Source organism: Dendrobates tinctorius, unplaced genomic scaffold (assembly GCF_039654945.1).
Source record: "Dendrobates tinctorius isolate UK_male_01 unplaced genomic scaffold, ASM3965494v1 ptg000019l, whole genome shotgun sequence".
In the NCBI taxonomy this organism is placed as follows: Eukaryota; Metazoa; Chordata; class Amphibia; order Anura; family Dendrobatidae; genus Dendrobates; species Dendrobates tinctorius.
In genome coordinates, this window is record NW_027361687.1 from 55,498,792 (window position 1) to 55,570,880 (window position 72,089).

Below are 72,089 nucleotides of genomic sequence, written 5' to 3' on the forward strand. Positions count from 1 at the left end.
GGCAAGTTCAGGTACAGGGTTTGTGCGTGACTGGAGGGATGTGGATTTGCCAGAAAGTGCTCCTCCACCCAGCACTCGCAGTGCATCATTGACACCTGGAACATTGGCCCACATGTGTGATTATGCCTTGTAAATCCTAAAAAGGGACCCCCGCATTGCCAATACGATGAACGATGACGACTACTGGTTGGCTAGCATCCTGGATCCACGCTATAAAGGCAAATTCCAAAACATCATGCCACAGGAGAATCTAGAGCTAATATTGGCTAACAAACAAGCAACTCTGGTAAACCGTTTGTTTGAGGCATTCCCAGCACACAGCAGCGGTGATGGTTCTCCCACGAGCCGTAGGGGGCAACAGGGAAGAGGTGTTCTTGGTGCACACATCCGAAGTGGTATTGGAGATAGGGGTTTCATGACCATGTTGTGGACTGAGTTTTCAAGTACCGCTCACACGACTGGTAATACTGCATCGATTGAAAGTGACAGGAGACAGCAGTTGTCAACTATGGTTACAAACTACTTCTCCTCCCATATCGATGTTTTCCCTCACAGGTCACTCCCCTTTGACTATTGGGCCTGTAAACTGGACACCTGGCCTGAATTGGCACAAAATGCTTTACAGGAGCTCGCTTGCCCTGCTGCTATTGTGCTATCCGAAAGAGTCTTCAGTGTTGCTAGATCAATCCTGACAGAAAAAAGGACCCGTCTGTCGACCCAAAATATTGATGATCTAACCTTCATTAAAATGAACCATGCATGGGTTTCAAAGGATTTTGTCCCACCTTCCCCTGATGACACATAGGTTGCCAGAAAAATGGCTCACTTTTGTCCTCCTCTTCCTCGGACTTCTCCATTTCCTCCATTTGCAGCTGCTGAATGTCCAACATCAACATATGCAATTTTTTAAACCTCCCTAACTGGGCTGCCCCCCCCATGGCTGGGGTCACCACCTAGCGCACGCAACCGTGCGAGTGCCATTGCCCTGGACAGGTGGGAGGGCCGACTCTTGGGCGCCGGCACTGGCACAGGGTCCCTCATAGTACAATCAAGTGTCTCTGATGGTGGGGGTGCACACCCGCCGTCAGACACACCGGCGTACTATGAGGGTCCCTGTGCCAGTACCGCCGCCCACGAGTAGGCCCCCCCTGCTTGCTCAGGGCCCCATCTCTTGCAATACTTACCTCTCCCTGCTCCACCGCTGTGTAGTCTGGGCTGTTACATTCTTCACTGGGACTGGCACTACAAATTTGGTGAACTGATAGATGATGGTTAAGACATAGCTATGCCCTGTCCTGCTGGGCTCTATCTTCAGATGATCAATGGCTTCCACTTGTTATGGACGTCGACTCACAATGAGATGCAGTGGTGGTTTATCATCAGCTTTCACAGTTTTCCTACTCACAGACGTGTGACATTCCTGCCCACATTTTTAAATGTGTCCTCTCATGCCAATCCAATAGAATCGCCTACGGCCTGTGGCTTCTGTCTTTTGCACTCCAAAGTTACCTGACAGATCAAGATAGGAAGTGAGGACCATGTCTGCATCACTCCCTGTGATCACAATTTGATGGAGATGAGTAACGGTGATGGGATCCACGGTACTGCGATACAGCAACCGTTTCTTCACAAAGAACTGTTTTCGCTGTCTCCACAGTCAAAGTAATTGAGGGTCAGCATCGCCTCTGAGAATTCTCCCGGGAGTTTTTCCCGTGATTAGTAATTCATAAATTTCTGCAATCACTCGACTTTATGTCTGTACTTTTATCCATCTCGTTTCCTCTTGCGGAGAGTCTGGACTGTCTTACTGAGACAGAAATATATATGAAGATCTAGAAATACAACAACAGTGTATACTGTTGTACGCTTCAAAAACATTTCCTTTTTTCTACTTTTTAGATTGTTGTCTAATCCATACTGAGGCTGTGAGTGTCTTTGTCGTACTCCGGAAATAAACATGGAGATTTATATGTTTAAACTATGCTATATATACCTGTTATCCAGTGATACTGTACCCTTTCTCAACTTTCCGCAATCTTGTCGAATCCATACTGTGCCTGAGACCGTCTGAGTTTGCCTCCTGCTTACAGATGAGTGGTGTTTGAGTGGAACTGTTGGCTAAGTTCATATTCTAGCTGTTTTGGGCGGTGTTAGATCTGTTCGTTGAACTACAACACTTTGATTAAAATTTGGCTGTTCGAGTTTCCATTCGAGAACGTTTCGTTAAACAAAAGCGTTTTAGTAGCGGTGTCTGGTAGCCAGTGGTGTAGTAGTGGTGTAGTGAAGGAGCAAACACTGTGTGTTTCTAATAATTTTTTACCACATATTGTCCTGAAAATCCTTTTGGGCCTAGTAACTGTGTCTGCTACTCAGCAGAGGAGCCCACCCGTGAACCGAGCTATGCCGCCTGTTTATGAAAGAACCAGTTTTTGACTGCATTTACACCACTTAATACTTTGGGCCTAGTAACTGTGTATGCTACTCAGCAGAGTTGGCCACCCATGAACCAAGCTATGCCGCCTGTTTATGTAAGAACTGTGTGCTACTCAGCAGAGGAGCCCAGCTGTTAAGCAAGCTACAGCACCTGTGGTTTGGACACTTAATTTTTTCACATTCTTTCTGGAATGCCGTTTAGGCCTAATTCCGGAAATTCGGTTGACCTGCACTTACTGGGAAATGCTTGTTCGCGGGGAAAAATTGTAATCCCAGATCCCCATCACTAACAGGGTTCAGCGTGTTATCCGCACCTGTAAGCGATACACGCTGGTACTTTCATTGTAGCACGCGTGCAGCCCCGGACATGTAAGGGCATGACAGACCTGTTATTGGCCGATCTCGCGTGCCAGAGCCTCGCGTGTCCCTCTAGTAAGCTGAACGCGGACCGCGGGGGCATGCCTGAGACTCGTTTGTTACCGGAATTAAGCTTGTAATCTGTGCAGCCTTTTTGTGGATGGCATGGTTGAGGTTGCCCGTGTTGAGTCCAATTAAGATGCAGGCTCCACTCCTGGTGGTGCCCTTCTGGACATTCCTTTAAGGTTCAGCTTTGCAACCATACTGCCCCCGGAAACCAAACACTTTTCCTGACAGTGACATTCTGGTCAAAGAGCGCGATGACATCACGCCTGTAACGCCCTCTGCCTAAACAGTCCAAGTGCAGAGAGATGGAAGATGGGGATGACGAGGAGTCCAGAGTACAGGGATTCCCTAGCGAGGAGACTTATTTAATTGTTTTAAAGGTTGGGAGCAATTTTTGGGGAGCGCGATACTCTGGAGAATGATATCTGGGGCCCACCATACACTGGAGCATTCCAAAAGTGGACATCAGTCACTGGAGCAGCATTTACAGGGCCCATTATACACTGGAGCATTAGAAATGGGGCCCATTATATATGGAGCATTATTTGGGCCCATAAGACACTGGAGCTTCATCCATGGTGAACAACATATACTGTAGCATTATGTGGAGCTCATCATATACTGTATGGAACATTATATGGGACCAATGATTCTGTATGGAGAAATATATGGGCTTCATTACTCTGTATGGCGCACTATGCGGTGGCCATAATACTGTATGGAGGAATATACTGTCTGTTTTTGGAGCTATTGGAGAATTTAAAATGGATATCAGTCATGTGATGTAAGAATTGAAGTATTTTTCATTGTACTGTACCACTATTTCTCTGCCGTATCAAAGGATAATGAATTGTGTCATGTGTTAAAGGAGCCCAGTGACACTCTTTGGCCCTGGGCCCAAGAAAATCTAGAGCCAGCACTACCCCCCCACTACTTTAGCCAAATAACCCCCAGTTTTCAATGCCTAACTATTATTATAAAGTAAATTAAGGTTGACAAGCTTAAGTAATAAGAATTGATGTTTTTGGCATTAAAATGGGCACTGTTGGTGTGTTTCCTGTCCTCCACTCACTGCCGACTTTTCTTCCCCATTGACTTACTTTGGGTTTCGTGTTTCAGTTGGACTTCGACTTTTCACAATAATCGGCCGATTTCGTTCAACCCAACTTTTGCAAAAGTTGGGTTTCGTGAAACCCGACTCGACCAGGAAAAAGGCAAAGTCTCTCATCTCTAATCTGTTGTTACCTTCTCTTCTCAATATCTGGGAAAGTATCAAGGAGCTAATCTGGCTTGCACTAGTGTGGGTCACGAGTTAGTTAGGCCATTCTGAACAGTTGATTATAGGTCACATATTAGAGATGTTAGCTGTGATTTATATATATATATATATATATATATATATATATATATATACATACATGTGTATATCAGTATATAAGGATATATGCAAGTGAGATCTATATGAAGTGTATATATTTCCATCACAGTACCATCTGTAGTGCAGGCAACCAGCTGCTGTTGCTCCTCCTCTTCATTATCATCCAATCTGCGTTGAGAAGATGAGATGAGGCTGGGCTGTGTAGTTTCTTGTAGTTTCTCCCAGTGTAGTTTCTTGCTCCATCTCAAATTGCTCCGCCTGCAAAGCCTCCTCTTTAATTGTAAGCAGCGAGCGTTTCTGTAGCACCCCTGAGGGTTCAGTCATCACAGAGGTATTGCACATCAGCCAGAGGTGTGGTACTCCACTCTCAGGTAAGGAGGGGGCGCTACCTAGAGTCCATGTAATACTAGTGTAGGAACTCGAGGATTCTGATAGCGTGGGGCAATGAACAGACAGAGACAGGTTACTTTGTGCAAACAGTGTATTTTTACACAGTGATAACACCCCAAACGATATACTGATAACACGCAATGAGAACAGTCCTCAACCTATATAGTAAGTCGGCAGAGTTCCCAAAACAGAGTCCTCACAAAAAAAGGTGATCAAAAGGTGAGTGTGACACTCTGGAGGCGTGGCGCAGTTCACACTAATGGTGCAGAGAGAGTCAAATCCAGATATGTAGAAAGCGCAGGGAAGTCCAGAACAAGTTCACAAGTTGATCCCAAAAGCAGCAAAACACAAGAAGGTCCAAAAGCTGATTCACTATTTGGTTCCAGAAGCGAAGTGAACACAAATGAGTCCAGAAACAAGTTCACATCAAAGTATCAGGTCGATGATAGTTCCCACAGCTCTCACCGGGGAGAGTGGAGGATTGAGGCGACACACAGTTCTGAAACACAGTTCTTACCAAGGGTTGTTTCAAAGTCAACATGGTAGCACCATGAGTGTAGCTTTCCAAAGCAGAGAACAGAGAATGTCCTGAGCACAGTAGAAAACACCCTGAGGAAACAAACAGCACAGCTGACAGAAGCAGAAGCAAAATACTCCTGATATTAGAAGGGTGACTTCTACAAACTGCCATTTTTAGATTTCTCCACAGGTGATCTATGGAATTCATGGCCGGAACCCATTACTGGCCACCTTAGAAGTCTCCAGTGCTTTCTCTCAAACCATTTTCTAGTGCTTTTTGAAGTGTGTTTGGGGTCATTGTCCTTCTGGAAGACCCATGACCTCTGAGGGAGACCCAGCTTTCTCACACTGGGCCCTACATTATGCTGCAAAATTTGTTGGTAGTCTTCAGACTTCATAATGCCATGCACACGGTCAAGCAGTCCAAGTGCCAGAGGCAGCAAAGCAACCCCAAAACATCAGGGAACCTCCACCATGTTTGACTGTAGGGACCGTGTTTTTTTCTTTGAATGCCTCTTTTTTTCTCCTCTAAACTCTATGTTGATGCCTTTGCCCAAAAAGCTCTACTTATGTCTCATCTGACCAGAGAACATTCTTCCAAAACGTTTTAGGCTTTTTCAGGTAAGTTTTGGCAAACTCCAGCCTGGCTTTTTTATGTCTCGGGGTAAGAAGTGGGGTCTTCCTGGGCCTCCTACCATACAGTCCCTTTTCATTCAGATGCCGACGGATAGTATGGGTTGACACTGTTGTACCCTCGGACTGCAGGGCAGCTTGAACTTGTTTGGATGTTAGTCGAGGTTCTTTATCCAACATCCGCACAATCTTGCGTTGAAATCTCTTGTCAATTTTTCTTTTCTGTCCACATCTAGGGAGGTTAGCCACAGTGCCATGGGCTTCAAACTTCTTGATGACACTGTGCACGATAGACACAGGAACATTCAGGTCTTTGGGATGGACTTGTAGCCTTGAGATTGCTCATGGTTCTTCACAATTTGGTTTCTCAAGTCCTCACAGTTCATTGGTCTTCTTTCTTTTCTCCATGCTCAATGTGGTACACACAAGGACACAGGACAGAGGTTGAGTCAACTTTAATCCATGTCAATTGGCTGCAATGTGATTTAGTTATTGCCAACACCTGTTAGGTGCCACAGGTAAGTTACAGGTGCTGTTAATTACACAAATTAGAGAAGCATCACATGATTTTTCGAACAGTGCCAATACTTTTGTCCACCCTCTTTTTTTATGTTTGGTGTGGAATAATATCCAATTTGGCTTTAGGACAATTATTTTTGTGTTTTTTCATTTAAGACAAATTAAATGAAGATAATAATACCAAATAATTTGTGTTTGCAATTATTTTCAAGAAGAAACTGAGTTGACAAAATTGCAGGGGTGTCAATACTTTTGGACACAACCGTACAATACCTGTCTGGCGCTCAGTCAAGTCCCACAGCATAAATCAGTTTACAGCCGGAGTGGTGCTATTGTGAGCGCTCCGGCTGTAAGCTACTGAGAGTGAATGGGAAGCAGCGTACACAGGCTCAGTGATGAGCGGTGACATCACTGCGTCTGTGTTCGCTTACAGCATGAACTCCTGTGACCTCAGCACCGTCATTTTCCCACATGCAGGGGAACAGGTCTTACAGTAGCGCTTCTTCCCCGGCAGCCGTCTGTGCTCATGGAGGAAGTGTACGCTGTTCTCCACATGCACATGTGCTGCATGTGTTGTGGCCCGTGTGTCCGGGTCAAAACAGACATGTCTGCGTGTTTGCATATGAACTGTGTGTCCGTGAAAACACGCTGACATCTGCATAGACCCATTTATTTGAATGGGTCTACGTGTGTCTGTGTCTCTGGTACGTATCGGAGACACTGACGCATGAAACAGGCCTATATGCCACTTTCAGTGCTTAACCCCTTCACCTCCAAGCTGTTTTCACCTTCATGACCAGGCCAAATTTTACAGTTCAGAGAGAGTTTTCGAGCACTTTGAAAAAGCGGTCCGGCATGTAGGTGTGTTTACTGTCCTCCACTCCCTGCCGACTTTGCTTCCCCATTGACTTGCATTGGGTTTCGGGTTTCAGTCGGACCTTCGACTTTTCCCGATAGTCGGCCGATTTCGTTCGACTCGACTTTTGAGAACTCGACCCTAAAAAAGGCAAAGTCGCTCATCTCTAATTATAACTAATATATATCTAAATGTTACATCCAGGATTTATGTTTGATGAACTTTTGCGCTGTTTATGTGACTACATTATTTACCTATTGATGTTTGAGCGCCTCCTGCTGGGCATTTTGTTATTTTAAATTTCTTTTAATAATATTCAATAAAATATGACATTTTATTCTAGTGCTGGATCTCTTCATGTTTTTCGGTTCCGTCTTGTGATTTAGATCCGAAAACCTTAGTTTTGTCATTATTTGGAAGTGCCAGATATTGTATACTTTTTGGACTAATTTTGGTATATAACCTATAGAAGCTGTCAACGCTGCACTTTCTGCACACTGAGAGACTTCCTCACATGCACTGTGCATGACAGGAATTTTCTCAGCTCTGGTAACCCGGATGTCGTCATGACACCCGGCTGTGATCGGACGTGCACCCCCCGTGTGCGCGGCCGATCGCTGAGACGTACTATTTCATCCATGGTCATAGAAAAAGGGGTTAAAAGACACTTCAGGCACTGGTACCGGAAAAAGTCTCTATCTTTCAAGAAAACCATGATTTTTTCAGGACAAGGCTACATCGCAGCATTGAATTCTACAATGCTTGGTGCCAGAAAAGGCCTTAAAGATGAAGATTAATGACATGATCCCTTCCTCACCTAACCTAAACCCCACTGAGAACTTGTGAGCCCTTCTTAAATGGGAGATTTAGGGTGAAGGATATAGTCCCCTCTCTGTACAGCGTCTGGGAGGCTGCGGTTGGTGCTGCCCAAAAAGTTGATCATCAACAGATTAAAAAACTGATGCACTCTATGGATGGATGGCTTATGGCTGCTATTGAAAAGAAGGGCCACTGATAATTTTTTGAATTTCACAAATATAGTTTTGAACATTTTGAGATTGGTTGCTTTCTCACTTTAACAGATGAAAATATACAATTGAGATGGGAATATTTCCATTTTATATTTATTTGCAAATTAATTCTGCACAATAATAGTTGTCCAAAAAGAATGCACACATATATCTTCTCCTAACAAAGACAGAACCTCACTTTTACCTTTTCAAATATTCAGGTTTCAGGTTTATTTTTGGATTGACCGACAGCACTGGAGTTGTTTAATAAGAAAATTAATCATCAAAAATTCAAATTGCCTAATAATTCTGCCCATGGGAATCATTCTGTAAATTATTATTCCGTACATTTTTTCTGTATTCAACTGATGGTTTTTAACAATAATTTTTTAAAAGGCAAATTAAATTACTAGATATAAAGACCAGCTCAACTGAAGAGTAATAAGTAGAAGGGTGGATTGTGAATGGCTACAATTTGAGAAATTTGTTTTAGTAATTAGTGAATCGTTTTGCCATTAAACCACCAATGGCAAGACGTTAAAGTATATTTGTTGGATTTGCCATAAAACTCATTCAAAATAACCCTCCATTGTAACGTAGTGCTTGTGAAAAAAACCAAGTACACATTTTAAAAAATAATATGTTGTTAGAAATTCAATACTGATACTGAGGCTATCAATGAATTCTGCTCTAAGAAGTTTCTACTTTAATAATTTTGCAATGGAATTGCAACAAGGTAAAGGTGGACACCGACCATCCTGTTACCATTTAGGCTGATATTATTGTTAGACATGTTACCCCCATGAATTTGCATGGTAGTGCTAAGCTATGCTAATGATGTAGCCGTTTAGAAAGTAAAAGTCTGTTGTCGTTGTCCTGAAAATTCAGAGAGACTGGACAAAGAGTGTAAGAGAGTTGATTGCAGATGGCCTGAGTCAGTTGCAGAGAGCCATTATAATGAGCAAATGCCATAATACTTTGTAGTGGCTAGCAGATGAGGAATGGAAACATCTTGTCTGTAGGTTGTTATCACTTATTACAAAATGGATGGGTACCATCTTCTTTTTTCTCAGGAATCAAAAAATGATGCTTTTAATGGGACCCCTCTCTTTTATATACACCACTAGATTCACTTCACCATATTTTAAGGACATTTCCTTTTCCTGTTCACTTGTTTTAATATTGAGTTCTTAACATCCTTATTTCTGATGCTGCAGATGATGGGATTCAACACTCGAGTAAACACCAAGTAGAGAACAGACACAGAGTTGTTTGTCTCTGGAGAGAATGAAGATCGAGGCTGAAAATACACAATCATAATGGTTCCATAATAAAGGGTTACTACAGTCATGTAGAGAAAGCTTTCTGTCTTCCATTTGAAGAGCGAATCTTCAAAATGGTGGAAATTATATTGACATATGAAATTAAGGTCAAGAAGAAAGCACACATAGCAATGAACGCAGCAGCTATATACTGTATATTGCAACCTCGTTGAGCCAAGGATCTTTGCAGGACAGTCTTAAGAAAGGAGGCACCTCACAAAAGAAATGATTCACATAATAATTACTGCATAAAAGTAATTGAAAAACAAGTGCTACATGAATGGAAGCATTTATTACACCCATACTCCATGATACCAGAGGAAAACAAACACACACCTTCTTGTTCACAATAGCGTTGTAAAGTAATGGTCTACAAACCTGCCATAAGCCATAACTGAAAGTAAAATACACTCTGTTGCCCCAAGAACCAAGGAGAAGAACATCTGAAAACCACAACCTAAAAGGGAAATACTTTGGTCCTTAGATACAGTATTTTTGAGGAGTACAGGAACTATGGTGGAGGAGAAACAAATGTCAATGAAAGATTACTCAAGAAGACATACATAGGGATGTGTAAGTTTGGATTACTCCTCACCACAAAAATTAGTAAAAGGTTTCCAGAAAGTATAATCATGTACATGACCAAGAATACAAGGAAACAGAGCACATGTGTTAGGAACGGCGGAAAGCACTAAATAAAAGTAAATAATAAAGTGCGTTCGCCGCTCGGGGTCCACCGTGCAGTAGGTGTTACACCGCTGCTAGGTAATGACAGACGAGCAATATGGCGGTATAATGCGCACGGGTTCAACTTCACCTGAAGTGCGCAGAGCGGGCTCTGCTTACACACAGAGGCGCCGCAACAAAAACATACAAAAACGCTGAGCCTGTTAGTGTCACAGGCCTCAGGTAAATGCACACACGGTATCAGGTCACAGGAGCAGGACCTAAGACAGAGGAGCTGCGTCCGCCTAGACCTACCGTGTGTGTGGCATCGCTACTGCAAGCGCCAAGAAGGGCTGCAACTGCAGCGCAGCGTAGGAAACTGCCGCTGGACGACATAGCTACAAAGCAGGTGCAATGTCAGACGCTAGCGCAGAGGTGCGGGTGCACAGTGGCCTAACGCTTGCCACTGACTGGCACTTACTGCTGAACTAATTCCCTATCCACATGCGTAATATCAGAGGGAAAGGGTTTCTTAATAAGTCAGTCACCAGAATCATACATCCGTCACCATTCACACATAGCGAGTATAGTCTATACTAGCGCATGGCCGAATGGTCATGCGTGCTTTTTATAGCCGTGAAGGACCTTCCAGATCTCCGAGATGGATCAATGAGATCTGGAGTAGGACCTGGGCACATGACTCCCGATCTCCAATGGGAGATCGCCTCGTGAGCATGCCCAGTAGGAGCACAGAAGAACTTAGTCTCTGCAGCAGTCTGCTGCAAAGTAATCTTCTCTGCAGTAGATAGATAGCAGGAGACCGCAGGATGTGAGGCTCTGGATTCCTGCAGCGCAGACGCAGAAACCAGATGCCTAACATTACCCCCCCTCCTAGGGCCCCCTCCCCTCTGAGCCTTCCGATCCACCACCTTGTGCCCATCAGAGGCATAGGTCTCAGACTCGTCTGAAGGTAAGTCTGATGTCCCAGTAGATGACAAGGAAAACCGGGACACGTGGAAGGCATCAGAGGCGGCAAGGTCGCCAGGTTTAAGAAGGGATGCGTGGGAGCCAACGGGGGCGGCAAAATCGCCAGGAGCAGAAGCTAAAGTGGAACGCCGCAGTGTGTCGGCTGGCGTCTCCACTCTGTTTAAGGAAGCTATTCCAAACACAAAAGGCGCAGGCCCGAATATACTTTTTAACGTCCCGAGTCCTGTGCGGCCACCAATACGACCCCGCCAGGAGTTTTGTGGTCTGCATGTAGCCACAGTGACCACCCCTCCTGGAGGCATGTGCCCATGCGAGAACCCTCGGCCGAAGGCAGGGAGGGACAAAGGTCTTGCCCGGCGGCACAGAGTTTGGCCATTGCGGGGCATTGTTGTCCGGAGAAACAGCGTGTTGACAATGGTAACCGCAAATGGAGTTTTGTGCCGGACGCACCTCGAGAACGGCGCAAGACACCTCCATGGGCTCTGGGAGTGGAGTCTCTGGCTTGGGTGGTTCCAGAGGCTCAAAAAAGTTGGGAGCCGAGGTAACATTCCGCTTGGATTGAGCACGCTCCAGGCCGCGCTCCGAAAAATGGAGATCAATGCGGGTGGAAATGGCAATCAGCTCTTCCAAACTTGCAGGAACCTCTCTGGTAGAGAAAGCATCCTTAACATGCTCTGCCAAACCTCTCCAAAACACAGGGATGAGGGCTTTGTCGGACATCTCCAGCTCGGAAGCCAGTGTCCGAAAATGAACGGCATACTGACTAACCGAGAGGGATCCCTGAGTCAAAGCTAGTAGCTGAAGAGAGGTGTCGTGCATGACCCATGGTCCCAGAAAGACCTGCTTAATAGCTGTTAAAAACTGAGCAGCGGTCCAAACCTCTGGATCACCACTCTCCCATAATGGCGTAGCCCACTCCAACGCCTTGCCCGACAGAAGGGAAACAATAAACCCCACCTTTTCCCGTTCCGTAGGGAATCGCGCAGCCAGTAACTCCAGCTGGATAGAGCACTGGCTGACGAAACCCCTACAGGAGGCGCCATCGACAGAAAATTTATCGGGCAATGGGAGGCGGGTAACTGTCGGTGCGTGGGAGGACGTGGACATATGTGAAACCGGGTCTGTGATTGCCTGTACAGAAGCTTCAGTGGATTTCACAGCTGAGTTAGCACTCTCAAGAGTAGCCAACCGGCTGTCCAGCTGCCGAATATACTGTAAGAGTTGCTGCTGTTCTGCCATCACTAGCCAGACCCTGGCACTAGTATAATGTTAGGAACAGCGGAATGCAATAAATAAAAATAAATAATAAAGTGCGTTCGCCACTCTGGGTCCACCGTGCAGTAGGTGTTACACCGCTGCAAGGTAATGACAGACGAGCAATATGGCGGTATAATGCGCACGGGTTCAACTTCACCTGAAGTGCGCAGAGCAGGCTCTGTTCACACACAGAGGCGCCGCAACAAAAATATACAAAAACGCTGAGCCTGTTAGTGTCACAGGCCTCAGGTAAATGTACACACGGTATCAGGTCACAGGAGCAGGACCTAAGACTGAGGAGCTGCGTCCGTCTAGACCTACCGTGTGTGGTGTTGCTACTGCGAGTGCCAAGAAGGGCTGCAACTGCAGCGCGGCGTAGGAAACTGCCACTGGACGACACAGCTACAAAGCAGGCGCAATGTCGGACGCTAGCACAGAGGTGCGGTGTGCACAGTGGCCTAAAACTTGCCACAGACTGGCGCTGACTGCTGAACTAATTCCCTATCCACATGCGTAATATCAGAGGGAAGGGGTTTCTTAATAAGTCAGTCACCAGAATCATACATCCGTCACCATTCACACATAGCAAGTATAGTCTATACTAGCTCATGGCGGAACGGTCATGCGCGCTTTTTAAAGCCGTGCAGGACCTTCCAGATCTCCGAGATGGACCAATGAGATCTTGAGCAGGACCTGGGCACATGACTCCCGATCTCCAATGGGAGATCACCTCGTGAGCATGCCCAGTAGGAGCACAGAGGAACTTAGTCTCTGGAGCGGTCTGCTGCAAAGTAATCTTCTCTGCAGTAGATAGACAGCAGGAGACCGCAGGATGTGAGGCTCTGGATTCCTGCAGCACAGACGCAGAAACCAGACGCCTAACAACATGAAGGTGAGGTACAGTGGATACACCAAGTAGTATGAACCAGTTTGGTCTTGTTTGATTCATCATCTTCATTTAAGATATCCTGTTTCTGAAAAAGTAAAGATCACAATATTGTGGAAAAGTTGACTTTGAAGACAGCTTTCATAACTTGAGTAGATGTAGTCAACATGTAAAACTATGTATCCATAGGATTCCGGTGACCTATGAAGTCAATAAGACCTAAGAGCATGTACTGTAATAGTAGCTAACATTACAGATAAATTTTTCTAAGTCTTATGTAAAACCAGAAATAAACCGTGATAATAAATAACCTCTTTGAGTTCTGATTATATAGTAGCTGTTAAACAAGCATTTAAAGAGAGTACAGGATCTACTCAGATTACACAGGAGACCAAAGTTGAACATTTTGCCCTTCCTCATCAAATACAAACATCTAATTTTGCTTGTAGCATAAATATAGATATCATTCCTAACTTGTCAAACAAATACAATACTTTTGTTATTGTAGCCACATAGAATATCAACTGAAAGCTCTGGATTGATACATATGTGTATAATTTTCCCCAGGACCACAATTTGTAAAGGAATACCTCACCAAAATTAACAACAGTATGGGAATACATCACCAGAACCACCAATAGTACCAGAAATACAGTACCAAAACTATTATAAGGGGCATAAGGAGGTGTCTGTAAATATGATACTGTGATGTCTGATGTTGTGTATATTTATGTATAACTACTGTAGTTGTAGGGAAAGCGTAGTACCCTAGTAATGCTACTAGGTGGGGTGGAGCGCATACCCAGCCTGTGTATAGTTTAAGTAGGAGGAGCTAATGGCCGTTAAGCTGGGGAACAGCAGAGATTTGAATCAGTTGGGTGGGAGCACCCTGACAGGGCTGTTAGCTCCATAACGTTAAAGTCAGGAGCCCAGTCATACAGTATTCGGGCCAGGACTTCATCGGGGAGAAGCACCAGGAGAAGCACTGACGGTGCAGTATATGTGGGACTGCAGTTGCCGGAGGAGGACTAGGCAGTACAGGCGAGTTATTCAGAATGTGGCGGCTGACTACGTGGGTGGATATTCTCGAGGCCTGGATGAAATGGCTAAGAGGGTCCCCTACTGGAGTAAGACTGAGCGGAGATGACGCTGGAAGACCAGAGAGTGTGGTCCGTCCCGGAAGCGAGCTTGGTGATAGAGAGGGAAAGACAGGAACAGAGGAGGAGAAATTGTCCATTGCTAACCCTGATGCTGATATTGGAGAGAATATATACGCGTTGTGCACCAGAAGCAGTAAAGTTGATAGTTCAAGCGTTGAATGGGACTGTGACTCTGTTTGTTCCACATCGTCTGAGAACGTGCAGTGAATTACAGGAAGCCCTGAGAGGAATGGAGTTGCATGTGTGCTGACAGAAAACTGTCATGTCTATGTGAGGGGAGGCAAGGACACCATTGCCCCTGGCCACGACTACCACCCTGGCCAGACCTTACACTATCATTATTATAGGAACACAGCAAAAGAACGATCATGAGTATATAAATACAGCACCAGAATTGACTTAATACGTAAATACAGCACAATTCTACTTATCTCTGTTATTTTGTTCTGATGAAACGTTGGATCTGCAGCTGCTAGATTTATAAGTGATGGAAATGTTGTGTATACACAACTACAGTGGGGGAAATAAATATTTGATCCCTTGCTGATTTTGTAAGTTTGCCCACTGACAAAGACATGAACAGTCTATAATTTTAAGGGTAGGTTCCTTTTAACATTGAGAGATAGAATATCAAAAATAAAATCCAGAAAATCACATTGTATAAATTATATAAATTTATTTGAATTTTGCAGTGACAAAAAAGTATTTGATCCTTTACCAATCATTAAGAGCTCTGGCTCCTACAGACCATGTAGACACTCCTAATCAACACGTTACCTGCATTAAAGACAGCTGTCTTACATAGTCACCTTTATAAAATACTCCTATCCACAGACTCAATTAATCAGTCAGACTGTAACCTCTACAACCTGGGCAAGGCCAAAGAGCTTTATAAGGATGTCAGGCGAGTTTAAAATGGGGCCCCAAATGCTAACATATTTCACATCACACAGAAGCATTTTGATTGTATTTAGATGCCCTGAGTTGAGGCCGCTAAATGATTGTGGTTGACAATATTGAAGTCGTTCAACACTTGTTTCCCGGCCACTTTTCACCATCTGAGAAAGAATGATAGGAACAGAACAATCACTAATGGATCACTAACAGATCACCATACAGTATCATGTTATCAGCAGCACATCTACAGTTTACACCCCGTAGTTCTCCATATAATATGTCCCCTATAGTCCTAAATATTGTATAATACACTCCCTATAGTCTTCCATATTGTATAATACACTTCCTATAGTCCTCCATATAATATAATGGGCCCCTGTTATGAATGGATCACCGAGGAGGACAACAAAAAGCCAAGTCCCAGAAAACCAGAGAGGTTGGTAACTATGCAGATTGCAGATCCCTGATCCTATCCACACAACTAGCAGTAGCAGTGGAGCGTTCCTACGATGACCTAGACGCCTCGTCACCGCCGGAGGACTACATAAGCCTAAAGCAAGAAAAGGGGAAAACTAACTGCCCCAGAGCAGACCCCAAAGGAATAGACAGCCCCCACACATGTATTGACGGTGAAACAAGATGAAAACACAAACACAGGCAGGAAAATAGGCTGAGCAAATGATGGGGTTCAAACTAACTATAAAGGATAGGTAAGGAAAGGTACTGTCTGCAATCTGCCAAAAACCTTACAAAAATAATGTCCAACACTTCTGATAGCAAAATTAACCCTGAAGTCACTAGACTTCTCCCACTATATCAGCACTCTGAAATATTCTGAGACAGAGCAAAAAAGAGGCCAATCTAATAAGGGACTAAAAAGCAAATTGGCAAATACAGACAAATAAGAGTGGAAATTCAGCACAGCCCCAGCCGGGACTGGCTGAACACACAAAAAACTGAATAAACCAACAAAATCAAGTGTGAACATTAGTAAAAACACTTAGCTTTGAGAAGGCTGGAACAGAGCTGAAAACCAAGACCTCAGAAGCCAGAAGCAATCACCAGCACTGACTTAGGGCGTCGGCTGTCTTAAATCCAGTGGAAGATTCCTGAGGTCCAATCGTCAACCTCATTATCAGGTGGTATTAAATCAGCCTCACTACCTCCTGTTACCACCAGAGGGAGTCTGGAAGGAGAACTCACTACTGGTGGACTAGAGAATGAACTCACAACAGGCCCCATAGTCCTCCATATAGTATAATACATTCCAGTCCTCCATGTAGTATAATACACTCCACATAGTCCTCAATATAGTATAATACACTCCACATAGCCCTCCATTAAAATACACTGCTCAGTCCTCCATATAGTATAATACACTCCTCATAGTGCTCCATATAGTATAATGCACCGCCATAGTCATCCCTGTAGTACAATTCACTTCCCATAGTATAATGCACCCCATAGTTCTTCATATAATGTATTCCCCATAGTCCTCGATACAGTATAATGCAGCCAACATATAGCATAATGCAGCCACCCAACATAGTATGCATAATGCAGCCCCACCATACAATATAATGTAACCCCCATAGAATATAATGCAGCCCCCCTCATATAGTATAATGCAGCCACCCCTTAGAGCATAATGCAGCAACCCCTCAGAGAATAATGCAGCCACTCCACAGACTATAATTTAACCCCCCCATAGAATATAATGCAGCCCCCATAGAATACAATGTAGCCTCCTCATCTAATATATAAAGCTCAATGTGGGTGTGTATGTATGTATGTATGTATGTGTGTATGTATGTATGTGTGTGTGTATGTACGGGATTGGCATCCGCACCATCGCAGCTACAGCCACAAAATTTGGCACAGTCACACGTCTGGACCCCGAGAGTGTCCTAGGCTATGTTGTGAGGTGAAATTTTAACCCCGCGCGTTCCAATTCACCAAACAATTTTGCCCCTATCTACATAATGGGGAAAAAGTGTGTGTGTATCAAGCGCCGCCCCTCATTATGATGTCATAATGGTTGCCATGGCGATGCTGATGTCATCATAGGTTGCAAGCCCCGCCGCTCATTATGATGTCATAATGGTTGACTATGGGATGGAGGATGTGTGATGGGTATATGGGCACTGGACTATGGGATGGAGGATATGTATGACGGGTATATGGGCACGGGACTATGGGATGGAGGATGTGTGATGGGTATATGGGCACTCAACTATGGGATGGCGAATATGTATGATGGGTATATGGACATGGGACTATGGGATGGAGAATATGTATGATGGGTATATGGGCATGGGACTATGGGATGGAGGATGTGTGATGGGTATATGGGCACTCAACTATGGGATGGAGGATATGTATGATGGGTATATGGACACGGGCCTATGGGATCATGGATATGTATGATGGGTATATGGGCATGGGACTATGGGATGGAGGATAATTATAATTTGCTATAACTAACCACAGTTAGTTACTATGCCTGGGCAGCGCCGGGCTCTTAGTATAGATTAATGTAGCCCCCTCATAGAGTATGATGCAGTCACCCCCCCATAGAATATAATAAATATAATACAGCCACCCCATAGAATATAATGTAACCCTAAATAGAATATAATACAGCCTACCTCCCATAGAATATAATGTAACAGCCCCCATTTTATACAACACAGCCTCCCCCATAGAATATAATGTAAAATGTACCCCCCTTGGTATATAACACAGCCACATAGTATATAGTACAGCACCACATGGTATATAGCACAGCCCCACATGGTATATAGGACAGCCCCACATGGTATATAGCACAGCGCCACACGGTATATAGCACAGCACCACATGGTATATAGCATAGCACCACACGGTATATAGCAAAGTAAAACCATGGTATATAGCACAGCCCACCATGGTATATAGCACAGTACCACATGGTATAAAGCACAGCCCACCATGGTATATAGCCCAACATGGTATATAGCCCAGCTCCACATGGTATATAGCCTAGCACCACATGGTATATAGCCCAGCATAGTATTTAGCCCAACATGGTATAGCCCAGCATGGTATATAGCCCGGCATAGTATATAGCCCAGCATGGCATATAGCCCAGCATGGTATATAGCCCAGCATAGTATATAGCCCAGCATGGTATATAGCCCAGCATAGTATATAGCCCAGCATGGTATAGCCCAGCATGGTATATAGCCCAGCGTAGTATATAGCCCAGCATAGTATATAGCCGCCCACACGAATGGCCCCACAGTCCAGTACTCACACTTATATTAAAAAAATCCAAACTCCTCACCTTCTCCTCGTGCCCATGCTGCTCCCGGCTCCTGTCTCCTGTCCTGATGCTCTCTCCTTTATCATTGCTTTGAACTGTACCGGCAGTCGCTGCTATAGTTCAATGCGGCGGCTGCGGGGGGAGTCGGCGCTGGGGGCAGGCTGGCCCCCCTGCCTCTCAGGGGCCACATAGCGGCTGCGTGATGTGCCACTAGCTGGGGGCCCCTGGGGGAGCGGGGGCCCTAGGCAGCTGCCTGGTTTGCCTGCATCTAACGCCGGCCCTGGCTGTATGGTAGGACAAGTGCCTGCAGTATTTTATTATTTTTCCTTCCCTTCTCAGCCCTCAAAATAATCCATGGCTGTAGTGCTGCCATTATGCTGAATTTTTGTGAACTGTAACCCAAAAAATATGGATTCTGAAGAATTAAAAATTGTAGCGAAATTTGTAAAAAATGTGATTTCATACAAATTGATTGGTCCTTGCAGACAGGTAAGACCAGACTACTGGTTAAACAAAGGATAAAGATCATAAAGTGCACATAGTATTCCACAAAATCATTGGGGCTATAGAAGTGTGTGTTAGACAAAGAACAGAGGAGCCCAGATTAAACTGCAGATCCAAAAGGTTAAGCCTACTCTTATAGGATAAAAACCTGTGTTGTTGTAAGAAGTGCAAATGGTTTCCCCAGATGAAATCATGAAAGGTGATTATTGTGCATATTTATTGTTGCTTATCATGTTGGTATATCATTTGTATATCCTGTATACATATTCTGACTGTCCTGTATGTATCTGTTGATATGCTGTGTTTTTGCAATATCTTTTGTAATTTTTACCTTTTTTGTATTTTCTGCTTTACTTAATATTATTTCACTTACCAATTGTGTACAAACTTGGCAGATGCAAGAGATAGTTACTGTAGGGTGCCATAAGGCACTGATAGAGGTAAAGGATGCAGATGCAATCTAATCTGGCCATTGCTGGTGTGGGGAGATCTGCTGTATCAAGCAAAAGGCAACTGACATGTGTCTCTCTAGCTCAGTGTTTCCCAACTCCGGTCCTCAAGAGCCACCAACAGGTCATGTTTTCAGGATTTCCTTAGTATTGCCAAGATGATTATCGCATCACCTGGACAGGCAATAATTCCATCACCTGTGCAATATTAAGGAAATCCTGAAACCTGAAACCTGTTGGAGGCTCTTGAGTTGGGGAACACTGCTCTAGCTCAGTGTTAAATAAGTTACTGATTCAACATCTCACCAAAGACATTCTCTTGGCTAATGGTAATTTATTGTTTATTATTATGCAATGTGCCACTGCACTGGTGAATGGAGGTGGAAGATACAAGTACCATTGACTGTAGCTATAGCTAGCACAGACATATGGAATTACCTAAGCATGCTCTCTTGCCCGTTTTCATCTCTCCCATAGACTAGAAGGATCCAATTAAGCATAAAGTATCTATTCGATTTTCCATAAAATTCATTCACTGCAAAACCTTTTCGAAAGCATATGTTTATTTTCCAGTTCGGGACTTGGTCCTTTGTCTGCGATCATTGACTCATTGAGGTCAACTCTGACACATGGTAAGATTTTTAATATTAGACAGTGTAGGACCATTCCGAACGGTGTCACCTTGTTGACGGATGGCTTTTCTGCTATTTTTGATCAAAAACAGTATTAACTAAGAACCCCGTGTTATTTAAATGCAGTTTTGCTTTTTACCTATTTAGTTACAGCAGGGCTCATTTTTTGGCCAATGTGAGCATGCGGTTATGTACTATATGTATATCAACTCAAACTAAGCTCAATTTTTGTGTCTCCTCTAAAGCATAGTAGCTATAAGGGTCACAAAAATGATAAAACCCAAATACAGTATACAGTATATTTTTCAAAAGTATAATGTTAGAAATTCAGTAAGAATAGATATTCGTTAATAATTGTGACTTACAGCAACAGAATTTGGTATTCAGTAAATTGCTGACCAAACTTTATTTCTGTTCTTTAGGTCCTCTATCCCATGTGTGACCATTATTAAGGCTCGTTAGGACCAAATCATTGAAATTTCACTTTCCACAGAGAAAGGGTAAGCATGACTTGTGATCCCAATCTTATTATATGATTATGAAGAAAAAAGTAATTTCTGAAACTCCCTAGTTATTCATTAGTCTCTGCAGAATTCAGTATCAGGAATACAACACCATTAATTAGTACTCTGGAGATATATACCGTTACATAAAAAACGTCTCATGACTTAATGATGCCTTATCATTATTTACATATAAAATGGTACAAACACGGTTTATAGCACATAACATATGTAGCAAATAGGTAATAGACATATTATATGTGGAGGCCAAAAGAATCAACGATTTATAATGGCCATAGAGGTGATCAATAATATAAATCATATATCATGATCCACATAGTTGAAACAGGACAAATGCAGGACAACTGCACATTCACTGGAAATTACCAAAAAAGAAAGCAGTCAAGATATCCATAAAATAACAATGTTTATTGAAAATACTAATAAATATGGACACACGGTATATTATTATTATTATTATTATTATTATTATTATTATTATTATTTATTGTTATAGCGCCATTTATTCCATGGCGCTTTACATGTGAGGGGGGTATACATAAAAACAAGTACAATAATCTTAAACAATACAAGTCATAACTGGTACAGGAGGAGAGAGGACCCTGCCCGCGAGGGTATATGGAAAGGGAGGAACAGCATATAAAAGAGCACAATGGTCCTTAGGGCCAACTATGCTGCAAACATCTCATCAGGCCAGTAGAATGCAGAGCTAAATATTATGACCAAAAATAAGACAGGGGCACATAATTACATGTCCATATTTATTAGTATTTTCAATAAACATTGTTATTTTATGGATATCTTGACTGCTTTCTTTTTTGGTAATTTCTAGCACATAACATATGTATAATCCTACAGACCAAAAGTTTATACCATAAACTACAAAAGAATGTCAAACATGACAAAAAGAGACACACATTGAAACATGGGTCAGGGGGCCTCTTACACTCTACAAAGGAAGTAAGGAAAAGACAGTAGGTGAGGGAAGATGGCAGTCATAGTGGTAGCTGTTATATTTAAGGATGAAGGATTTTCTAAACAGAGTTTTTTGAAAGTGAGTCAGTGTGACCAGCTGAGATTTGGGTCCCTGATTTACAGGGGATTTTGGGGAGAAATATTGAAGATTTTGAAGAATAAAAAAATAAATAAATAAAACGGTGTGGAGTCCACCGTAATTTTCATAACCAATTGAGGCATAGTTGGTTAAGAAAATTACAGCTGGGGGCAGATGTTAATAATCTGGGAATGGGCTTCTAAAGGTTCCCAGGCTTTTAATATCAGCTCACAGCTATTTGCTTAGCTGTAACCTGGATATAATAACTGGTTATTATAGGGGAGACCCCCAACAATAATGAGGGGTCACCCCTATACTCAATAACCAGCAAAGGCTCAACAGACCGCTGTGGACTGATATTAATAGCCTAGGAAAGGGCCAAGGATATTGACCCCCTCCCAGACTAAAAACATCAGCTCTCAGCCACCCTAGAAATGTTGCATCCATTAGATTTACCAATTCTGGAGCTTAGCCTTGCTCTTCCTACTTGCCCTGATGCTGTAAAAAGTGGGGAAGTCGGGTTGGGGTTGATGTCAGTTGCTTTAAGGCTGCTAACACCAATCCTAGGAGTTCCACAAGATGGCCCCATTACTAACACCATAGTCATATTGTAAAAAATACACATCCAGATTAAAGTCTTTTATTTGAAATATACACACAGACTCCTTTATTTGGCGTAAAAACTCCCCAGCCTCTTTTATCGACTTATTACTGTAAAATAAAAATAATAAAACAACATGGAAACAACAACACTGTCTGATCTCACAAATCTCATCAGAATGAATGTGCAAGAATTCCCACAGAAACACTCCAAAATATTGTAGTAAGCCTTCCTAGAAGAACGGAGGCTGTTATAGGTGCATGGGGGGAACCAACTCCATAGTAATGCATATGGATTTAGAATTAGAGGTCATAAAAATTCCTGTAGATGTAATGTGTAGATATCATAATACATTTGTCCACATATTATGTTTTGTAATGTCAATGTCATTCAAAAGACTTGACAACCTTCAAACATCTTCCATATTCCAATATATTGAAAAAAATGGGTAGGACACACACACTGACGCTTAGTAAGTGCTGATATAGTGAAGGTTCTGGTAATAAGATGGGCTCTGTGTGCTAGTCTGTTAGCAGGTTTATGAAAAAGAGGTTTCAGTATATGCCACCGCGTTAGCACATACACATGGAACAGATTAGACTTTTGGAGTCAACATTGCTGGATGTTAGATCATATATGTATTTGGAACACTTATGCAACTAAGTTGGTGGAACACAATAGGACTCAGATGTGGAGATAGTAAAAAAGATAACAATAACAGTTGGTATGATTTGGACCAGTGGCTATTGCGTATCTTCACCAATAGTGTAGGGTATCTAGTGACCACAATGACATAAAGTGAAAATAGAATTAATTTTTAAGGATTAATAGTCCAAGAATGTCCCCTGATTCACTGCATTGAAACTACCTGAATTAACTTTAGTTGGGTGTGTGCAGCACAGTTCCAATACTTGAGTGTTGGTTGGTGGCCCCTCTCCTGTGCCTGTCAGAAGTTGTGACATCGGCACACTCTGGCCAGAAGTGCTGCTGCTAGGCTAAGACACGAGCCGGTGGCCTGAACAGTATAATATCAAAAACAAAGTTATGAAACCTCGGTACGGCCACAAACCGAAGCGTTTAGTCCTTGTTCCTTAGGGTGTGGCTCACCCCGGTAAATGGAATATAAATAGCCTTGCTAATTAGGATAGCCATATTATACACGGTGGGACTATGCACGGGGAGGGGAAGCCATTAGAAACCCATACAGAAGGTGCAGAAATAAAACAACAATTCTGCTAAACTCACAGAGTGAAAATGGACATAATAAAAGAAATGATTACAATCTAATTGTTTATTTGAGCTGTTAAAATATGATTATGAGTTTCATTACCCTGCATGTGTATTAGTATTTATTAGGTTTAGGTTTCATTCATATTTTTTGTTTCCTATTAGCAAATATTGGCCAATCCTTAGACAGCATAAGATAATTCGAGTGCTACTACTAGTGATGAGTTAATTTGTTCGAAAAACGATTTCCAAACATAAATTCGGCACGAATATGGCACATTCGGATTCGTGATCGGAAACACGAGCAAAATTTTACAAAATCGTGAAAAATCCATAACATTATGTAAAAAGTTCGGGAAAATATTTGCGTTGCCACTAAAGTATTTTCAGCACTTTGGCTACGATAATGGTGGTGTATGATGTGCGTGGGGCACATGTTTGATGAGGGGAGGGGGTGTGCAGAGCTCAGAGGAGCGGTGTGCTGGTAAACTGTCATTTTTTCTCTAACTTTATGTATGCACATTGCAGCTAGCCAGTCAGGGTGCAGGAAACACCCACAATGTCCTGGTTGCTGAAATCACATGTCCCTCTCCATATAAATAGCGGATATCTTGCTTTAGCACCATTTTGACACTGTAACAGCGCAGAGAGGCTGCTACAGACCTTGACAGTGTTAGCAGCTACATTTTAGGTAGTTAGCTAGATGGCTGTTTATTAGTCAGATAGTGTAGCTAGCTAGTGTCAAGTGTTGCTGTGAAATTTACCCTCCAGCATTTTTTGTGTGCCATTACCGAGGTCCACAAAGAAAGCCAGCAGGGCACATGTCATGTCAGTGTATTGTGCACTGCTTCTATTGTGCTCCATGCATGAGTAGACAGTTCTAAATCTTATTTTTTCAGTAGCTAAATGTGAAACAGCCTGCCATATCCCACCTTGTCATTTAGTGGTGTGGTGACATTGCTCTGTGACTTGAACTGTTGTGCCTGTGGAGCGCCCCATGGGGCCTTGGGGTACTCGGTACCGGGCCCGTCGACTTCAATGGTGGATGGTGTCACGGCAGCTGCGACCCGGTCCGTGGCCCAGAGGCGTCCAGTAATAAAAATAGGGGAAAGTTGTGTGGTAAAAATGAAAATAAAGTATTAGATGGTGAAATACGTGATGCCACCTGTGGTAGTCTAGGCAGAGGTGACCAGTGCTGTGGTGTTGCTTCTCTGGGATGGATGTTGGGCGCAGCTATGATGTTGTAGCCCTCCACAGGTAGGGCTGTAGTCCCAGGGCAAAGATGTTAAATTAATAGAAAAATGGCTGTAACCGTTGGGGTGCAGATAAATTAGAGAAAGACACAGAGAGATGCTGTTTCTTTACCTTTTACTGGTAATAGGTTGCTGTCCGGAGTACCACATACAGGTGATGGAATGAGTCTGGCTCGCCTGGAGGCATTCAGGGGATCCACCTTGCCAGGTGGGGATTTAGGACCTTCCTTCTGCGCTTTGTGTGTGGGTCTCCGCTGTATATAACTATGCTGCGACCCTCTATTCGTGATGGTTTCACTAACCTGTACGGTTATCAGCGTGAGCCTATTCCACGGGTACCGTTCTCTTCACCTTCGGCCCCGGGCTCCATATCCGCTGACGTGCCCTCAGGTGTTCAATGTGCACAGGAATTTACAATCCCCTGTACTTTCAGATTCGGCTATCAGGGCGTAAGGTTCCTGTCAGCCTAGGACTCTGATGTCCCTTTTCTCTTTATTAGCGCTTCACTTAGGGGGTCTGCTATATGCAGTATTTTAGCTTCCCTAGAGTCTCTCAATCTCTGCTCTTGTCCTTTCCCTCTTCACAGATCAACTCTCTGTCTTCATCTGACAGGATCTTCCAGAAAGATCTTTTTTTACCTCACATCCTCACGTTTAACTGTCCTTTTTCCTCACAGCTCACAGCTGTTTTGTTTCCATGACAGCTCCCTCAGCTGACTTCTAGCTGACTCACCAACCCCCTCTGCTGTCCAGAATTTATAAGGCATCTCCCTTTCCTGACCTGCAGCAGGAAATTGTTATTAAACATATGCTGCCTGGCATGGGGGTCCCTTTCTGTCTCCAAGCATGACTTTACCCATTAGAGGGAGGTAATGTCATTGTGACAACCGGAAGCTGGGGTGTCACACCTGAAGAAATATTTTTTTTGGAGCAGTTGCTACCGTGATTCACCATGCCATATTTCACTTTGCTATTTAGTGGCGGTGAAATTCCATAATGTGTATAGCTCATGCACATTAAAATAAATAATATTTTTTTCTGTTGCTAAACATGATACAGCCTACCATATCCCACACTATAATTTTGTGATGGTGATATGAGGCTCTCTGCAGTCCTAATGCACATAAAAAAATATATAATTTTTTTCTTTTGCAGAACATGATACAGGCCGCCCTATCCTACATTGTAAATTTGTGGCGGTAATATGAAACTGTCTGCAGACCTCACGCACATTAAAATTATTTTTTTACTGTTATGTAACCTTGTCATTTATTAGCGTTGAAATTGTCCTGTGTGCAGAGCTGTTGCACATTAAATATATATATTTTTTTTCAAACGTGTTACAGCAGCCGAGAAATGAGTTTGAAATTAATTTGAGCCTATCTTCTAGATTACCTCTACTGGGTTGGCTGTAGTAATAGCTCTTTAGTTATCTTTCTTATGATGTGTGGTGTTTTATTTCTACATACCCAAGCGCCCTGCAAGCCTTGGGGATTTCAAGACTTTTGTAGCAGCCCTTTCCCCGACTGCCCCCAGAGCCACCAGAGTCACCCAGTGCCCAGATATTGAGATGTAACTCCCTTGTCCATGCTTGCTCGTCCAGGTGTCAGTGTTGAAATGCACCCTGGCACACATAGAATTTTTCAGGGAATGGGTGATGCTGTCTGTGACTTGCTACTGTAGCGAAGACACATCTTTCTTAGAGAAGTAATGGTGACTAGGCAACTGGTACCGGGAGACTGCAATGACTATCAGCTTTCGGAAACCGTCTGAATCTACAATGCGGAAAGGCCGTATTTCCGTGGCCAACAGACTGGAGTGGCCATGCAATTGTAATAACGTGCAGGAATTATATGTCACCTCAGAGCAGGCAGACCAACAGTAAAGGGGGAGGTTTATTTACAGGGGATAATACTGGTAAAACAATCAGTATAACAGAGAAAATAATGGGAAAGGGTTATTTCAACAGAAGGAGAAATATAAGGGGTTAAAACAGTGGAAAAAGTTATTCTCTGATGAGGCAAACATCAGTTCTCAGGGGTCTTGATTGGAGAGATCCTCTGGTCCAACGTTGGCACCGAGGCACCAGCGGTGCTTGATGTCCTCTGTCTCTGGGGTCCTTGAAATAGTCCAGCCGTAGTATGGAGGGTGTACGTGGGGGTCGAAGGGGTAGGAAGATGGCGCTATCCCCCTGTGCTCACGGTCCTTGGCTCTGCTTCGACTGCGGTGTTCTCCCAACAGGGGCAGAGACTGCCTCCCACAGTCTCTCTCTGCAGGTCAGTGTCTCATCGGGGTATGCGGTCTGTCTGTGAGGCAGGGTCTCCTTTAGGAGGGGAGTCAACAGTCTTCCTGGCGGTGCAGTTACAAGCCTCATGTACTCACTGCACACCGCCTGTGTCCGCGGTATCTCAGTCTCTAGCCGCTGCACCCGTCTGCTCTCTGCTCCTGCGTCAGCGTCCTCCCACTTCTCCTCTCTGCGCTGCTCTGCTGAAAGCGCGTGCAGTTCTCCCACTCCCAGTCCTGACCTCTTCCTGTTCCTGGCTGCAGTCCAGTCCCCTAAAGCATTCCCCGGGGAACCTAACGCACTGCTCGATGGTTCCGGGCACGGAGCCAGGAAGGCAACTCCCCCTCGGCTCCTTCGGTGCTTCACCTCCTTACATTATAATCACATACATCACAGGCTGTGAGTCATGCAGAAACAGGTGCTGTGATATTTGTGGCGAAGATCTCTCAGCTGGCCCCTATCATCCAGACATTGACTACCCTTTTCCTGGGAGACTTCAACAGCCCAACCTCCCCAACTGCACCTCATCTTCTATCTCTATCCACTTCTTTTGGTCTTTCACAATTTTCAAGGTCTGTGACACACAAAGAAAGTAACACCACTTACTTTATGTGGTCTTTGTCCAGCTCAGATCAATCTCCTACCTAGATGACTCACCTCTTAGGCTATGTGCACAAGCTGCGGATTAATCTGCGGATTTTTCTGCGCGGATTTGGTGAAATCCGCAGGACAAAAGTCCTGCGGTTTGTCTGCGGATTACCCTGCGGTTTTGCCCTGCGGTTTCACACCTCATAAGGATAAGGTGTGAAACCACTGCGGATTCCGCACAAACAATTGACATGCTGCGGATTCTAATCCGCGGCAAAACCGTGCGGAAAAATCCGCATCATCTGCACAGCGGTTTTTGTTTTGCATAGGCTAACATGGTACTGTACACCGCTGCGGAAACCACTGCTGGTCCACAGGGCCAAATCCGCTGCGGATCCGCAGCAGAATCCACAATGTGTGCACATAGCCTTACTCTTTGTCCTCCATGAAATTAGGGGTACAACCACAACTCAGATATTTTTAGGTGCTCTATAAAAGCACATCTCTTTAGAGCTGCCTATCACGTTCCCTAATCAAAGTCTTTTTTATACATATAGCCTTTTCTCTACTTCTCTGAACATAATTTGCCATCAAACTAAATCATACCCAAAAGCCTCATGCAGCCTTTATCTACTCCATTTCATCAAGATGATTGGACCATCATTGTAAATAAGGACCTGAACTGTGTGTCACCCCCGCCTAATTGTAAATTGTAAGCTCTGAAGAGCAGGGTCATCATTATTTTTGCTTTAATTGTTTGATTATCTTAAACTTGGTAACTTTTGACTGTTTTATATGAACTGCTGACTTGTAAAGCTATGCAGAATATGTTTGTGATATATAGATAAAAGTTATTATTATTAGTAGATTGAACATGGTGAAGTTCAAGCTCTTAGCTTTTCCATGTGTGAGAGGAAAGAATCTTTTAAGTGAGCACAACTGCACAACCGAGGGCTCGCTGCTGTGCTGACACAGGGTGGAGAAGGGTGAACACGACAAGCTGCTGGACAGTAAGAGAAGTGCATGCAGAGATGTTATGTTGGGTCGAGAAAGATGGGGTGTGCTTGGTATTTAAGATCAGTCAAAACAGCAGGCATGTTCACTTCCGTATCAGCTGACAGGCTCTCAGTAACCCCAACCAAAAGATGCGGGTGATGGGATGGACGGTGGTTGACAAAACCTGCTAGTCTGCATTTTAACACAATTAGATTCCATGTGCCAGGTCATGCATGTAGTACTGAGTTATTTCATTTTTTTTACCTACTATGTCGTTTGTTAAAAAAGTTGACAAATAACGTGATTTTTTAGATTTTTGCAGGTCTGAAAAAAAGACCCAAGCTAGGCAACATCAGAACTGCAAATGCTGCTGTCCACTGACAGAGTTGTGGCTCAGAATGCATTGCTCATTGTGGTTGCATAACTCTGTGTCTACCTAACCTCCTCATAACTAGAGTTGAGCGAAACGGGTCGAAAAAATTCAAAAGTCGCCGACTTTTGGCAAAGTCGGGTTTCATGAAACGAAACCCGACCCTAGGATGAGGTCGGCCACGAGGTCGGCGACTTACGCGCCAAAGTCGCGTTTCAAAAGTTTTTTTTGCGCTCTTTTTCAGCCAATCATGATCCACGGACACTGTGGGCAACGTGATGACATAGGCACGGGTCACCACCATCTTTCAGAAGGGCATGCAAGTGATTGGCTTGCTTTGGTGGGCGTCACAGGGGGTATAAAAGGGCGTGCACGCCGACCGCCATCTTACTTCTGCCGATCTTAGTATAGGGAGAGGTTGCTGCTGATTCTGTAGGGAGAGCGTTAGGCAGGGAAGAAGACAAAAAAACTGCTTCTGCTGCTAGCGATTTGGCCTGCACAACACACCAGTCACTGTGTGTGCAGTGCAAGGGGAGGCTATATAGTGGTGTATCAGTGGTGTTGGTTGTTGGGCTGCCTTCTAAGGCTTCCTGACATTCCTGCATTGCTGTTTACCCACTGCTCCGCAAACTGCTTTTTTAAAAGCAATCCCAATTTTTTTTTTTGTCCTGCTGAGAAGAAAAAAAAACTGCTTCTGCTGCTAGCAATTTGGCCTGCACAACACACCAGTCACTGTGTGTGCAGTGCAAGGGGAGGCTATATAGTGGTGTATCAGTGGTGTTGGTTGTTGGGCTGCCTTCTAAGGCTTCCTGACATTCCTGCATTGCTGTTTACTCACTGCTCCGCAAACTGCTTTTTTAAAAGCAATCCAATCTCCCTTATCCTCTAGTCACTTTTGTCACAGCTGTGCCATCGAGCCTGTCACATAGCGCTCAGATATTCATTGGGCCTCACACAATCCAAAAGTGTCCAGTGTCCAAAAGTGTGTGCAGAGATTCAAAATCTCCCTTATCCTCTAGTCACTTTGGTCAAAGCTCTGCCATCGAGCCTGTCACATAGCGCTCAGATATCAGTGGGCCTCACACAATCCAAAAGCGTCCATCCAGTGTCCAAAAGTGTGTGCAGAGATTCAAAATCTCCCTTATCCTCTAGTCACTTTGGTCACAGCTGTGCCATCGAGCCTGTCACATAGCGCTCAGATATCAGTGGGCCTCACACAATCCAAAAGTGTACAGTGTCCAAAAGTGTGTGCAGAGATTCAAAATCTCCCTTATCCTCTAGTCACTTTGGTCACAGCTGTGCCATCGAGCCTGTCACATAGTGCTCAGATATCAGTGGGCCTCACACAATCCAAAAGTGTCCATCCAGTGTCCAAAAGTGTGTGCAGAGATTCAAAATCTCCCTTATCCTCTAGTCACTTTGGTCACAGCTGTGCCATCGAGCCTGTCACATAGCGCTCAGATATCAGTGGGCCTCACACAATCCAAAAGTGTCCAGTGTCCAAAAGTGTGTGCAGAGATTCAAAATTTCCCTTATCCTCTAGTCATTTTGGTCACAGCTGTGCCATTGAGCCTGTCACATAGCGCTCAGATATCAGTGGGCCTCACACAATCCAAAAGTGTCCAGTGTCCAAAAGTGTGTGCAGAGATTCAAAATCTCCCTTATCCTCTAGTCACTTTGGTCACAGCTCTGCCATCGAGCCTGTCACATAGCGCTCAGATATCAGTGGGCCTCACACAATCCAAAAGTGTCCAGTGTCCAAAAGTGTGTGCAGAGATTCAAAATCTCCCTTATCCTCTAGTCACTTTGGTCACAGCTGTGCCATGGAGCCTGTCACATAGCGCTCAGATATCAGTGGGCCTCACACAATCCAAAAGTGTCCAGTGTCCAAAAGTGTGTGCAGAGATTCAAAATCTCCCTTATCCTCTAGTCACTTTGGTCACAGCTGTGCCATCGAGCCTGTCACATAGCGCTCAGATATCAGTGGGCCTTACACAATCCAAAAGTGTCCAGTGTCCAAAAGTGTGTGCAGAGATTCAAAATCTCCCTTATCCTCTAGTCACTTTGGTCACAGCTGTGCCATCGAGCCTGTCACATAGCGCTCAGATATCAGTGGGCCTCACACAATCCAAAAGTGTCCATCCAGTGTCCAAAAGTGTGTGCAGAGATTCAAAATCTCCCTTATCCTCTAGTCACTTTGGTCACAGCTGTGCCATCGAGCCTGTCACATAGCGCTCAGATATCAGTGGGCCTCACACAATCCAAAAGTGTCCAGTGTCCAAAAGTGTGTGCAGAGATTCAAAATTTCCCTTATCCTCTAGTCATTTTGGTCACAGCTGTGCCATCGAGCCTGTCACATAGCGCTCAGATATCAGTGGGCCTCACACAATCCAAAAGTGTCCAGTGTCCAAAAGTGTGTGCAGAGATTCAAAATCTCCCTTATCCTCTAGTCACTTTGGTCACAGCTGTGCCATCGAGCCTGTCACATAGCGCTCAGATATCAGTGGGCCTCACACAATCCAAAAGTGTCCAGTGTCCAAAAGTGTGTGCAGAGATTCAAAATCTCCCTTATCCTCTAGTCACTTTGGTCACAGCTGTGCCATCGAGCCTGTCACATAGCGCTCAGATATCAGTGGGCCTCACACAATCCAAAAGTGTCCAGTGTCCAAAAGTGTGTGCAGAGATTCAAAATCTCCCTTATCCTCTAGTCACTTTGGTCACAGCTGTGCCATCGAGCCTGTCACATAGCGCTCAGATATCAGTGGGCCTCACACAATCCAAAAGTGTCCAGTGTCCAAAAGTGTGTGCAGAGATTCAAAATCTCCCTTATCCTCTAGTCACTTTGGTCACAGCTGTGCCATCGAGCCTGTCACATAGGGCTCAGATATCAGTGGGCCTCACACAATCCAAAAGTGTCCAGTGTCCAAAAGTGTGTGCAGAGATTCAAAATCTCCCTTATCCTCTAGTCACTTTGGTCACAGCTGTGCCATCGAGCCTGTCACATAGCGCTCAGATATCAGTGGGCCTCACACAATCCAAAAGTGTCCATCCAGTGTCCAAAAGTGTGTGCAGAGATTCAAAATCTCCCTTATCCTCTAGTCACTTTGGTCACAGCTCTGCCATCGAGCCTGTCACATAGCGCTCAGATATCAGTGGGCCTCACACAATCCAAAAGTGTCCAGTGTCCAAAAGTGTGTGCAGAGATTCAAAATCTCCCTTATCCTCTAGTCACTTTGGTCACAGCTGTGCCATCGAGCCTGTCACATAGCGCTCAGATATCAGTGGGCCTCACACAATCCAAAAGTGTCCAGTGTCCAAAAGTGTGTGCAGAGATTCAAAATCTCCCTTATCCTCTAGTCACTTTGGTCACAGCTGTGCCATCGAGCCTGTCACATAGCGCTCAGATATCAGTGGGCCTCACACAATCCAAAAGTGTCCAGTGTCCAAAAGTGTGTGCAGAGATTCAAAATCTCCCTTATCCTCTAGTCACTTTGGTCACAGCTGTGCCATCGAGCCTGTCACATAGCGCTCAGATATCAGTGGGCCTCACACAATCCAAAAGTGTCCAGTGTCCAAAAGTGTGTGCAGAGATTCAAAATCTCCCTTATCCTCTAGTCACTTTGGTCACAGCTGTGCCATCGAGCCTGTCACATAGCGCTCAGATATCAGTGGGCCTCACACAATCCAAAAGTGCCCAGTGTCCAAAAGTGTGTGCAGAGATTCAAAATCTCCCTTATCCTCTAGTCACTTTGGTCACAGCTGTGCCATCGAGCCTGTCACATAGCGCTCAGATATCAGTGGGCCTCACACAATCCAAAAGTGTCCATCCAGTGTCCAAAAGTGTGTGCAGAGATTCAAAATCTCCCTTATCCTCTAGTCACTTTGGTCACAGCTGTGCCATCGAGCCTGTCACATAGCGCTCAGATATCAGTGGGCCTCACACAATCCAAAAGTGTCCAGTGTCCAAAAGTGTGTGCAGAGATTCAAAATCTCCCTTATCCTCTAGTCACTTTGGTCACAGCTGTGCCATCGAGCCTGTCACATAGCGCTCAGATATCAGTGGGCCTCACACAATCCAAAAGTGTCCAGTGTCCAAAAGTGTGTGCAGAGATTCAAAATCTCCCTTATCCTCTAGTCACTTTGGTCACAGCTGTGCCATCGAGCCTGTCACATAGCGCTCAGATATCAGTGGGCCTCACACAATCCAAAAGTGTCCAGTGTCCAAAAGTGTGTGCAGAGATTCAAAATCTCCCTTATCCTCTAGTCACTTTGGTCACAGCTGTGCCATCGAGCCTGTCACATAGCACTCAGATATCAGTGGGCCTCGCACAATCCAAAAGTGTCCATCCAGTGTCCAAAAGTGTGTGCAGAGATTCAAAATCTCCCTTATCCTCTAGTCACTTTGGTCACAGCTGTGCCATCGAGCCTGTCACATAGCGCTCAGATATCAGTGGGCCCCACACAATCCAAAAGTGTCCAGTGTCCAAAAGTGTGTGCAGAGATTCAAAATCTCCCTTATCCTCTAGTCACTTTGGTCACAGCTGTGCCATCGAGCCTGTCACATAGCGCTCAGATATCAGTGGGCCTCACACAATCCAAAAGTGTCCAGTGTCCAAAAGTGTGTGCAGAGATTCAAAATCTCCCTTATCCTCTAGTCACTTTAGTCACAGCTGTGCCATCGAGCCTGTCACATAGCGCTCAGATATCAGTGGGCCTCGCACAATCCAAAAGTGTCCAGTGTCCAAAAGTGTGTGCAGAGATTCAAAATCTCCCTTATCCTCTAGTCACTTTGGTCACAGCTGTGCCATCGAGCCTGTCACATAGCGCTCAGATATCAGTGGGCCTCACACAATCCAAAAGTGTCCATCCAGTGTCAAAAAAATGTGTGTGCAGAGATTCAAAATCTCCCTTATCCTCTAGTCACTTTGGTCACAGCTGTGCCATCGAGCCTGTCACATAGCGCTCAGATATCAGTGGGCCTCACACAATCCAAAAGTGTCCAGTGTCCAAAAGTATGTGCAGAGATTCAAAATCTCCCTTATCCTCTAGTCACTTTGGTCACAGCTGTGCCATCGAGCCTGTCACATAGCGCTCAGATATCAGTGGGCCTCACACAATCCAAAAGTGTCCAGTGTCCAAAAGTGTGTGCAGAGATTCAAAATCTCCCTTATCCTCTAGTCACTTTGGTCACAGCTGTGCCATCGAGCCTGTCACATAGCGCTCAGATATCAGTGGGCCTCACACAATCCAAAAGTGTCCAGTGTCCAAAAGTGTGTGCAGAGATTCAAAATCTCCCTTATCCTCTAGTCACTTTGGTCACAGCTGTGCCATCGAGCCTGTCACATAGCGCTCAGATATCAGTGGGCCTCGCACAATCCAAAAGTGTCCATCCAGTGTCCAAAAGTGTGTGCAGAGATTCAAAATCTCCCTTATCCTCTAGTCACTTTGGTCACAGCTGTGCCATCGAGCCTGTCACATAGCCCTCAGATATCAGTGGGCCTCACACAATCCAAAAGTGTCCATCCAGTGTCCAAAAGTGTGTGCAGAGATTCAAAATCTCCCTTATCCTCTAGTCACTTTGGTCACAGCTGTGCCATCGAGCCTGTCACATAGCGCTCAGATATCAGTGGGCCTCACACAATCCAAAAGTGTCCAGTGTCCAAAAGTGTGTGCAGAGATTCAAAATCTCCCTTATCCTCTAGTCACTTTAGTCACAGCTGTGCCATCGAGCCTGTCACATAGCGCTGAGATATCAGTGGGCCTCGCACAATCCAAAAGTGTCCAGTGTCCAAAAGTGTGTGCAGAGATTCAAAATCTCCCTTATCCTCTAGTCACTTTGGTCACAGCTGTGCCATCGAGCCTGTCACATAGCGCTCAGATATCAGTGGGCCTCACACAATCCAAAAGTGTCCATCCAGTGTCAAAAAAATGTGTGTGCAGAGATTCAAAATCTCCCTTATCCTCTAGTCACTTTGGTCACAGCTGTGCCATCGAGCCTGTCACATAGCGCTCAGATATCAGTGGGCCTCACACAATCCAAAAGTGTCCAGTGTCCAAAAGTGTGTGCAGAGATTCAAAATCTCCCTTATCCTCTAGTCACTTTGGTCACAGCTGTGCCATCGAGCCTGTCACATAGCGCTCAGATATCAGTGGGCCTCACACAATCCAAAAGTGTCCAGTGTCCAAAAGTGTGTGCAGAGATTCAAAATCTCCCTTATCCTCTAGTCACTTTGGTCACAGCTGTGCCATCGAGCCTGTCACATAGCGCTCAGATATCAGTGGGCCTCACACAATCCAAAAGTGTCCAGTGTCCAAAAGTGTGTGCAGAGATTCAAAATCTCCCTTATCCTCTAGTCACTTTGGTCACAGCTGTGCCATCGAGCCTGTCACATAGCGCTCAGATATCAGTGGGCCTCACACAATCCAAAAGTGTCCAGTGTCCAAAAGTGTGTGCAGAGATTCAAAATCTCCCTTATCCTCTAGTCACTTTGGTCACAGCTGTGCCATCGAGCCTGTCACATAGCGCTCAGATATCAGTGGGCCTCACACAATCCAAAAGTGTCCAGTGTCCAAAAGTGTTTGCAGAGATTCAAAATCTCCCTTATCCTCTAGTCACTTTGGTCACAGCTGTGCCATTGAGCCTGTCACATAGCGCTCAGATATCAGTGGGCCTCACACAATCCAAAAGTGTCCATCCAGTGTCCAAAAGTGTGTGCAGAGATTCAAAATCTCCCTTATCCTCTAGTCACTTTGGTCACAGCTGTGCCATCGAGCCTGTCACATAGCGCTCAGATATCAGTGGGCCTCACACAATCCAAAAGTGTCCATCCAGTGTCCAAAAGTGTGTGCAGAGATTCAAAATCTCCCTTATCCTCTAGTCACTTTGGTCACAGCTGTGCCATCGAGCCTGTCACATAGCGCTCAGATATCAGTGGGCCTCACACAATCCAAAAGTGTCCAGTGTCCAAAAGTGTGTGCAGAGATTCAAAATCTCCCTTATCCTCTAGTCACTTTGGTCAAAGCTCTGCCATCGAGCCTGTCACATAGCGCTCAGATATCAGTGGGCCTCACACAATCCAAAAGTGTCCATCCAGTGTCCAAAAGTGTGTGCAGAGATTCAAAATCTCCCTTATCCTCTAGTCACTTTGGTCACAGCTGTGCCATCGAGCCTGTCACATAGCGCTCAGATATCAGTGGGCCTCACACAATCCAAAAGTGTCCAGTGTCCAAAAGTGTGTGCAGAGATTCAAAATCTCCCTTATCCTCTAGTCACTTTGGTCACAGCTGTGCCATCGAGCCTGTCACTTAGCGCTCAGATATCAGTGGGCCTCACACAGTCCAAAAGTGTCCATCCAGTGTCCAAAAGTGTGTGCAGAGATTCAAAATCTCCCTTATCCTCTAGTCACTTTGGTCACAGCTGTGCCATCGAGCCTGTCACATAGCGCTCAGATATCAGTGGGCCTCACACAATCCAAAAGTGTCCAGTGTCCAAAAGTGTGTGCAGAGATTCAAAATCTCCCTTATCCTCTAGTCACTTTGGTCACAGCTGTGCCATCGAGCCTGTCACATAGCGCTCAGATATCAGTGGGCCTCACACAATCCAAAAGTGTCCAGTGTCCAAAAGTGTGTGCAGAGATTCAAAATCTCCCTTATCCTCTAGTCACTTTGGTCACAGCTGTGCCATCGAGCCTGTCACATAGCGCTCAGATATCAGTGGGCCTCACACAATCCAAAAGTGTCCAGTGTCCAAAAGTGTGTGCAGAGATTCAAAATCTCCCTTATCCTCTAGTCACTTTGGTCACAGCTGTGCCATCGAGCCTGTCACATAGCGCTCAGATATCAGTGGGCCTCACACAATCCAAAAGTGCCCAGTGTCCAAAAGTGTGTGCAGAGATTCAAAATCTCCCTTATCCTCTAGTCACTTTGGTCACAGCTGTGCCATCGAGCCTGTCACATAGCGCTCAGATATCAGTGGGCCTCACACAATCCAAAAGTGTCCAGTGTCCAAAAGTGTGTGCAGAGATTCAAAATCTCCCTTATCCTCTAGTCACTTTGGTCACAGCTGTGCCATCGAGCCTGTCACATAGCGCTCAGATATCAGTGGGCCTCACACAATCCAAAAGTGTCCAGTGTCCAAAAGTGTGTGCAGAGATTCAAAATCTCCCTTATCCTCTAGTCACTTTGGTCACAGCTGTGCCATCGAGCCTGTCACATAGCGCTCAGATATCAGTGGGCCTGACACAATCCAAAAGTGTCCAGTGTCCACAAGTGTCTGCAGAAATTCAAAATCTCCCCTGTCCTATAGACACCTTGTACCTTGTTTTACATTACTATATAGTTTGTTGAATTTTGTCTACATTTCTACCAAAAATGAGGAAGGCTGGTGGAAGAGGCCGTGGAATTGGGCGGGGGTTGGCAGCTGGTAATGATGGTGTTGGTGGTGGATCTGATGGTAGTGGCAAGAGCAAAATAGGACCGAATGCAGGAGGTGCTGACCCTGCGTCATCGTCTGGCTACATAAGGCCTCAAACGCTTAGTTTTCTAGGAGTTGGCAAACCGCTTTTAAAGCCAGAGCATCAGGAAAAAGTTTTGTCTTACATTGCTGACTCAGCCTCCAGCTCTATCGCCTCCTCTTCTTCAGTTGTAAAAAGTAAAAGCACTGAGTCGTCATTGGAGGCTCATGTTCATGAACCACACCTTTCCTTGTGTCCTTCACCCCAACCAAGATTGAAGGATGACGCAGGCCATACTACTGATTACTCCATGGAGCTGTTTTCACATACCATGCCTGGATTATCAAGTGAAATGGTGAATTACCCAGGCCAAGATGAATCTGACATGGAGTGCACTGATGCACAGCCGCTGATGGATGATTCTGCTGGTACATTCACTTAGAGCACTACATTGTCCTCGCAGTGTACAGAGCCAGATTCTGACCCTGATGAGACTCAGGTGCCCCTTCCCACACACTATACCACCATACACGGTGACACAGAGGTAGGTGCACATGACATAGAAGAGGAGGTGATGGATGACCCAGTTGTTGACCCAGATTGGCATCCATTGGGGGAAGAGGGTGCTGCTTCCAATAACTCAGATGAGGAGCATCCACAGCAGACATCGACATCGCAACAGCTGTTATCTGGCAGGCCCGGAGCACTCCAAAGACAGGTTCCAAACATCAAAAGAGTTGCTGGACAGCTTGTCCAGAGGGTCAAAAGATCACAGCGTGCTAGGCCGCAAAATGTCTGCCAAAGTAGGAAGAGTGCAGTGTGGCACTTTTTTGAGCAAAATCCTCATGATCAGGCCAAGGTTATCTGTAAGAAGTGCGCAAAGACCTTTAGCCGAGGGAAAAATCTGAAAAATTTGAATACCAGTTGCATGCTTAGACATTTAACCAGCATGCACTTGCAAGCGTGGACACAACACCAAACCTCAAGTGCCACATGTGCAACTGATCACAACGAAGGTAGTCAGCAACGCTACATTGTTTCCCCCACTGTAAGCCCACCGGTTAGCACAGCAGCAAATGTTGAGGTGTCATTGCAAGACCACAGCAGTCAGGGAATCCCACTGTTATATCAACGAAAGACTGATTCTAGGCCATCAGAAAGAACACCAACTCCATCACCATCATCAACCCTCTCTCAGTCCGCCCTGTCCACCGCTACTTCCACCATATGCAGCTCTCAAGTCCAGCTCACCCTCCCAGACACTATGAGTAGGTCAAGAAAGTACTCAGTCTCTCATCCGCGTACACTGGGTTTGAACGCCCACATTGCCAAACTAATCTCGTTTGAGATGATGCCCTTTCGGTTGGTGGAAAGCACAGCTTTCCGCGAACTCATGGCCTATGCAGTACCACGCTATGACCTACCCAGTCGCCACTTCTTCTCTCGCAAAGCCATCCCAGCCCTCCACCATCATGTGAAAGACCGCATTGTCCATGCACTCAAGCAGTCAGTGAGCGGAAAGGTGCACCTCACAACTGATGCATGGTCCAGTCGGCATGGCCAGGGTCATTACGTGTCCATCACTGCGCACTGGGTTAATGTGGTGGATGCAGGGTCCACAGGGGACAGCGGTGGTGGGACAGTGCTGCCTAGCCCACGGTATAGGAAACAGTTGGCTGTAGGCGTTCGACCCTCCTCCTCCTCCTCCAGAAGCGAAAGCTCGTCCACAGAGCGCAGTCGTACGAGCACTCCATCTGCAGCTGCCACTGTTGCACACGATGTGTCCCCCTATCGAGCAGCTAGTGGAAAGCGTCAGCAGGCTGTGTTGCAGATGATGTGTTTGGGCGACAGACACACCGCCGAGGTGCTGGCCGAGTACTTGAAGCGACAAACTGAGTCATGGCTGGGCAGTGTACATCTTGAGGCAGGCAAGGTAGTTAGTGATAACGGCCGTAATTTTGTGGCAGCCATAGCCCTTTCAAAACTCAGCCACATACCTTGCTTGGCTCACACCTTGAACCTGGTGGTGCAGTGCTTCCTCAAAAATTATCCGGAGTTAACAGCCCTGCTCCAGAAGATGCGAAGACTGTGCGCGCACATCCGCCGGTCGCCTGTACACTCCGTTCGTATGCAGAAGCTGCAGCGATTGCTCCACCTTCCCAACCACCGCCTCATTATCGACATTGCAACAAGGTGGAACTCCACCCTGCACATGGTGGAGCGGCTGTGCGAGCAGAGGCAGACCATAATGCATTTGTGGGAGGATACACGGCCAGGCACTTTGAGAGCAGACATGGAGTTGACAGGTGTGCAGTGGTCGAAGCTGAAAGACCTTTGTAAAGTCCTTCAGTGTTTTGAGGAATGCACACGGCTGGTAAGCGCAGACGACGCCATCCTAAGCATGAGCATCCCACTTATGCGTCTGCTCATGCAAACTTTGACGCACCTTAAGGAGCAGGCGTCTGCAGCCAATGTTGATGAGGAGGAAGAGAAGGAGGGAATCCTTGATGACATTCAGCCATTGTCTACTCAGGGACCTCTCCTGAGAGAGGTGGAGGAAGAAGAGGAGGAGGAGGATGATGATGGGGATGATTACTTAGGGGAGGAGGATGCATCTCGTGGGGCAAGTGAAAATGTTGGCGTGGCAAGGTCTGGTACAGGGTTTGTGAGTGACTGGAATGATGTGGATTTGCCAGAAAGTGCTCCTCCACCCAGCACTCGCAGTGCATCATTGACACCGGGAACATTGGCCCACATGTCAGATTATGCCTTGCGGATCCTAAAAAGGGACCCCCGCATTGCCAAAATGATGAACGATGATGACTACTGGTTGGCCAGCATCCTGGATCCACGCTATAAAGGCAAATTACAAAACATCATGCCACAGGAGAACCTTGACCTAATATTGGCTAATAAACAAGCAACTCTGGTAAATCGGTTGCTTGAGGCATTCCCAGCACACAGCAGCGGTGATGGTTCTCACACATGCCGTACGGGCCGGGGGCAGCTTGGCAGAGGTGTTCGTGGTGCACACAGCAGAAGTGGCGTTGGAGACAGGGGTTTCATGACAATGTTGTGGACTGATTTTTCAAATACCGCTCACACAACTGGTAATACTGCATCGATGGAAAGTGACAGGAGACAGCAGTTGTCAACTATGGTTACAAACTACTTTTCCTCCCATATCGATGTTCTCCCACACAGGTCATTCCCCTTTGACTATTGGGCCGCTAAACTGGACACCTGGCCTGAATTGGCCCAATATGCCTTACAGGAGCTCGCTTGCCCAGCTGCAAGTGTGCTATCGGAAAGAGTCTTCAGTGCAGCTGGATCAATCCTGACAGAAAAAAGGACCCGTCTGTCAACCCAAAATGTGGATGATCTAACCTTCATTAAAATGAACCACGCATGGGTTTCCAAGGATTTTGTCCCACCTTCCTCTGATGACACATAGGGTGACAGAAAAATGGCTTGCTTTGGTCCACCTCTTCCTGGTACTTCACCTATTTCGCCTTTTGCATCAGCTGAATGTCCAACATCAACATATGCCACTTTCTAAAACTCCCTAACTGTGCTGCCTCCCCCCCCCATGGCCGGGGTCACCACCTAGCGCACGACACCGTGCGAGTGCCTGGACAGGTGGGTAGGCCGACTCTTGGGCGCGGGCACTGGCACAGGGTCCCTCATAGTGCAATCAAGTGTCTCTGACGGTGGTGGTGCACACCCGCCGTCAGACACACCGCTGTACTATGAGGGGCCCAGTGCCAGTACCGACGCCCACGAGTGGGCCCCCCTTGCTTGGGCAGGGCCCCAGCATTTGCAATCTTTACCTCTCCCTGCTCCTCCGCTGTGTAGTCTGGGCCATCAAATCCATACTGTGCCTGACACCGTCTGAGCCTGCCTCCTGATGTATAGACATATATTTTGAATGTGTACGCTATACATACATGTTATCCGGGGATATGGTACCCTTTCTAACCTTTGTGCAATCACGTGCAATCCATACTGGGCCTAACACCGTCTGAGCCTGCCTCCTGAGACATATATTTTGAATTTGTACGCTATCCATACATGTTATCCGGGGATACGGTACCCTTTCTAACCTTTGTGCAATCACGTGCAATCCATACTGGGCCTAACACCGCCTGAGCCTGCCTCCTGAGACATATATTTTGAATGTGTACGCTATCCATACATGTTATCTGGGGATACGGTACCCTTTCTAACCTTTGTGCAATCACGTGCAATCCATACTGGGCCTAACACCGTCTGAGCCTGCCTCCTGAGACATATATTTTGAATGTGTACGCTATCCATACATGATATCTGGGGATACGGTACCCTTTCTAACCTTTGTGCAATCACGTGCAATCCATACTGGGCCTAACACCGTCTGAGCCTGCCTCCTGAGACATATATTTTGAATGTGTACGCTATCCATACATGTTATCTGGGGATACGGTACCCTTTCTAACCTTTGTGCAATCACGTGCAATCCATACCGGGCCTAACACCGTCTGAGCCTGCCTCCTGAGACATATATTTTGAATGTGTACGCTATCCATACATGTTATCCGGGGATACGGTACCCTTTCTAACCTTTGTGCAATCACGTGCAATCCATACTGGGCCTAACACCGTCTGAGCCTGCCTCCTGAGACATATATTTTGAATGTGTACGCTATCCATACATGTTATCCGGGGATACGGTACCCTTTCTAACCTTTGTGCAATCACGTGCAATCCATACTGGGCCTAACACCGTCTGAGCCTGCCTCCTGAGACATATATTTTGAATGTGTACGCTATCCATACATGTTATCTGGGGATACGGTACCCTTTCTAACCTTTGTGCAATCACGTGCAATCCATACTGGGCCTAACACCGTCTGAGCCTGCCTCCTGAGACATATATTTTGAATGTGTACGCTATCCATACATGTTATCTGGGGATACGGTACCCTTTCTAACCTTTGTGCAATCACGTGCAATCCATACTGGGCCTAACACCGTCTGAGCCTGCCTCCTGAGACATATATTTTGAATGTGTATGCTATCCATACATGTTATCTGGGGATACGGTACCCTTTCTAACCTTTGTGCAATCACGTGCAATCCATACTGGGCCTAACACCGTCTGAGCCTGCCTCCTGAGACATATATTTTGAATGTGTACGCTATCCATACATGTTATCTGGGTATACGGTACCCTTTCTCACCTTTGTGCAATCACGTGCAATCCATACTGGGCCTAACACCGTCTGAGAATGATAGATGGGGCCCACCATACACTGGAACATTCCAAAGGTGGACATCAGACACTGGAGCAGCATTTACAGGGCCCATTATACACTAGAGCATTAGAAATGGGGCCCATTATGTTTGGAGCATTATTTGGGCCCATAAGACAGTAGAGCTTCATCCATGGGGACCAACATATACTGTAGCATTATGTGGAGCTCATCATGTACTGTTTCAAACATTATATGGGACCAATGATTCTGTATGGAGAAATAGATGGGCCTCGTCATGAGATGTAAAAAGTGAGGTATTTTTCATTGTACTATACCGCTATTTCTCTGCCGTATCGGAGCATGATGAGTTGTGGTATGTGTTAAAGGGGCGCTCTTTCGCCCAGGGCACATGAAAACCTGGAGCCAGCCCTCCCCCCCCACAGTCTGTAGCCAAATAACCCCCATTTTTCAGTGCGTAACTTGTATTATGATGTTAATTAAGGTTGACAAGCTTAAGTAAGAAGAATTGATGCTTTTGGCATTCAAATGGGCACTGTTGGTGTGTTTCCTGTCCTCCTCTCACTGCCGACTTTTATTCCCCATTGACTTACATTGGGTTTCGTGTTTCGGGACGACCCCGACTTTTCCCTATAATCGGACGATCTTGCTCGACCCGACTTTTGGAAAAGTCGGGTTTCACGAAACGAAACGCGACCCTAAAAAACCAAAAGTCGCTCAACTCTACTCATAACCTTCTCGTCTTCCTCCTCCTCCTCTGCTGATCTACTCAGCTGCATGCCTCTGGTTTTTCACCAAGTGTGATCTACTTCCTCATCGTCATCCTATCTGTTGTCCACTCCTCCTGAGAGGAGAGTCACTCTCCTCCTCTTCCTGCCCTGACAGCACAGTACAGTCAGCAGGCACCTCAAGTATCTGAGTCTCTTCATGAATGGATCACCTCCACCCACTGGGGTTAATGTCTGTTGAAGAGGGTTTGGATTCTACTCAGACTCAACTTCGTCCGGCCCTGGATCAAACTAAAAAAAAAAAGTGGCCATCGATGCAGATGATTTCCTCTTTCTGACTCTGTGAATCTCTGGAGTACACTTCCGAATGCCCATGGCATACAATGTGCGAACAGATCTGCAGACTCATCTGTGGCTCCCAACAATTGGTTGGGCAGTTGGAAAGTTGTAACCTGGTAGAAAACAAGGGTAATTGAGGTGCCACCACTGAGAACTGTACTGTTTGTGATCTTAAAGTGGAGGAAGACAAGCAGAGGCCACTTGATGCAGCGCTTGCCATCTACTGGAGCACTTGTTTTTTCTGTCCCTCATCTACAAAGCGTACCGCTGTGTGGCTGCCAAATAAAGGAAGTGGAGTAGCCTGTCTAGTAACAGAAGTTGTAAAAATGCTGCACAATTGCTCGCTGCAGCAAAACAGACTTCTTATCCCTCACAGTATACCTATTTCATAACCCTAAACGGGCTATTCAGGACTTCCAATTTTCTCCTCCGTTCACCAGCTCCCCCTCCCTCTCCTCTCATCTCAGTTGAAGACTTTTCCTCACCATAAGTGAACTTGACAAAATAACATCCCACCTCATTCCAAACCTTACCACAGTCTTCATCCCGAGCCTAATCCACCTCTTCAACCAGTCACTAACAACTGGTGTCTTCCCTCCTGATTCAAACATACCTCGATCACACCCATCTTTAAACAGCCCACCCCTGGCACATCCTCTGTGTCTATCTATCGCTCCATCTCATTTCTCCCCTATGCCTTCAAACTACTGGAACAGCAAGTCCGTTTTGAACTGTCCTCCCACTTTTCCTCTTGTTCCCCCTTTGTCTGCTTACAATCTGGCTTCAGACCGCACCATTCCACTGAAACTGCCCTGACTAAAGTCATGAACGACCTATTAACCGCCAAATGAAAGCGACGCAAATTTGTCCTCAAACCTAGCATCTGCCTTTGACTCAGTGAACCTTTCCCTCTTTCCACAGACTTTCTGATCTGTTGCTATTACAGACTTGGCCCTTTGTTGAATTTCTTGTACTTAACAGACAGGACATTCAGTGTCTCCCACTCAAACATCACATCCTCATCTCGCCCCCTATGTGATGGTGTCCCCCAAGGTTCATTTGTAGGCCAGGGCACTATTCTTAGGGGATGTGCACAATCCCTCCCTCTTAAAGAGATCTCCCGCATCAACCTAAGGTATTCAAAGCCTATAGCTGGGTAACATCTTCCGTTTAAGGCTTCTCCAATATAGAGGTGCCAGAGCTACGTTGCTAGCTTGCCTTGCATGCTTGCTAGTTGTCAGGTTCCCCAGGTCTGCCCATCTGTTTGTCTACCCTTCACCCCTCTACTTGTACCTGTCTGTGGGCTTCTGTCATTCAGCTGGTCCAGTTCACACATCTTTCATGCCCATTTATCTAACACCTGGTCCAGCTCGCACCTGCCAGTGTTTTTCTGTTCTTCAGCCTGTTCCATCTGCATCCATGGTTCCAGTGTCCCTACAATGCCTGATTGCATTCTTCATTCCTCCTTCGGGCCGTAGCAGCCTACCCACTGTAAGGGGGCCATCTGCCACCCTCTGTAGGTCAGCCCCGGATTAGCACCTGGTGCCACTTCCTTGTCCCTCCTTGGGTCACAGTTTTCACCTGTTGCCACTTATCCAAGTTGGGATTTGGTAGGCCACCTAGTTACACCCCAAGCTTTCCGAGGGATAGCCTGGTTCCACCACCTTGCACGTTACATTCTCCATCTGATGGGTTGGCTGAAGTGTAAGAGGTGTCGGTCCCTATTATGCGGTTTCTGGTATGGTGAAATTGATGCCACTTTGTTGATGTCTGACACTAATTTTTGTAAATGTGTAGAGTCCTGGTTGGGTCTCCTTCATGCGTGTTGCCTGTAGCAGTAGGACTCCAAGACCATCAGGCCTCCACTTTCTTTGAGTTAACTACCCGTGTTATCACTATTCATAGATTTTTCTGGCAATAGTAGTCTACGAAACTGATATTTGTGCCATGTGAGTGTTGCTGAGTATGAAAGCAAGTTGAGCTGTTGCATTTAGTATTAGGGCTCCCAGTACAGCAGGCCTACAGCAATCCCTCACACATCTAGTCTTACTTTGACGTTCAATTGAAAGCTGTAAATGCTGGCCCAGTCCCAGAGACCTCATGCCATGCCATTCTACAATTTGTACTGTGTGTGAATTGAGGCCACTTTCCTGGTGTCTCCCCCTAATTTGATGCGTTTTGGCAGCTTTTGGGGCCATTTGAAGGTGTTGTGCATGCGTTTGTTTTTTCCTCCCATTAACTTGAATGGTGGTCTGCTATGTTCAGCGAATATTAAATGAATAAATCTGCAAATATTGCAAATATGACTATTGTCATCTGAACCAAACACTGAAATATTCACTTATCTCTAGTTATCACTAGACTTTGGAATTAATGAAGGTCTTGGCTCAATTAAAAAAATTTGAATGCTACTCAAAGCCTATAAAGAACTAATATTAGTATTGTTGATTTCTCTTCAAATATTTCATAAGGGTGTTTTTCACTTCCTTGTTTCTCATGCTATATTTTAAAGGATTCAACATTGGAGTTACTGTAGTGTAGAGAATAGAAATCACCTTGTCTGAATTAACAGAGTAATGTGTATGCTTATTTGAGTGTGGCTGTAGATACATGAATATAATTGGCCCATAGTAGAGGGTGACCACGGTGAGGTGAGAGGTGCAGGTGGAGAAAGCTTTTTGCCTTCCTACTGTAGAATGGATTTTAAGAATGCTGAATATTATATGGACATATGATATTAGAGTCAAGAGAAAGGAGCACAGGACCATGATTCCTCCTGTGATAAACATTACTAGATCACTAAGAAGGGTGTCTCCACAAGACATACGTATTAAAGATGGTCCTTCGCACTTGCAGAATGAAAGCTGAAATATGAGAGTGACTTGCACAATAGAGTTAACGATTCCAACACTCCATGACAATCCAGCTAAGGAGAAACACAATGTCTTGCTCATTTTGGTGTTATAATGCAATGGTCTACAAATAGTGGCAAACCTATCGTAGGCCATGAAGGCAAGAATTATACATTCTGTTCCACCCAAAGTTAAGGAGATGTACATCTGTGCAACACATCCTAACAAGGAAATACTTGTGTCTTTGGATATGGTGTTCATCAAGATCACAGGAACAATAGATGAGGTAAAGCAGATGTCAATGATAGAAAGGTTGGTGAGAAAAAAGTACATGGAACTGTGTAGAGTTGGACTGATCCTAACGGCAACAATCAACAGTAGATTTCCAAGTATTGTCAATAAATACTTTACAAAAAATATGACAAAGAAGACGACTTGTAGCTGAGGGACAGTAGACAACCCAAGTAAGATGAACCTCCGGGAAGTAGCTTGGTTTGACTGTTCCATAACATTCAGGTGGATGCTGACATAAATAGAAAAATAAACATATTGCGTTTGAGTTTACATATTGTGATAAAACACTCCGGGATCGCCTTTGCTGGGGTCAAAGGTCACGTGCGTTCAGCATGAAACTCAGGCGCAGAGCTGGGATTCGTGTATAACTGACCCTGGGTCAGGTTTATTAACAGTGAAAGCAATGCAAAAGGAAATAAAACATAAAACAAATCCTTGCCTGTCCGGCACTAACTAAACAATGGACAACCTAACTACCAACTGGCGGGCTTCTCCCATCCAGCCAAACCACAGTTGCAGTGGGCACTGCTTCCACTCACGTGTGTCTCTCACACAGACAGGCTCTCTGTGTTCCCAGGCTGAGACACTCACACAACCACCTGGCATCCTTTTATATCCACCTCCCATTATTCATTAGCAAGCAGGTGCGATACTGACCAGATTAGGCCACATAGGAAAGGAATCTGGGCGAGATATACCTGCCCTCATCCACTATTCCCACATGATTCTCACATATCCCCCCCTCTGCTCAGACCACTCCGGTCGAGCAATGACACCCGCCAAACAGTGCACTCGGGACAGGGCATCTGCATTCCCCATCTGTACCCCTGGGCGGTGCTCCACCGTAAAAGTGTAGGCCTGCAGGGCAAGGAACCACCGGGTCACCCGGCTATTCCGTTCCTTGTTCAAGTGCATCCACTTGAGAGGGGCATGGTCAGTGATCAGCCTGAACTTTCGGCCCACCAGGTAATATTTGAGGGCCTCTAGAGCCCACTTAATGGCGAGGCACTCTTTTTCTACGACTGCATACCTTTGCTCGTGTTTATTCAGCTTCCTGCTGAGATAGAGGACTGGGTGTTTCACTCCGTCCCTCACTTGTGAGAGTACGGCCCCGATATCGGTATCAGAGGCATCCGTTTGTACCACAAACTCACTGCAGAAGTCCGGAGTCACCAGTACGGGCTGAGAGCAAAGTGCCCGTTTTAGGCTATGGAAGGCTTCTTCAGCCGCTAAACTCCATTTAATCATGATGGAGTCTTTCCCTTTTGTAAGATCCGTCAGGGGGGTAGCGATGGCTGCAAAATTGGGTATGAACCGGCGATAATAGCCGGCGATCCCCAGGAAGGCTTGCACTTGCTTCTTGTTGACAGGTTGTGGCCAGTCCTGAACCGCCTGAATCTTATCAACCTGGGGTTTAACAACACCCCTCCCAATTACATACCCCAAATACCGGGCTTCTTCTAGCCCGATGTGACATTTCTTGGGGTTCGCGGTTAGACCTGCCTCCCACAGGTCGTCAATCACAGCTTGTACTTTCTGGAGATGAGTCTCCCAGTCCAAGCTGTAAATGACAATGTCATCCAAATAGGCCGAAGCGTACCGCCTATGTGGCCTCAAGACTCGATCCATCAGTCTCTGGAAGGTCGCCGGTGCCCCGTGCAGTCCAAACGGCATATACACATACTGAAATAAACCTTCCGGCGTAGCAAATGCCGTCTTTTCTCTGGCAGCCTCAGCCAGAGGGATCTGCCAATACCCCTTTGTTAGATCTAGGGTCGTAATATACCGGGCTTTTCCTAACCGATCTATTAACTCGTCGACCCGGGGCATAGGATAGGCATCAAATTTTGAGACCGCATTCAGTTTCCTGAAGTCATTGCAGAACCGGATGGTGCCGTCCGGTTTAGGAATTAGCACAATCGGACTGGACCACGCACTGTGCGATTCCTCAATGACTCCTAACTCTAACATTGCCTTCACTTCTCGGGAAACGGCTTCACGGCACGCTTCCGGGATTCGGTAGGGCTTTACGTGAACTGTGACACCAGGTTCCGTTACGATGTCATGTTTCATTAGCATAGTCTGCCCGGGTTTTTCTGAGAAAAACTTTTGGTTGTGAAGTAGAAACTGCCTGACCTCAGTCTTTTGCCGCTCCGAGAGAGTCTCTGCAACCCGTACCTCTGGTACGGTATGCGAGCAGACACGACGGGCAAGCTCCGCTGACAAGGCAGACCGATCCTTCCAGGGCTTTATCAGATTTACATGATAAATCTGTTCAGGTTTCCGTTTACCTGCCTGGTATACTTTGTAGTTTACTTCACCAACTTTTTCCTTGATCTCAAAGGGGCCCTGCCACTTTGCCAGGAACTTACTGTCCACCGTGGGGACCAGGATCAACACCCTATCTCCGGGTTCAAACGTACGGATCTTGGCGCCCCTATCATAGATTCTTTTTTGTGCTCCTTGAGCCTGTATCATGTGTTCTTTGACAATAGGCATAACAGCCGCAATACGGTCCTGCATTTGTGTGACGTGATCTTTCACTGTTTTAAACGGAGTGACCTAACCCTCCCAGGTTTCTTTTGCAACGTCTAACAGTCCGCGAGGATGTTGGGCGTACAATAACTCGAAAGGCGAGAATCCCGTGGAAGACTGGGGTACTTCCCTGATGGCAAAAAGCAAATACGGAAGTAAATAGTCCCAGTTCTTCCCATCCTTGTCTATCACCTTTCTCAGCATCTGCTTCAGAGTTTTATTGAACCGTTCGACCAACCCGTCTGTTTGAGGGTGATACACGGATGTGCGTAACGGTTCGATTTGTAACAATCGGCAGAGCTCCTTCATTACCCTGGACATAAAGGGGGTCCCCTGGTCGGTGAGTATCTGTTTTGGTATACCGACCCGACTAAACACATGCACCAGTTCCTTGGCAATCGTCTTGGTGGCCGTGTTACGCAAAGGGATGGCCTCCGGGTAACGAGTGGCATAATCCAAGATGACCAGGATATGTTGGTGTCCACGTGCTGACCGTGGAAGGGGCCCAACTAAATCCATCCCAATCCTCTCAAACGGGACTTTAATAATAGGTAGGGGTACCAAAGGGCTACAGAACCGGGGCTTAGGGGCAGAGGCTTGGCAGTCAGGACAAGACTCACAATATACTCGAATATCGTGATGCATGCCTGGCCAAACAAAACAGTGTAATATCCTTTCAGTGGTTTTCTGGACTCCCAGGTGACCTCCCATCACATGTCCGTGGGCCAGGTCCAGCACCTGCCGCCGGTAGGGTTTTGGCACGACTAATAGTTGCACCGTATCTTCCCCCTTTTTCTCTATCTGATAGAGTAAATCATTCTCCAGAACCATGTAAGGATATGCCAGCCTAGAGCCAGGTTCTACGGGTACCCCGTTTATCACTTTTACATTTGTCCTAGCCTGAGAAAGGGTAGGATCCTTTATTTGCTCGCTTTGGAAGTCATCTTTCTGAACTTCTAAATCCGGCAAATGGGGAGGTGGACGGCTGTCAGCCTCCTCCTCTTCCCCGGTCTCCTCCGTATCACCCGCCATGACTGAAAACGGGAACTGTAGGTCATTTCCAGCAGACTCTTCCCCCGAGTCTTCCGGGGAGACCTCTTCCAGGGGTTTGGGACCCACACGCGCCCTGGGAGAAGAATCATGTACACTATTACCTGAGGGCATCAACTGATTCTCCCACAATTGCCAGAAGTGGGGAAAATCCCGGCCCAGGATAACATCATGCAATAACGCCGGGACAAGTCCCACTTTATGTTGCACAGACCCATAGGAAGTAGTAATGCATATGACCGCGGTGAGGTATGAACAGGTGTCTCCATGCATACACGTTACAGAAAATTTGTCTGATGGTCCAGTCGGGGCTGACACCAGACTGGCCTTCACCAGAGTCACCACACTTTCCGAGTCTAACAATGCCACCACATTTTTGCCATCAACAGTTAAATCACACAAATGTTTTTCCACATCTTTTTGACCGGCATTCACACTCACTACCCGTGCAACCATAGACATGCGGTTTTTAGAGTCTGTGACGTCGCACTGCATGGGTTCAGTAGTGACCGGACAGTTCGCAGCAATATGTCCCATCTCTTGGCAGCGGAAACACCTAACGGGCCTCTTGCTTAGACCATAGTTCGTTACTCTCGGCCTCGCAGTGCGGGCAGTCCCGTTTTCCTCCCCCACTGTCTTAGGGATTTTTCCATCTCCCCTACTCCCTGGAACAGTCTTACCGGTTCCACATGGAGATGATGAAGAACGAGGTGGGGTAGCGTCGTCTCGGAGTCCTTCCGCCACGGAGTAACGTTCAACCAGATCCACCAGTTGATCTGCCGTCGTAGGATTTCCATGGCTTACCCACTTCCTCAGGGCTGGCGGTAGAGCTCTCAGGTACTTGTCCATGACGACTCTCTGGATTATCTCTGGCGCTGTCAGCACCTCGGGTTGTAGCCACTTCTTTGTCACGTGGATCAGGTCGAATATCTGTGACCACGGTGGTTTATCCGGCTGATAAGTCCATTGATGCACTCTCTGTGCACGGACAGCGGTCGTCACTCCCAGCCGGGCCAAGATCTCAGCTTTCAATTTGTCAAAGTCCTGCGCGGCTTCAGGCTCTAAGTCATAATAAGCCTTTTGGGCCTCCCCGGAAATAAACGGGGCAATCAGGCCGGCCCATCGTGCCTTCGGCCATTTTTCTCGCACCGCCGTCCGTTCAAACGTGGTCAGGTATGCCTCGACGTCATCTTCGGTCGTCATCTTCTGCCAGTACCGACTCAGGTGAATCACTCTCGACTCGGCTTCCAGGTTAAGCTCAGGTAAGCTTGCCAAGCGCTGCGCCACCTGCTGGAGAAGCGAACGATCGGTAACTGTCATGTCCACCAACTCCTTCAGCTGGGCCATCATCACCCGATTAGCTTCTTGCTGGACGGCGGTGGACTGTACCAGCACTTTCACCACGTCCTCCATGCTCATGCTTGCAACGTGATGCCCGCGTTCTCCACCACAATGTGATAAAACACTCCGGGATCGCCTTTGCTGGGGTCAAAGGTCACGTGCGTTCAGCATGAAACTCAGGCGCAGAGCTGGGATTCGTGTATAACTGACCCTGGGTCAGGTTTATTAACGGTGAAAGCAATGCAAAAGGAAATAGAACATAAAACAAATCCTTGCACTAACTAAACAATGGACAACCTAACTACCAACTGGCGGGCTTCTCCCGTCCAGCCAAACCACAGTTGCAGTGGGCACTGCTTCCACTCACGTGTGTCTCTCACACAGACAGGCTCTCTGTGTTCCCAGGCTGAGACACTCACACAATCACCTGGCATCCTTTTATATCCACCTCCCATTATTCATTAGCAAGCAGGTGCGATACTGACCAGATTAGGCCACATAGGAAAGGAATCTGGGCGAGATATACCTGCCCTCATCCACTATTCCCACATGATTCTCACAATATGTTCTTTAAAGTAATTATTACCAAGACTTACATGGATTGCTGAATAAAAAAGAGCATGTTCTTGTCAAAAGAGACCACTTTTATAAAATTATCTTCCTTTCAATGGATGCTATGATATTGAAAGTGTTTGGCAGATATTTCTACCATTTACACTTTTCTAACGTGGTCAACAATACCTTCGGAAAACCAACTTTTGGTTAGATTCTACTGAAGGGCTTATGTGCAAAGCCCCTACTAGAAATATTCTCAGCTGGATTCTTCAAGATGATAATAAACCATAGCAATCAAGAAATTTTTTGAGTAGTAATTGTAGAAAAAAAATGTTTATCCACCTCCATCTCCACACAGACTAAAGCCCCCGTTACACACTGCGATATCGCTAGCAATATCGCTGTAAAGTCACCGATTTTGTGACGTTGCAGCGATATTGCTAGCGATATCGCTGCATGTGATACTTACCTCCGACTGGCTCCCCCGCTGGTTATCGCTGATCGCGCGAGAAGCTGCTGGACCATTCCTCGTCGGTCACTTCCTGCGGCGCTTCCTGCTGTGACGACGAGCGACGCGTGGATCCGGGCGGGAGGACGCAGGATCGCTTCGTCTGACAGGCAAGTAGCGATCCCCGTCCCCAGCGATGTCGCTGATGAGATCTGCCTGAGTGGCAGCTCACTAGCAACCACCTAGCGATGCACCAGCGATCCTGACTGTGTCATATCGCTAGTCGGGATCGCTGGTGCATCGCTAGGTGTAACGGTACCCTAAGGTAATAGATTCATAGTTAGCACTGTTCAAAAACAGACTTGCAGTACTGTATGTAAGAATGACTTAAAAATAGAAATGATAATACTTTATTTTTATCAATTAGCAAAGCGCAAAGTGAAAGAACAAAATAGAAATCCAAATTTGGTGACCACCCTTTGCCTTCATCAATTCTACTTTCCAGGAATACCTGAAGGAACTTAGCAAGTAAGTTGTTATACAGATCTAACCACAAATTTTCTGTGAATGTAGACTTGTGCAAATTCTTTTACCTCTACATGTACATTGTTACCACAGAGAGGCGGTTTATGGGACTATTTTATCACTTCCAGGACTCATTGTTTTTCTTTATGTTGAAGCTAGTTTTTATTGACTTTGGCAGTATGTTTTGGGATCATTGACCTTCTGTAGAGTAAAATGGTGATAATCTGATGTTTCCTTGATATACTCAGATGAAGGATATGCCTACATTTTTAAGCTTAGAGGCCACCTAGAAAAGGCAATATTCATGACATGAGATTCAAGGGTTGACCAAGTGTAAGGGGGGTAAGATATGATGTCTCTCATGCCTCCCTTCCCTTTGATTGTATTCCAGTGCTTATTGTTTACAGATGTGTTTTTATGATTCTTGCCTGCGGTACTGCTACATGTATAATTATGTATTACCGCTCATTGCTTATGGTATTGCCACTTGAATGTGCTACCAATATACAGAAAACTGTATATTTTGCCTTGTATTCCTGTATGATAATATTGCATGTATATTATGTGTTATTTGTGTATGTACTGTCAGGGAAAGTTAGTGCATCCTTCTTGGGACATTAGAGGAGGGCACTCTTAGTACATAGTTCCCTCCCCCATAGACTGGGAAGTTGTAATTGTATTGCTAGCCACTAGTGGGGGCATACTAGTGGGATCTGATAGGTGGTTCATAAAGTGATAATTATAGGAGGGGCTGCTGTGAGTGAAGGTTAGTGCTGATGAGCGGTTTAGTCAGACGGGGCCAGGGCACCCAAGGGTCCACATGGGCTATAGGCCCCGACAGCTTGGCAGCCACGTAACGTTAAGTCGTTATAGCCCACATTACCCACGGCCACTGCAGGTCAAAGCAGTGGGTCAGAATAGGAACAGGAAGATGTGGCATCTTACTGCCTGGGCCAATGCTTTTAGAGCAGAAGTTGGCTGGACAAAGGAGATGAAAGGAGTTGGAACGTCGACGAGATCGGTACAGACGGGCCGGATGCTTTATCGGGGGTCACCAAGCGTAGTGATTGATGAATTCATGTCTGGGGCGCAACAGGCTGAATGAAATGTCATTATAGTGAGGTCAGACCTGGAAGGAACTGGGAAGCAGTCTAGTACGATCCGGTTCGGGTGTGTACTGCACAGAAGTGACAACAAGCAAGGGAAAGATCAGGAAGCAAGCAAATGTTATGATGCACCAACTGTGGATGTAACATGCAAAATCCTAAGTAAAGAAAGTGTTAAAGTTGTCTAGGACTGTGTCTCCATCGATGGGGGTCGCCTAGAAGAATGCCCTGGTGAAGATGAATCTGGACATGCAGGTATGCTGAAGAGCATAGTATTGTTTAATGTAGGGGAAGGGCTGACGTAGCTGCCACCAGAATACAGGTCACGACTTCAGTTCTGGTCCTCCCTTATACAAATAAACTTACTGCAGTAGCTGAAAGACACATCATTAATTTCCTTTGAAATTTGAAGATATCCAGCAATGCTGTCAGCTCAGAACTGGGAGGAGTCTGGCTTCAAATTTCTTCCACGACAGTACAAAAACCACAGTCAATGTTAGTAAGAACTGTCTCAAGTGTAAAGAAAAGCAAGGTGTCCTGGATGAGAAGATATGGACCCCACAGTGCCCTGATCTCACATCATCCAGTCTTTCTGGGATCACATGTAGAGACAGAAGGAACCTCACAAGTCTCATACAAAGATCTGTGGTTACTTCTCCAAGATGTTTGCAAAAACTTCCTTGCCGAGTTCCTTCAAAAACTGTGTGCAATTGTGCAAGATTTGATTCTTTGATGGCATTTTGAAAGCAAAGGCCAGTCACACTAAATATTGATGTGATTTAGACATTTTATACAATGTTAAAAATAATTTTTTAAACTTGTCTCTTTTTTTAAACTTTGTTTAAACTTTCTACTCAGTACTTTATGACCATCTAGTTCAATGGACAGTTTGGAAAGAATAAAGGGAATGGGGTATAGGTATATCTATAATGCATTATTCAGTCTGCGCTTAAGGGCAGGTTTTCCTTCTCGATTTAGAGTCTAAATTGTTTGGATCAACATTCAGAACAAGAATTTTTCAATTTTTTCACCTGTACATAAGTATTGGCCACAACTGTAGAATTGCCTTAATCACAATAATATGAACAGTAAAACAGTATTTCTGGGTGGGTATTTCTAAGGTACTGCTATTGTACAGAGCCTAGAAATATTCTCAGTTGGATTATTTACAATGTTAAAGCCTACGAAATAAGACATATTTAGAAAATTAATGTTCGAAAATTATTGTACATGGTTGTTCACCTTGGATTGTTGACCATTTGCCAATCTCCCTCACCCATCTCCAAAAAGCCCAGAGGGTTCTTTATAATTTATTTCTATTTAATATAATATTTCACTGTTCTTGGGGCTGGAAACAAAAACCTTCACAGACCTACAAGAAAACAAATAAACACACAAACAAAATAACTAATTATAGACACCAGGAATAAATAAATAGTAGCAAATGTCCTATAAATCTGTGAAAAATGTACTTACCACATTCCATTTTGAAATGATGTCTTGAATGGAAAAAGAAAAATGATCTTTTATCGTATTTTTCGGATTACAAGACACACTTTTTCCCCCCCAAATTTGAGGGTGCGTCTTATAATGCGGATATGACTTACCCAGTAGTGTTGCTGCAGGCCACAGGCTGGATGAGTGGGTGTCCGATGCTGCTGCCTGTGCCTGGAGATGCCACAGGGGTGTCCTGTGCTGCTGAGGTGTCAGGCGGTGCTGCCCAGTGATGCTCACGTTGGTCTCTGGTGAAGCTCCCGGCAGTTCCATGGGTTTCCTGTGCCGTGGACTCTGGGAAAATATCTGCACAGATGGAAATCTCCACTGAGATCTCAGGAGATGAGATTTCAGTGCTGAGATCTCATCTCCCAAGAACGGTGCCGAGATCTCCATTTGCGCATGCGCCACCCCCGGAGGTCATTTTCATGGAGTCAACCGCACAGGAAACCCATGGAACTGCTTGGGGCTCCAGCGGAGACCAACATGAGCACCACCGGGCAGCAAAACCCAACACCCCTGCAGCGCAAGACACCCCCGTAGCGCCGGACACCGACGTAGCACCGGAGACACCCGCAGCTAATACCACAGCAGGTACCTGGAACAAAGTGAATCTTTCTATTTGAAGGACCCAGTAGGTGTTTTTTTTTTTACTATTCGACATGGACAGGTTACCAATTTCAGTGAGAACTGTGGTGACTCTTTGGAGTAATAAACAGTTGCCTGGATTCCCTCACAGATTTCAGCTGACAACAGGGGTCAGCCCCTGGGCATATGTATCACCGTAAATAACTTTTAGGCAGGTGTTGAAAAAAGCTGTAACGTAACAGTGTTTGTTACTGGGAAGCCACAGCTGCGCGCCACACATTGGAACACAAATCATCCCAACCTGCGGCCTGCAGCATCACCCCACTCCTGCCTCCTCTATCAGTGACCCTGGGACCCCGCTTCACCACAGCCACCACCCCCAGCAAGCAATAAGACTCATGGATTATAAGAAGCACCACCATTTTATAAAAAAAAATTCTATTTTTTTCCTCAAAATTTGGGGTACGTCTTATAATTCGGAGCATTTAATAATCCGAAAAATATGGTATATATTTTGCCATTCTTATTTCATAACTCCCAGTATGTTTTTGAACCTCCCAACTTAAATAAGCAGGAGGATGTCAGTCTAGTTGAACAAATTATTATCTATTCTATATTTTTTACACTAACTGCTTATTTTTTTCTTATGTAGCATAATAATCACAGTTATAATACATTGCCTATTGTGCTGTATAGGGGTCTAGTTGTGAAGGAGGGAACATTGCAGAATAGTAAGTTACAAATTACTCGATATCACCATTGCATATCCCCCTCTTCACAACTCCCCATCAGCCACTTACTGGTACATGGTCAGTTTAATTTGCTGAGCGTTTTGTGATTGGCTAAAAATTAATTGTGGAATAGAGAAGTTGATTGGTGATATTTAATCCTGTCCTAGAGTATCAGGGATATTATAATGAAACACTCCAATACCCTAGACCACCAGGGATATTATTCTTTCAGTACTAAGACCAGCAGTGATAATGACATGTCTTTCATACCAAGGCATCTCAACTTTTTTATTCCTAGGTCCAACTAGTCAGAACATAATACAGTGGGTACGGAAAGTATTCAAACCCCGTTCAATGTGTTTCATTGCAGCCATTTGGTAAATTCAAAAAAAGTTCTTTTTTCTCATTAATGTATACTCTGCACCCCATATTAACTGAAAAAAACATGAAATGTAGAAATTTTTGCAAATTTAATAAAAAAGAAAAACTGAAATATCACATGGTCATAAGTATTCAGACCCTTTGCTCAGTATTGAGTAGAAACACCCTTTTGAGTTAGTTCAGCCATGGGTCTTCTTGGGAATGATGCAACATGTTTTTCACACCTGGATTTGGGAATCCTCTGCCATTCTTCCTTGCAGATCCTCCCCAGTTCGGTGAGGTTGGATGGGGAACGTTGGTGGACAGCCATTTTCAGATCTCTCCAGAGATGCTCAATTGGGATTAGGTCAGGGTCCTGGCTGGGCCAGTCAAGAATGGTCACAGAGTTGTTCTCAAGCCACTCCTTTCTTATTTTAGCTGTGTGCTTAGGGTCATTGTCTTGTTGGAAGGTGACCCTTCGGCCAAGTTTGAGGTCCACAGCACTCTGGAAGAAGTTTTCATCCAGGATCTCTGTACAATCATGTTTCCTTCAATTGCAACCAGTCGCTCTGTCCCTGCAGCTGAAAAACACCCCCATAGCATGATGCTGCCACCACCATGTTTCACTATTGGGATTGTATTGGGTAGGTGATCAGCAGTGCCTGGTTTTCTCCACACATGCCGCTTAGAATTATCACCAAAATGTTCTATCTTCATCTCATCAGACCAGAGAATCTTATTTCTCATAGTCTAGGAGTCCTTCATGTGTTTTTAGCAAACTCTATGTGGGCTTTCATTTGTCTGGCACTGAGGAGAGGCTTCCATCGGGCCACTCTGCCATAAAGACCTGACTGGTGGAGGGCTGCAGTGATAGCTGACTTTGTGGAACTTTCTCCCATCTCCCTACTGCATCTGTGGAGCTCAGCCACTGTGATCTTGGGGGTCTTCTTTACCTCTCTCACCAAGGCTCTTCTCCCACGATTACTCAGGTTGGCTGGACAGCCAGGTCTAGGAAGACTACTGGTGGTCCCAAACTTCTTCCACTTAAGGATTATGGAGGCCCCCGTTCGGGACAGTCCTACACTGTCTAATATTAAAAACTTTACCATATGTCAGAGTTTACTTTAATGTGTAAATAAGGGCAGACAAATTACCAGGTCCCACACTGTGGACACCAACCTCGGGAAGCTTTTAAATATAATTTCCAGCTCAAGGAAGGGGGGCCACGTCCCAGCTTACAAAAAATGCAAACATACAAAGAAAAAAGCACAAAAATTGAGCTTGGTTTAAGTTGGTATACATGCAGCACATAAATGCATGTTCACATTGGCCATAAAGAATACAAAATCTACAAGAAATAAAATGAACATATGTTTTTGAAAATGTTATGTGGCGAATGATTTTTATGAAAAATCTAATAGATACTTTATGCTTGATTGGATCCTTGTATTCTACGAGAGAGGTGAAAACGGCAAAGAGATCATGCTCAGGTAATTCCATGTGTCCGTGGTAGCATACACTTCCATCCACAAGTGCCACATTGTACAATAATAAACAATACATTATGAAAGATAGCCAAGAGAATGTCTTTGGTGATATGTTCCATCAGGAACTTATCTAGCCTTGTGCTAGAGGGATGGAGCGCCCAGCAGGGCCGGGGGTACTCGGTACCGAGCCTTTCAGGCTCTTTGAATGGGAAGTGTGTCACAGTCGTGATGGTGACCCGGCCCGTGGCCCTGGGTGTCCAATGTAAATGATGGAAGTTCAGATGAAGGGGGAAGATGGTAGGATAATTAATAGGGGAAAAGGGGATTTGTGACGCCACCTGTGGTATTCGGCAATACAGGTGTTAAGCCGAAGCTGCTCTGCAGATCCTCTGGGACGGTGTTAGGGCAGCGGGGATGGTAAAGCTCTCCACAGGTAGAGCAGTGTCCCAGGGCAGTTGAGCCGGTGACGGTGTTTGCAGTGTGAGGCAGGCAGTTGTAAAATAACTCCAAGGACACAGTTAGGTGCAGTTTCTGAGTTTTTACTCACAAGTTTCATGTACATCTAAAGATGCTCTAAAATTTACAATACAAGTCAATGGAATTTGCCACAAAAATGTTTCCAAAATCTCCAGAAAAAGCTGTAAAATGGAGGCACAAAGAATGCTAAATAGTGACGATCGAGCACTAAATTGCTTCAGTGCTTGGTATTCGAATCGAGTGGGTCAGACACCTGGATGGGCTCAACTCGAGTAACGAGTATTAGTTTTACCAATTCACACAAGGAGGACTCTTTTCTGTTAGATGTTTTACTTGTTTTAAAATTAGACACCTGTGTACACCTCCTTTCACGTACTTTACCATGCCATGCCATGTTGATTTTTTTTTATATTGAATTGAGTTATCTATTAAGGACTTTTCAAGTTTGCTTTTGATTTTGTCATCACTAAATACATCTTGAGTCTGTCCAAACAAGCCTCAAAACACAGATAACCTGAGTCTAGCTTCTTAAAGTGCAAAAATGGTGCTCAAATCAACAAGAGGTCAACCAGGTGTGAGGTAATGCTGCTTTCAGTTGCTTTAATTGTCATTTTAGTGGGATGGACCTAATGACCGTTGAAGACTTTCTGCAGTAACCCAACCACCAGAGGGGCTTCCCAACAACAATATGCAGGAAGGTCCAAGCATGGCAGATATTCCTTAAGATGGGAGACAAGTGCTGAATGTTGTATGGTCATGAGCAGCAGCTACCACAGAAAAGGGGGTCAAGAGTAACACACCTGAAATCCCCTTATACATTGACACAGAGAAAGCAGATTATTGAAGTTTTAAAGTAGTTTAGATGTGTAGGAAGATGCAAAATAAAATAATCTCTGCAAAAAGAGACACTGATATTGATTTACCTGTTAGTCAAACACAAATAGTTTTTTATTTTTGTATATTTCTTTTTTGCTTTTTAATCAAATATTTTTTCTCTTAGAAGGAACAGACAATAGATAACTTGTTTTTATTTGAATATTAAACATGAAGGACATTCCAACATGATTATAACAGGACTGTGAATGAGCAAATCTCCTGAAATTATTTTTTGACAGATCGCTCAGTTCAACTAAGAGATCTAATTTGGTCCAAAATTGATTAAAAGCACACAAAACAACATAATACTCTAAGGTCTCTCCAGACTGCAAAAAAATAATAAATGGGAGAAAGAGAAGAGGTTAAGAAATAGAAAAGATTATGCATACCTGGCTTTGACCTGTCTCCCAACTGTGCTACTTCCACAGCTCCCCCGCATTATGCTTTACTTACAGGGAGTCCTCAGTAGTTGATACCTTTTAATGGCTAACTGAAAAGATGGTAACACATTGCAAGCTTTCGAGACTACTCAGGTCTCTTCATCAGGCTAGACTAATACAAAATCTGAAGTCACATATTTATGCACAATACAGCCTAGAAAAAATGCAATAGATAAGACAAGTGACGTGAAGCAGAACTATCAATATGGGAGAGGGAGAAACATAAATATAAACATTGGACCAGTTCATAGATAAGGAGTCTGGATGTTTTATGGTCCTCTGATTGGGGTCTAGTTCTGTGTTGCCCCGCAAGGTTTTAAAAGGAAATTCCTTAATTGATGTAAAAAGACATAAATCCATGCGACACATTCATTCCAGCACTGAGAGTGTCAAAGTTCGTCATAAATTTGTACTCCCAAACTCGTCTCTCTCTCTGAGATGTGAAGTTACCTTTCAATACCAGTAATTTCATATCCATGCTGCTGTGATCAGGGATACAGAAATGTTTTGCCACAGGTAGATCCATTCTTTTTTCTCTTATAGTGTGACGATGAGCATTCATCCTTGTTCTAAGCTTTTGCCCTGTCTCCCCCACATACAGACCCCCAGTTGGACATTTAGTACAAATAATTAAGTACACCACATTAGATGTAATGCAGGTGAAAGTACCTGGGATCTTGTAGTCCTGATGTGAGTTGGGGATCTTTATCTTGTCCGTGGTCATTATAAATGGACAGGTTTTACATTTTTTCTGGTTGCAAGGAAAGGTTCCTGCAGCTGTTGGAGAGGACAGGGAGCTTCTGACAATGATGCTTCTTAAATTTGGGGGCTGCCTAAAACACAGTAGTGGGGGGTCTGGAAAAATGGATTTTAATCGGGCATCTTTTTGTAGTAAAGGTTGTAATTTCCGTGCAGCTCCCCTTAGCACCTCCAGATTTGGGTTGTAGGTGACTACTAGAGGCACTCGGTTATTTTCTTCTTTAGCTTTGTAATGTAGCAGGTGATTCCTTGACAATCTGGTGGCTCTTGTAATTTGGTTTTCAATTGTTCTTGGATGGTAACCCTGATTCAAAAAGGTCTTTTTGAGGCGACCAAGGTGTTTGTCTCTATCCATGGGGTTGGAACATATACGATTGTATCTGATGGCTTGGCTATAGATAATAGAGTTCTTTATGTGTTTTGGATGGAAACTGTCCCATTTAAGGTATGTTGGACTGTCGATTGGCTTCTGATACAGGGATGTCTCTATTTCATTGTTTTTTAGCTTAATGATGTGTCCAAAAAATTAATCTCGGTACTGGAGTAGTTGAGTGTTAAATTGATGGTGGGATGAAATTGATTAAACTGTTCGTGGAACGTCTTTAGCTGTTGCTCAGACTCCGTCCAGATGATTAAAATATCATCAATGAAGCGGTAGTAGGCCAGGGGCCTGATGGGGCATGAGGACAAAAAATCGCTTTCAAGCTTGGCCATGAAAAGATTTGCATACTGTGGAGCCATTTTACTTCCCATAGCTGTGCCAGTCTCCTGTAGATAGATCCTGTTGTCAAATTCAAAGTAATTGTGGGTGAGGATGAATTTTATAAGTTTGAAACTTATAAAATTCATCCTCACCCACAATTACTTTGAATTTGACAACAGGATCTATCTACAGGAGACTGGCACAGCTATGGGAAGTAAAATGGCTCCACAGTATGCAAATCTTTTCATGGCCAAGCTTGAAAGCGATTTTTTGTCCTCATGCCCCATCAGGCCCCTGGCCTACTACCGCTTCATTGATGATATTTTAATCATCTGGACGGAGTCTGAGCAACAGCTAAAGACGTTCCACGAACAGTTTAATCAATTTCATCCCACCATCAATTTAACACTCAACTACTCCAGTACCGAGATTAATTTTTTGGACACCATCATTAAGCTAAAAAACAATGAAATAGAGACATCCCTGTATCAGAAGCCAATCGACAGTCCAGCATACCTTAAATGGGACAGTTTCCATCCAAAACACATAAAGAACTCTATTATCTATAGCCAAGCCATCAGATACAATCGTATATGTTCCAACCCCATGGATAGAGACAAACACCTTGGTCGCCTCAAAAAGACCTTTTTGAATCAGGGTTACCATCCAAGAACAATTGAAAACCAAATTACAAGAGCCACCAGATTGTCAAGGAATCACCTGCTACATTACAAAGCTAAAGAAGAAAATAACCGAGTGCCTCTAGTAGTCACCTACAACCCAAATCTGGAGGTGCTAAGGGGAGCTGCACGGAAATTACAACCTTTACTACAAAAAGATGCCCGATTAAAATCCATTTTTCCAGACCCCCCACTACTGTGTTTTAGGCAGCCCCCAAATTTAAGAAGCATCATTGTCAGAAGCTCCCTGTCCTCTCCAACAGCTGCAGGAACCTTTCCTTGCAACCAGAAAAAATGTAAAACCTGTCCATTTATAATGACCACGGACAAGATAAAGATCCCCAACTCACATCAGGACTACAAGATCCCAGGTACTTTCACCTGCATTACATCTAATGTGGTGTACTTAATTATTTGTACTAAATGTCCAACTGGGGGTCTGTATGTGGGGGAGACAGGGCAAAAGCTTAGAACAAGGATGAATGCTCATCGTCACACTATAAGAGAAAAAAGAATGGATCTACCTGTGGCAAAACATTTCTGTATCCCTGATCACAGCAGCATAGATATGAAATTACTGGTATTGAAAGGTAACTTCACATCTCAGAGAGAGAGACAAGTTTGGGAGTACAAATTTATGACGAACTTTGACACTCTCAGTGCTGGAATGAATGTGTCGCATGGATTTATGTCTTTTTACATCAATTAAGGAATTTCCTTTTAAAACCTTGCGGGGCAACACAGAACTAGACCCCAATCAGAGGACCATAAAACATCCAGACTCCTTATCTATGAACTGGTCCAATGTTTATATTTATGTTTCTCCCTCTCCCATATTGATAGTTCTGCTTCACGTCACTTGTCTTATCTATTGCATTTTTTCTAGGCTGTATTGTGCATAAATATGTGACTTCAGATTTTGTATTAGTCTAGCCTGATGAAGAGACCTGAGTAGTCTCGAAAGCTTGCAATGTATTACCATCTTTTCAGTTAGCCATTAAAAGGTATCAACTACTGAGGACTCTCAATCCTGAATATTTTTCTATCCACTGGCTAACACGGTACAAAGATATACATCTTTCCTGTACTTACAGGGAGTAATTAGTATTCACATCTTCCAGAGCCCTTTGTGACCTCAAATGCTGGAGCAAGAGGATGACTGTGCTGGGAGCTGTATGGTAGAACAAGTGACGGGTAGTCCTAGGATAAGTGCCTGTAATATTTTACTACTTTTTATTCCCTTCTCAGCCCTCTAAAGAATCCATCAAGGCCATTGCTGTAGGGCTGTCATTATGCCGAATTTTTGTGAATTGCATCCAAAAAAATATGGATTCCGAAAAATTCAAAATGTTGGTGAAATTTGCAAAAAATGTGATTTCTTACAAATCGATTTGTCCTTCTCTGTACGGGTCCTTTACAGACTGGTAAGACCAGACTACTGGTTAAACAAAGGATAAAGATCATAAAGAGCACATGGTATTCCACAGAATCATTGGGGCTATAGAAGTGTGTGTTTGTTTTTGCACTTTAAGAAGCTAGACTCAGGTTATCTGTGTTTTGAGGCTTGTTTGGACAGACTCAAGATGTACTTAGTGATGACAAAATCAAAAGCAAACTTGAAAAGTCCTTAATAGATAACTCAATTCAATATCCAAAAAAATCAACATGTCATTGATTGTAAAATAGGTGAAGGGAGGTGTACACAGGTGTCTAATTTTAAAACAAGTAAAACATCTAACAGAAAAGAGTCCTCCTTGTGTGAATTGGTAAAATTAATACTCGGTACTCGAGTTGAGCCCATCCAAGTGTCTGACCCGCTCAATTCGAATACCAAGCACTGAAGCAATTTAGTGCTCGATCATCACTATTTAGCATTCTTTGTGCCTCCATTTTACAGTTTTTTCTGGAGATTTTGGAAACATTTTTGTGGCAAATTCCATTGACTTGTATTGTAAATTTTAGAGCATCTTTAGAGAAGAAATAATGGTCTGCTCACTTCTTTTAACTGATTGGCATCTTTGGACAACTGAAGTGAGTAAAAAATGTTTCAAAGTATAATCATTTGAACTGCAAGTTGTTTTTATATAGAACTGCATCTACGCCTTGTTTTAAGTGCATTCTCGGTGCTTTTTCAGGTAGTTTTTAGGGCAGACACAACTAAACAACTGTTTTTTGAACTTACCCTGTGATGTGCTATCCAGGCTAAACCTTGAGTAATATTCAACTTGCCCACATTAGATCAAATAGAGTTGTGAGGTGCAGGACACTATCTCTCCTCGGCAATATCAATAGTGGCCTGTTGGTGCTCTGTCTCACTATTTACCAACAGGTGGCGCTATAGAGTTCAAGTCCTCTTTTTCTCTGAAGAGGCAATTTGCACATTATTTTCCCAGAGGAGCATTGCACGGCGAATAAGCCTCCTTACCTTGACAAGCCAGAGCTGGCATGTCAATTTCAACAAGGAGAAACCTTACCCCTTAGACCTCAGTCTAGAGCCTCTCACCTAGCCAAATCAGTTCTCATACTTTGCACTGACGAGAGCCAATAGCTCGAAACACCGTGTCTGCAAATTGAGATTCTGGTTTGGCTTTTATCCTAATTCATATTACAAGACTCGTTAAAGGGTTGATTGTGACTTGTAGGATCACTACTACCAACAGGTGGTGCTATAGAGTTCAAGTCCTCTTTTTCTCTGAAGAGGTAATTTGCATATCATTTGCTAAAAAGTGCTCAGTGCTGGAAGAGCTTAGTGGCAGAGCTTGGTTGCTCCTTGTATATCTATAGCATGACATTTGTGAGTATTCGGTGTCAATTTGACACTGAGAACAAAACTGAAGCATCCACAATTTGGAGCCATAGTAACATAGTTAGTAAGGCCGAAAAAAGACATTAGTCCATCCAGTTCAGCCTATAAAATTCAGTCAGAATAAATCCCCAGATCTATGTCCTTCTAAAGAACCCAACAATAACTGTAAGATACAATATTGTTACGCTCCAGGAAGACATCCAGGCCTCTCTTGAACCCTTCGACTGAGTTCGCCATCACCACCTCCTCTGGCAGGGAATTCCAGATTCTCACTGCCCTAACTGTAAAGAATCCTCTTCTATGTTGGTGGAAAAACCTTTTCTCCTCCAGACGCAGGGAATGTCCCCTTGTGACCGTCACCTTCCTTGTTATAAAGAGATCCTCGGAGAGAAATTAGTATTGTCCCCTTATATACTTATACATGGTTATTAGATCGCCCCTCAGTCGTGTTTTTTCTAGACTACATAATCCTAATTTTGCTAATCTTTCTGGGTATTGTAGTTCCCCCATCCCCTTTATTAGTTTTGTTGCCCTCCTTTGTACTCGCTCTAGTTCCATTATATCTTTCCTGTGCACCGGTGCCCAAAACTGTACACAGCACTCCATGTGCGGTCTAACCAGAGCCTGTAAGTATTTAGTCAGAACATGCATTTGTGGCTCTTCCTATGATTAGCCAGCCTGCCACAACTTTACATATTCATATAGCCACAAAAAATGACATTATGACATGCCAGATAATCAAAAGAATATTCTTAGATGCCGGTAAGTGAAAGGTGATTCTCATACCTCCTGTCCAACAGCCACAGATTACTGACCTGGCCGTCAGACTAGGCCCTGCAAATCAATTAACACGGTTTATATTTGCTATTAGTCTACATATTATGATTGAAACATAGGCCGTTGAAAAAGAAGCAATACCTGTGAGAGGGAAAAGGAATCATGGAAACTATTGTTCACTAGTCATTACAATAACAGTTATGGACATCACACAATGGTGAAAGTCACTTTATATATACAGTGGGTACGAAAACTATTCAGACCACTTTAAATTTTTCACTTTTTGTTTCATTGCAGCTATTTGGTAAATTCAAAAAAGTTCATTTTTTCCTCATTAATGTACACTCTGCACCCCATCTTGTCAGAAAAAAAACAGAAATGTAGACATTTTTGCAAATTTATTAAAAAAGAAAAACTGAACTATCTCATGGTCATAAGTATTCAGACCCTTTGCTCAGACACACATTTAAGTCACATGCTGTCCATTTCCTTGTGATCTTCCTTGAGATAGTTCTACTCCTTCATTGGAGTTACAGATGTGTTTAATTACACTGATAGGACTTGATTTGTAAAGGCACACACCTGTCTATATAAGACCTCACAGCTCACAGTGCATGTCAGACCAAATGAGAATCATGAGGTCAAAGGAACTGGCCAAGGAGCTCAGAGACAGAATTGTGGCAAGGCACAGATCTGGCCAAGGTTACAAAAGAATTTCTGCAGTACTCAAGGTTCCTAAGAGCACAGGGGCACCTTGTCAATGGTGAGATGGCTTTTATGCTATTTTTTTTAATCAAAAACACTGTTACTAAGAACCCTATGTTATTTAAATGCAATTTTGCTTTTTACTTATTTAGTTACAGCAGAGTATACTGTATGTTCATTTTGCTTCTTGTAGCCTTTGTATGCTTCAGGGCCAATGTGAGCATTGTTTATGTGCTGCATGTACTGCATGTATGCAAACTTAACCCCTTAACAACCAGAGATATTTTTGGTTTTGTATTTTCATTTTTTGCTCCCCTTCTTCCCAGAGCCATAACTTTTTTATTTTTTGTTCAAAATGGCCATGTGAGGGCTTGTACAATGGTTGTACTTTCGAATGACACCTTTGGTTTTAATGTGTCGTGTACTCGAAAACGGAAAAAAAATTCCAAGTGCAGTAAAATTGTAAAAAAAAGTGCCATCCCACACTTGTTTTGCTTTTTTACTAGGTTCACTAAATACTAAAACTGACCTGCAATTATGGTTCTCCAGGTCATTATGAGTTCATAGACACTAAACATGTCTAGTTTCTTTTTTTATCTAAGTGGTGAAAAAAAATTCCAATCTTTGTTACAAAAAAAATAAATTGTGCCATTTTCTGATACCTGTAGTGTCTCAATTTTTCATGATCTCAGGTTGGGTGAGGGCTTATTTTTGCATGCTGAGCTGAGGTTTTTAATGATGCAATTTTGTGCATATACAATCTTTTGATTGCCCGTTAATTGCATTTTAATGCAAAGTTGCGGTGACAAAAAAATTTAATTTTGGCAATTTTACTTTTTTTCTCGCTACAACATTTAACGATCAGGTTAATCCTTTTTTAAATCGATATATTGGGCGATTCTGAACTTGGCGATACCAAATATGTGTATGTTTGAATTTTTTTATTGTTTTATTTTGAATGGGGCGAATGGGGGTTGATTTGAACTTTTATATTTTTTCATTTTTTTGTATTTTTAAAAACATTTTTTTTTTCACATTTGGCATGCTTCAATAGTCTCCATGGGAGACTAGAAGCTGCCATAACCAGATCGGCTCTGCTTCAAACAGGCGATGATCAGATCACCTGTATGTAGCAGAATTGCTGACTTGTTATGAGTGCCGACCACTGGGCGGTGCTCATAGCAATCCGGCACTGACAACCAAAGAGGAGTCCAGCAGACCTCTGGTTGTCATGTCAACCCATAAGTGACCCACGATCACGTGGCAGGGGTCACTGGTGGGCAGATTTCCAGCACGATTGCCGGAAGCGCATATTAAATGCCGCTGTCAGAGTTTGACAAAGGCATTAAATGGGTTTATCCCCTCCCGACACAGCGTATGCGTCATGAAAGTCGGTGCCAATCCGACCAATGACGAATATGCTGTGTCACGAATTTAAAGCCCCCCCACGGGTCGGTTGACTGGGGTCAATGAAAGGTCACCCAACCCGCAGATACAGGGGGCTTTGTACTTCACCACAGGGGGGTGGCTTCGTCCCTCTGTGGCTGCGATCGCTCTGATTGGCTGTTGAAAGTGAAACAGCCAATCAGAGCAATAGTAATATTTCATCAATGAAATTTGATGAAATATTACAAACCAGCCATGGCCGATGCTGCAGCATCGGACATGGCTGGAGACACCGATCCGACCCCCCCACCGGCTAACGGGGGCGATCTGCCCCCTGCCACTGAATAACAGCGGCGATCTGCCACCGCTGTCATCATCTGCTCCCCCCGCCTTCCCTCCTCTCCCCACAGCTTCCGATCACCCCCCTTCCACCCCAGGTATCTTCCGAGTGCCGCTGTCGCTCCTGGTGTCCCGCGGTCCCGGATCATGGGTGCCGCCATCTTGGAAAATGGCGGGAGCATGTGCAGTGCGCCCGCCGGAATCTGCCGGCTGCAGATTCCATTCATTAATTTTGATCACTGTGATAAACTCTCACAGTATCAAAATAAAATAAAAAGTAAATAAACCCCCCCTTTATAACCCCCATAGGTAGGCACAATTAATAAAATAAAGAAAATATTTTTATTTTTACTTTTCCATTAGGGTTAGGGTTAGGGTTAGAATTTGTCACGACTGCAGCCGCAGACACGGCCCAGCAGGCGCCACCACGCCGATGGCGAGGGGCGGGCATCCCCCGGGGACGCAATATGGACCCTCTATACCGCAGAGGGGGACCCGGGCCTACCCGAACAAGGGAAGGGCAGCGACCGGGATTCTGTGACAGCTGAGCATGTGGACAAAGAAGACACGTAGGACTTGATGACACTGCAAAACTTCAAGTATAATAAAAGTAAAGTTTACTTAAAGTAAAGTCACAATACATAGACAAAACAGGGCTAAACCGGCTCCCGATTCCACACCTCCCAGAAGGGTACCACCCAGTGGACCCCAAGGCACCATCGGATCACCGAGGCACTCATAAGCGGGACATTGGGACACAGGCAGGACATCAGGACACATGGGGTCATCAGGACATCAGGACACACAAGGTCATCAGGACATCAGGGTACACAGGTCATCAGGACATCAGGACATACGAGGTCATCAGGACATTAGGACACACGAGGTCATCAGGACATCATGGTACACCCACAGGACATCAGAGTCACCGGCAGACATCAGACAGGAGTCGTTTGGTTCTGGACAGCCAGCATGACCTACAGGCACCACTGCAGTCATCCAGCTCCAGGCTCCAGGCAGCGGTCATCAGGTTCCATACGCCGGTCATCAGGCTCTGGGCATCAGACCTAGGAAGGAACTCAAGCGTGATGTTACTAACACTGCAGGATTGCTGGGCCTGCATGGAGCTAGCACCGCATGGTAGTCAGAGCACAGCATAGTAGATGCTCAGCAGGATCACTGGTTACAAGATTCTCAGAGTTACTGGGTGCGTGGCTCCAAACCCAGAGGGATTCCAGGAACATAACACAGCAGACAGTTCAGACATGGTCAGGTAAGGGATAGGTACAGGGTCAAGGATTCAAGCCTGGATACACCGCCTCCAGGCCAGGTCGAATTTAGACGGGGTCAGGTACATGACAGGTACAGGATCAGGGATTCAGGCCCTGATATACCGCCTCCAGGGCAGGGCGAGGGAACAGGACAAAGCAGGAATCAAGGCAAGGAATTTGGTACCAAAACAGAGACAGACGAGGTCCAGGGACACAGACACGAGACACACGTGGCAAGGTTAAGGAGCTTTGTGAGTTGTGAGTAGCTCTAGTCCCGCCCATAGGGCAGGGTAAGTTTATAAAGGAGCTGCCCCTCAGCAATTGGCTGGGGACAGCATTTCAAGTACACACACTAACCCTGATAAAAGCAGGGGAAGTGTGGCCGCGCACACCCTAAGCACACACAGAAACCACTGCAGCACAATCAGTGCAGGAACTGCAGCCTAGAGCACCTGGCATTGTATGCAAGCCTAGACACACATGGAAAGTCACACACCAGCTGCAAACGACCTCACTACCCATGGACCGCTTCCACAGCGGCGACCAGGCACCGCACATGCGGATGGTCAAGCAGCAGAGCAAAGACCTAACACCACATGTGCAGCTGCGCAGCAGAGCAGGGAACTGAGCAGGCTCCTTACAGGTAAAAGCCAGCAACATCCCAGCTCAATTAGGGGGAAAGGAGTAAGGGGTTAAAGCAAAAAACATGCATTGTCACGCCGACAATCAAATACAAACAGAACGGCGTGACATTATCCTCTCCTAAAGCCCCCTCTTATGAAGTCCCCCCAAAAAATAAAATATACAGAACTTTTTCTTGGGATAGGCGGTAAGTCCCAGCTCACAAGTAGCAGAGTTCATTGCTTCAAAAATCCAAACTGCTTACCAAGCACAGGGTTGAGCAACCTAGTCCACTACCAGCTGGGATCCAAGCCATCTCATCCGCTGGCCAAGCGGGGCTCGGAAAAAGTCCTACTGTCCATACATGCTCAGCTGAGTCCAAGGCCAGAGCTTCTGTCATGACTGCAGCCACAGACACGGCCCATCAGGCGCCTCCATGGCGATGGCGAGGGGCGGGCATCCCCCGGGACGCAATATGGACCCTCTATACCACAGAGGGGGACCCGGGCCTACCCGAACTAGGGAAGGGCAGCGACCGGGATTCTGTGGCAGCTGAACATGTGGACAAAGAAGACACGTAGGACTTGATGACACCGCAAAACTTCAGGTATAATAAAAGTAAAGTTTACTTAAAGTAAAGTCACAATACATAGACAAAACAGGGCTAAACCAGGCTCCCGATTCCACACCTCCCAGAAGGGTACCACCCAGTGGACCACAAGGCACCATCGGATCACCGAGGTACTCATAAGCGGGACATCGGGACACAGGCAGGACATCAGGACACATGGGGTCATCAGGACATCAGGACACACGAGGTCATCAGGACAACAGGGTACACAGGTCATCAGGACATCAGGACACACGAGGTCATCAGGACATCAGGACATACGAGGTCATCAAGACAGGGTACACCCACAGGACATCAGAGTCACTGGCAGACATCAGACGGGAGTCGTTTGGTTCCGGACATCCAACATGACCTACAGG

General features: G+C 44.9%; 1 protein-coding gene and 1 pseudogene across 1 annotated transcript; both read right to left on the reverse strand.

The window, feature by feature from the left end:
- Nucleotides 1-9,305: 9,305 nt before the first annotated feature.
- On the reverse strand, nt 9,306-13,366 carry LOC141082642 (olfactory receptor 5AS1-like; annotated as a pseudogene).
- Nucleotides 13,367-20,121: 6,755 nt separating this feature from the next.
- Nucleotides 20,122-47,252, reverse strand: LOC141082644 (olfactory receptor 2G6-like). The gene is made up of 3 exons (XM_073566594.1): nt 46,362-47,252; nt 41,373-41,425; nt 20,122-20,215 (listed from the first exon to the last, which is right to left on the reverse strand). The coding sequence occupies exons 1-3, from the start codon at nt 47,250-47,252 to the stop codon at nt 20,122-20,124; spliced, it is 1,038 nt and encodes a 345-aa protein (XP_073422695.1).
- Nucleotides 47,253-72,089: the final 24,837 nt, after the last annotated feature.

What these genes read in the sequence shown, in the direction of transcription:
- LOC141082644 (XM_073566594.1), bottom strand. Translation starts at nt 47,252, where the DNA reads ATGGAACAGTCAAACCAAGCTACTTCCCGGAGGTTCATCTTACTTGGG. An exon ending in AGGAAGTGAAAAACACCCTT is followed by an intron (nt 41,426 to 46,361) that starts ATGAAATATTTG and finishes GGCCCAGACTAC; the next exon opens with ACAGCGGAGGAGCAGGGAGA. An exon ending in AATGCTGGGGCCCTGCCCAA is followed by an intron (nt 20,216 to 41,372) that starts GCAAGGGGGGCC and finishes ACCATGTGTCAG; the next exon opens with AGTTGACCTCAATGAGTCAA.